This window comes from Pinus tabuliformis, chromosome J, assembly GCF_031772625.1.
Source record: "Pinus tabuliformis cultivar Carrire ecotype Pingquan chromosome J, CPIR1, whole genome shotgun sequence".
NCBI classification, from domain to species: domain Eukaryota; kingdom Viridiplantae; phylum Streptophyta; class Pinopsida; order Pinales; family Pinaceae; genus Pinus; species Pinus tabuliformis.
This window is the reverse complement of record NC_142295.1, coordinates 1,197,618,552-1,197,690,640: the sequence shown is the minus strand read 5'-3', so window position 1 is coordinate 1,197,690,640 and position 72,089 is coordinate 1,197,618,552. Positions and strand designations below refer to the sequence as shown.

At 39.9% G+C, this 72,089-nt stretch overlaps 1 pseudogene; it reads right to left on the bottom strand.

The window, feature by feature from the left end:
• Positions 1-13,532: 13,532 nt before the first annotated feature.
• On the bottom strand, positions 13,533-64,769 carry LOC149231413 (uncharacterized; annotated as a pseudogene).
• Positions 64,770-72,089: the final 7,320 nt, after the last annotated feature.

Sequence of the window (72,089 nt, the reverse complement as noted above, 5' to 3'; positions counted from 1 at the left end):
TATCTATAATATATAATTCTCTAGCAATGATTTGTTTGATGTCCCAATGGTCTATGTTGTCATCTCGTTGAAGTATGTTAAGTGTGCGATCCAAGTTCAAGTTCATCATGAGTCTATCTTCCTCTTGCACTTAGCCATTTTCGGAAATATTCCTGACTGGGAAAATCAACTTCATTGAGCCTTGTTTGAGCTGTGCATTGCAGTATCAACCCTCATTGATGTGATCTTGCTGCTTGGAACTGTGTAGTGCATTTCCCGAGTCCAACAGCCTTCCTTGACCCCTAGAATTGCATAGTTGTGCCTCCTAGCTTGCTTGAACTGCACACTTCACACTTTTAGTCCTCAAGATTTTCCCTTGCTTGATGGAAACCTGCAATGCACAAAGAGCCCAACTTCATTTGGCGTCCAAAAATTTGTAGATGTGTCCTCCAGTGATCGTCCCTCACTCAGATGTCATTGTCCTCAAGAACTGCGCAGATTGGTCCTCCAGGCCTCTCTGCTGTCTAGTCCTCCTTGCCTCTGTAAAATGCGCAAATCTATCTTCCAAGGTCTCATCTTGCATTAGCCATTATTTGTCTGAAGTACGCAATCCTGACTCCCAGTGGCCACTACGCAATTTTTCTCCCTAGTGAGGATTGTTCTCAAAAGTTCCTCAGTCAAGCTTGAGCTGTGCTCTACACGGCCTCAGTGATCAAGCTCTCTCCTTGCTAGCTGGAACTTCACAATGGGCAGTCACTGAGCCCTACCTCCTAGCCTGTGACTTGTCTCAAGCTCATTTCATGGATAATAATGCACCATATTAGAGTAGGGAGTTTTCATATTGATGTCGTCTCGTCATGAGTGAATTGTAGGAACATGTACACTATCAAGTCATGGCGAGATGATGAAGAAGGAGAAGAAGGAGGGAAGCATGCCTAGAGACTCACTTGTAGTTGAACGAATGAGTGAACCTGTCAAGAGAAAGAAAAGGGACACAAGTTTGCAACCACCTCCCAAGATCAAAAATCATTGAAGGCCCCACATCATCAAGTTATGTGGAGGAGAAGAGAAAGCATACCCAAGAACACATCTATCACTCAACAACAATAGTGACTTGACATTGCCACACCATCAAGTCAATCCATGTCAGCAGCGTCGTGTCAAGTCATGTCATGAGTTTTCATATGCCACATCACTATCATGGGCCATGTATATTGTAAATCAAATGTATTGTAATGGACACATAAGAATATGAAGGGTCATGTAAGTTGAAAAGTCATAGGAAGTTGAGCAGTTGTGAGGGTAGTCAAAGAGTCACAAAGGGGAAGGCATCACCCTTGGTTATATATACCCCCTCATTGCATGAGGAAAGGAATTTTCACCTTGGCTCCTCCCTAAAATCATTGGAGAGATCAATTATTTATTTGAGGAGCAAGGAGTGGTTCCAATGTCCCACTATTGGGACTAGTGATGTACAATGTAAATATGTGTCTTGGAATTTTTGCTTCATTACAGAAGCCTTTTCAGGCTAGCATGTTTTCATGCATGAATTATGAATGTTTGTATGATTTGAACTTAAACGCGAACACAAAAAATTATAGATATAACCATAAATACAAAGATGCAGTGGAAATAACACTTCATTTCATAAATATCAAACACTGAAATATGCTTACATACATAATGGAAATAAACTAGCTCGGGCAATGGTAGCTTATCTCTATGAAGAGATGTGGTGGTTACATGCCTCTAAATTGTGTTAAAATGAGGTTCTAAGGCCTATTTGTTATTGAGAAACAATGGAAAACCCTAAACATACAAAAACCTAACCCTAGGAGATGAAGCACCAAAACTGTGGGCCCCGTTTGGGTAAATTGGTACATCAACTTCTCGGGGACAAAACTTTGGCATACGATCTCCATTTGACGTGAACAATACCTCATTAAAAAGATATATCTGAGGAATACAACTTTGAGGTGGCCAAGATGAGGAAACTACCCATTTTGGCTTCAAGTTTCCCAAAAAACATTGTTTAGGGCCTTAAAACGGCTCCATAAGTTTAGGACCCAAAAAACTACCAAAAATAGTAAAGTGTGCTACAATTATGGAAATTGAAAAACTGAAAGAGACAGTAGTGGGGGTGCAAGTGGAATAGGCGGGTGGCCACAAACATCCATCTGGATTATTGTAAGACTATTCTTTGAACGTTTGTATTTCATGCTTGTTTTCACATGTACTAAGATAGTTGAACTATTTCAGTTATTTTAGTGCGTATCTTGTTGGGAATGTGTTGGAATGGTTGTCACTGTTGTCTCATCCTTGTGGAATATTCTGTGAGATATTAGACACATCTTTACTTTCTTATCAGTTATAATGACCGTCACATTCGCTGTGGACTATTCCGCTGGGTGCTAGATGGACCTTCCTTTGTTCATTGGTTGTAACGACTATCTCATCTGTTGTGGACTATTCCTCTGGATGTTAGACAGATCCTTTTGGTTCATGTGTGTCTCTTCTTGGGTGGTACTATTACCTCTCACTTAGAGGCTCACTTTTCTCCCCCCTTTTGTAGTAAGAGAACCTAGACATAGTTGCGCTGCACACTCACCAGGCACACTCACCTTGCTTTTCAAAGATACCATTGCATCACTCTCCTATGTTGACAACTAGAGCCAAGGCATATCTTTGAGGATTTGGCGATCGAGCCTTTATATCGAATGGGACTTTGTTGATGGTGCTATACCTGTCAACATGTCAAGGGTATCTCCTCGGTAAGAAGTCCCAATTAGACCTCAGACCATTTGGTGTAGGAGTCCCAAAAGTGGGTCGTAAGGTAATGCCTTGACCGCAATGTCGCACAGAGGCAAGTAAGATATCTCTGTCAGTAGCAAGGGTGTGACTGATGCAGAGAGTCAACAAATGTGTACAAGAATTTCCAACACTTCGAAGGGAGAGGAAGGTGAAGGTGAGTTCTAGGTTCAAAGGGATCAGTCCCAACTCAGCTAGGAACACACCATATAAAGGACATGCACAGATTCCAGTGGAGCAGCCCACTCAGATGCGACAATCACAACATACAAGGTAAATGTTGGGTGTGGAGCTTGATTATCTTCTTTATTCAGAGGTATCACCGCATTGGACCCCAGTTCGTAACAGGGCGGGGGATCGCGGGCAACGCCCTTGAAGCTAAAAATAGATTTAAAATTTCCTTGTAAAATGTTGTAATTTCGTAGTCAATCTGGGCCATTCATTAGGCGGAGATCTAACGGTAGAAGTTATGTTTAATTTAGGGTTTTTTGCCCTAGAAGGCAACTCCCTCACTATATATGAGGGAATTATATTGCATCTATGTAGCTCTGTATTCCGAGTGAGAAAGAGAGAGGAGATTGTGTAAGAGCGAAGAGGAAATTACAACGGATCTGCTGTAGGTTTTATCTCTTCAATTTGCTGGATAATATAAAAGGAAGGACTGGCTGTTTCTCCGTGGACGTAGAGCAAATTCGGTGAACCGCGTATATCTGTGTCTCTCTTGTTTTATGTGTTTTTTGTGTTTATATTTCCACAATATATTTTATGTGTTTCGTTGCTCTGTAATATATAACTTTCTAATAGTAAGATAACACGAACATCACTCATAGATCAGTTCGAGATGAGTGTGGCAGTTGATATAGCAAGGTTCATGAGAAAGGTTTGTCTAATGTTCGGTAGAGAAGTCGACGCGGACAGTGACAACATTAATAACATCTGCAACACATTAACAACAAGATTCATGTAATTTCATACAAATAAATTCATTCACAAGTACGTATTAAACAACATATATCATTAAGACAACCAGAATAGTCCAACTACAATAACAACATATGCATGAAAATGTGATTGCTTTTATTTTATAAAGAAGCGTAACTCACAATCATACAATACACCATGTAAACCTGCTAGCCCCAATAGTGGAACAATACAGCCACATCCGCCTGCTCCACCAAAGAGATGTACTAGCTCTGTGCAGTGGAGAAGCCAAGGCACGTTACATTACTGTCCAAGCCTTCTTCAAAATAGTCTTAGTAGATGCTTGGCTGACCAAACGCCCTTACAATGAGTTATGAGGGGCTATTTATAGAAAACGGTGGGGTGACCCTTGACATTCCCCTTTGTGACAATTCAACTACCCTCGTGATTCTTCACCTACTCTATGACTATTACATCCAACCATTGACACTTGACTTACACTTGACATGACTCAACATTACAATGCACATGTACTCATGTGAGACAACATGGCTGAGAAAGCCTTGCAAGACATCACTAACACTCGGTCCGCTCTGATGAGACCGACTCTTTGACATGCTTGTGATGGTGAAGGTGGTAAGATGATGCCAAGCTTGATCATCCGTGATGGTGTGCATGCACCTCATGGTGACATTGGTTCGACCCCTTCATCCAACTCGTCTGCTAACATGCGCATGGTCTTCTTGGGTGTGGCTGAATTGGCAACACACTGATGCATAGTGTCCGTGCTGATTTTCAAGTGTATACTAGTGGTCATGCACATCAACTTTCCGAAGTACATGTTCAGCTCCAGTTGGACTTGCTTCTTGTCTTCGCCTTGATGAGTGTGTTGAATGGGTTATATTGCATGCACACGCTCGATGAAATGCATGATATTGAATCCCTTGCATGCGATCAACAACACTACTCACCATGTCTACTCTGTGTCAGCTACTGGGATGGATCCTTAACTTTTACGGGCACAGTTTCATCCATGAGTGCATGTTGCACCCACTGCTATTCCTGTTCCTGCTACAACTCATTCATCTGTTTGTGCAAATTCATGTTCTTCCTGAGTTGCTTCTTTAGCACATGCAACTCGTTCTTTGTTCCATATTCTACCTTCACGCGATCTTCATGTCGCACCGTCACTTCATAGCCGGAGTCTCCAAATTTGCTTTCATCATCAATGCACCTGCTTGAGTTTGCAACCTTGTTCCACCTCCGTGTTGTCAAGAACCCTCCTCTTGCATTAGTTGCATTTGGTATGTTTTCTTCAACTACTGTTCATGATGTTGCTTGTTGTGATGCTACCACTGTCATATCTTGATGTTCTTGTGTATGAATAACTTGATGTCTTCGTGGGTAGGAAAGTCCATGGAAACTTGATCGACTACATCCCTAGGCATGCTCTGAATGGTGTCTTCATCTTTTCTCTCCTGGAAACCATTGTACCTGTACTACTGAGAGGCAGATGAACACTTGCGATACCTAGAGACATGGAAAATTTCATGGAAATAAATCTGTAAGTTGAAAACCAAAATGAACATGAGAACTGACTTGTGTCATACCTGGGTGAATGATCATGAAGGTTGTACAATTTCGGCTGGGAAGTCGGGAGACCAACTTCCAAGACTGCACAAGGCACAGTTCGGGTTGCTAGGAGACTGACTGATTACTGGAACTGTGAAATGCACAGTCCAGTCTGGCTACTGATTGCTGGGATTGTGCAATGAGCAATTCCAGTTGGGAAGGACTGTTGGAACAGGGACATATTTGCACAATTTCTTGGGCGAATCAACCATTGTCCTCCAGAAATGTGCAAAACAGTCCTGGTGGCTAGTGCTGGGTAGGAATGCACAAATCTGGAGAGGAAGGTGAGACTTCCTTTCCTAGATTGCGCAATGCAACCTTGGTGAAGGTAGAGCACGGGCCAAGGTTGGCCCAACTCACCGACGGGCAAATAAAAGCAAGTAAGTCATTGAATGCATGGTGACACTAAGTGATAGTAGAAGTGATCGATAGTGCATGCGAAACATTAACGAAAGATTCAACAAATAGATCAACATTCATGTGGGTGAGGTAGTTCACTGGTTGGGTGAACGTCCATGCAAAACAATTTGATGCATGCGACAATAGTGAGATAGCCACAAAAACTGAAACAGAGCTAGGACAAGCTAGTATACATGTAAATGACATCAAGTGTTCAAAGAAATCAAGAAAAAAATACTCCCACAAGCAAAAACACAAAAAGTGACAGAAGTGCAGCACAAGGCATGGGAAGTGAGCTTACCCCAAAACAACTGAGTTGAGTGTGCCGACTGCTCCTAGATGTGGTGTTGCATGTCAAAGCTACAAGGTTGATGTGAGGAATGAGCTTTGCAGTGTCCGGTTGATGATTTTTGTTAACACTGAGGTTGTGACGTGCATGCCACGAATCTAGGGGAAGCAACACTTGGTGGAAGGTTTTGGAATGGCTCCTTGCATGTAACCTCCAACTGCTAAACATAGATCCCTGAAATAAGGGATCCCTTTGCATGCTACCTTGGGAGAAACAACCCATGCATGCAAGTCTATTTTTCTCAGTCCTAGAGGGAGACGATCAAATCAGCTGCACATGCAAGAGACTACTTGACTTGTTGGAGAAAAATGCTCATTTCTAGCTGGGAGCTCGGCTAACTGCCTAGGATATTTGCACAATTTCTGGGTAGAGCAGTTGACTGCTACCCAGATTTGTGCAAATCATGGGTTGAACAACTTGCTGTTGGGACGGTTGGCTGGCAGGATTTGCAATCCTAGAGCCCAGCAGGCTGTTAGAAAGGATTGCACAATTTCTATAGGAAAGGCTAGCCGCCCTCCAGAAATGTGCAATTTTCAAGGGGTTTCTGCTCAGCCTGTAGCTAGACTAAGTCCGAGTAATCAACCTATGAAGGGAAAATATCAAATTGTGATTGATAGGATGCCTTTGAGCAAGAAAGAGACTGAAACTTGAGGACTTGATGAAGCAAGGCAAGCTCCTGTGAAGGTTGGTAGGGAGGCTCCAAAGTAGGCTACGGAAAAATTTTGGAGGGTGGTTGTAGCCGCTAGAACACTTGACGACACACTCGTATAACTCTAGCTCTATGAATGGACCTTGTTCGTGAAAAACAAGTCTAACACCTCTGAAAGTATTGTTCAGCTCTCATCTCATCTTGGATTCACACTAGTTTGATTGTAAGATATAGCATCTACAAGACTCTTAGTCAATTGACACACATTCCAAGCCAAGGCAACACAATTGTTTCGATTGGGGTTGAGGGGTACATAGGTGCACAAGCAATATAGTTGTCAGTCTTAGTTTCATCTCTGGTGTTGCTCCACTGCCAGCAGGCCTGGACAGTACCCCGATGGAGTCACATAGGAACACAAGCATGGCTCCGCTGGCAACGAGCCTAGTTAGTACCCTGAAGTTACTTGCATCACCTCCCCGCGTAGGAAGTATTTCTCTTATTTCGCCTTATTCATTTTTTATTTTGAATTTTTTGACTTTTCATTCATTTTTTTTTCATTTTCGCTTTGCATATCACTTATTCGTTTCAGAGGCGGAAGAGGGATCCTGACTTATTGAGAGAGGAGGAGGTTGTTCCAGAAGAGAAGTAGTTTATTGTATCTCTGATGCGCCTATTAAAGTTTTCCCCCTCACCTTACTCTACTTGACTGAGATGACAAGGGTTAACCCAAAAACAACTGACTAGAGAAGCTGACACTAGTTAGCGCACAAGCATTGTGTTTACACCAAGGTTCACTTCAAACAATATGTATTTTACTTCGATGTATCATGGACTAAAAGTAACAAGCCCATCATACAAAGGCAAGATGATAGATAACCAAGTAGTGATAGCTGTACAAGCCCTCTTGTACTTTACCCAGCTCGCTTCAAGAGTCATAGATGGTTTCATGCAAAACTAACATATGAATGAAACAAGCAAACAAATTAACAATCAATAAAGCAAATCAAGAGCATAAGCAGAAATGAAAGCGAAGCAAGTAAACAAATAATCAAGAAAATAAACAAGCAAAAAAAGCATGTAAGAAAAAAATCATGCAAGCAAACAACTGAAAGAAAACACTACTCCTACTCCTACACTAACGGTACATGGGCCTGATCACGTGAAGTGATACTTCTAATGCAACCACCGACGCATTGGTAGACCCATGTTGGTGAAGGCTTGGTCCTCGAGCAGCCCAGTTGGGCAAACCAAAAAGCAAGAAATATATAACAATGAAGACAACCAAACTTCGTGATTCAAAGTGCCCACAAGAAATAAGTGAGTGCATGTGCATGATGGGCAACGCAGACTTATCATGGTGCTGTGTGACACTATGTGCAACTTTGAAGCATAAGCACACTCTTGACTGTGACATGAAAGCAAACGAAAGAAACAAATATAACTTGCATCACACATGAGTGATTGAAATGTAAGACTCCTTCAATGCATGAGCAATGGGATTGTGTAGTTTGAGTGGAGGAATTTAAACCCGAGTGTTGTATTGATCTTGAGTAAATATAGATGAGTGACGGGGAACCTTGAGTGTTTGAACAATTTTCTGATCGGAAGCGAAACCAAACTTAGGACAATGAGGGCCTCACATAACCATCAGCTCGGGTTGAAGTTCCTTAACAGTCTGTGGGGTTTCGACTTTGTTGATATATGGGTCTTCGTAGACCAGTGACTTAGACAGATTAACAATGAGTGAACCAACATCATGATCGGATGATGATGTGAAGAGATCACAACAACCAAGATCAGAAAATTCAGGATGTTGGTCGGCATCCTCATGGTTGGATGAATCACACAGAGGGGTAGATGAAAAGCAAACAAACTCATCCTCTGTGTTTTCAGAAAAGACAGATGAAGGATCAAGTGGATTTTCAATGAGTAACTTATCCTCTCTATTGTTGAATGATGGACTAACATCTGGCGATTCTTGCGAGTGATCAACAATGGGTGCATCTGTGGATGAAGATACACATACAAAATCATGGATGGTATGTTCACCAAAGAGGTTAGGAAAGAACGGAGGGGACTCAGACAGAAGGGAGTCATCCTTCATCAAGTGTTGATATTCAAGTTCCCACTCATACTCTTCATGAATGAAAATGCATGTTGGTTGTGTAACACCGAGTTTGTCAGTGGGTTGTTCCTCGTTCACAACAAGTGAATACTTTGGAATGGATGAACACAAGACAACATCATTCGGAGGAACACCTAAGTGTGAAGACGAAGGTTGAAGAAAAGATTGCATATGAGAACTTGAAGGACTCACAACCAAATCTGCATGAAAATCAAGTGGAGTGATGTTGGGAGAGTGCGAAGGATGAACAAGTGTGTGAGCATGATCCTCAACATCACTGGGCAGTGTTGGAGTTGCTGATTGAGAGGGAGGCAGACAATTAGTTGAGACAGTGCCTGCTCCCACATGAGATTGCGCAGTTCCAACAATGAAGAATGTTAAGCGAGGCTTGATATCAAGCTTCCTCTTGGGATGGGCATATTTATTAAGGCAATAATTGAACCATTCCCAAATATTTCATTTGGCTCTTCGGAGCTTGAAACTGCAAGTCACAAAAGTGCTGCCAAAAATCAATAACGGATTCATGCGGAGCCCTCCGTTGCTGTAACAGTTTCCGGTCAAGATAGTATGGATCAAAATGATAGAACGTGTCTTCAATGAGATCATAGAAGTGAAGAAATGAGTGCGGTGTCAGCCGGTAGGATGAGTACCCAATGAAATGGAGATTCACAAAGTGTGTATGCAAGCAGCAAACTAGTCTGTTCGTCAGAAAACTCATCTTCCTCATAAATCATGAAAAGAAAGTTGTATGCAAGGCTACTTTGCCTTCACCATCATACGTGTGGGTGGACAAGAGATCAAAAATCTTCCCCAAGATGGAGACATCTTCATGATTTGAAAAACAACTCGGGGTAAGAAGAGTGCAAGACTCCATGAAAGATATGCAAAGGTTCAAAAAGATGAGAGGAAACAGCTTGTCATTAGGCCCTCCTTCAAGTGCTAGAAATGTTGATGGTGTTGGACCTGCCAACATGTAAAGGGGATCTCCCTGGTAAGAAGTCCCAATTAGACCTCAGACCGTTTGGTGTAGGAATCCCAATAGTGGTCGTAAGGTAATGCCTTGACCGTGATGTCGCACAGAGGCAAGTAAGATAACTCTGTCAGTAGCAAGGGTGTGATGCAGAGAGTCAAGGAATGTGTACAAGAGGTTCCAACACTTTGAAGGGAGAGGAAGGTGAAGGTGAGTTCCAAGTTGAAAGGGATCAGTCCCAACTCAGCTAGGAACACACCACACAAAGGGCATGCACAGCTTCTAGAGGAGTAGTCTACTCAGATGCGACAATCACAATATACAAGGTAAGATAACATGAACAACACTCACGGATCAGTCCGAAACGAGTGTGACAGTTGATATAGCAAGGTTCATGAGAAAGGTCTGTTTGATGTCCGGTAGAGCAGTCAACACGGACGGTGACAACATTAATAACATATGCAATACATTAACAACAAGATTCATATAATTGCATACAAATCAGTTCATACACAACTATGTAAGTTAAACAACATATATCATTAAGGCAACCAGAACAATCCAACTATAATAATAACATATGCATGAAAATGTGTTGGCTCTTATTATATAAAGAAGTACTACTAGCATACACCATGTAAACCTACTAGCCCCAACAGTGGAACATTACAACCACATCTGCCTGCTCCTCAAAAGAGATGTACTAGCTCCGTGCAGTGGAGAAGCCAAGGTGCGTTACAACACTGTCCAAGCCTTCTTCAAAATAATCTTAGTAGAAGCTTGGTTGAACAAAAGCCCTTGTAATGAGTTATGAGGGACTATTTATAGCAAAGGGTGTGGTGACCCTTGACATTCCCCTTTGTGATAGTTCAACTACCCTCATGACTCTTCACCTACTCTATGACTGTTACATCCAACCATTGACACTTGAATTACACTTGACATGAATCAACATTACAATGCACATGTAATCATGTGAGATAACATGGCTTGAGAAAACCTTGCAAGACATCACTGACACTTGGTCCGCTCTGATGAGACCAACTCTTTAACATGCTTGTGATGGTGAAGGTGGTGAGATGATGCCAAACTTGGTCGTCCGTGATGGTGTGCATGCACCTCATGGTGACACCTTGCTAAAGCGAACTCTTGCCTCCATTGCAACCAGTGCATTTGTTCGACCCCTTCATCTAAATCGTCTGCTAACATGCGCATGGTGTTCTTAGGTGCGGCTGAACCAGCAACACACTGATGCATGGTGTCCATGCTGATCTTCAAGTGTTTGCTGGTGGTCATGCCCATCAACTTTCCAAAGTACATGTTCAAATCCAGTTGGACTTGCTTCTTGTCTTCACCTTGGTGAGTGTGTTGAATGGGTTGGATTGCATGCGCGCACTCAATGACATGCATGCTACTAAATCCCTTACATGCAATCAACAACACTGCTCACCATGTCTGCTTTGTGTCAGCTACTAGGATGGATCCTTAACTTGTATGGGCGCAGTTTCATCCATGAGTGCATGTTGCGCCCACTGTTGTTCCTGTTCTTGCTGCAACTCATTCGCCTGTCTGTGTAGCTTCATGTTCTTCCTGAGTTGCTGCTTCAACACATGCAACTCTTTATTTGTTCCATCTTTTTCCTTCATGCGAACTTCATGTCACGCCATCACTTCATAGCCGGAGTCTCCAAAGTTGCTTTCATCATCAATGCACTTGCTTGAGCTTGCAGCCTTGTTCCGCCTCCGTTTTGTCAACAACCCTCCTCTTGCATTTGTTGCATTTGGTATGCTATCTTCAACTTCTGTTCATGATGCTTCTTGTTGTGATGCTGCTATTGTCATATCTTGATGTCCTTGTCTACGAACAAATTGATGTCTTCATGGGTAGGCAAGTCCATGGACACTTGATCGACTACATCCCCAGGCGTGCTCTAAATGGTGTCTTCGTCTCTGCTCTCCTGGAAACCATTGTACCTGTATTGTTGAGAGGCAGATGAACACCTGTGATACTTGGAGACATGGAAACACTCATGGAAATAAATCTGTCAGTTGAAAACCAAAATGAACATGAGAATTGACTTGTATCATACCTGGGTGAATGATCATGAAGGTTGCATAATTTCAGCTGGGAGACCGACTGCCAAGACTACACAAGGCACAGTTCGGGATGCTGGGAGACTAACTGACTACTGGAACAACGCAATGCATGGTCCAATCTAGCTGCTGATTGATGGGATTGCGCAATGCGCAATTTCAGCTGGGAAGGACTACTAGCCCAGGGACAAATTTGCGCAAATTCTTGGGCCAAGTAGCCACTGTCCTCCAGAAATGTGCAAAGCAGTCCTGGAGGCCAATGCTAGGCTGGAATGCACAAATATAGAGAGGAATGTGAGCCTTCCTTTCCCAGATTGTGCAATGCAACCTTGGTGAAGGCAAAACCCGAGCCAAGGTTGGCCTGACTTGCCGATGTGCAACTGAAAGCAAGTAAGTCAGTGAATGCATGGCGACACTAAGTGATAGTAGAAGTGGTCGAAAATGCATGTGAAACATGAATGAAAGATTTAGAAAACAGATCAACATGCATGTGGGTGAGGCAGTTCGCTGGTTGGGCGAATGTCTGTTCAAAACAGTTTCATGCATGCAACACTAGTGAGATAGCAACGAAAACTGAAACAGAGCTAGGACAAGCTAGTATACATATAAACAACAACAAGCATTCAAATAAAACAAGAAAGCAGTACTCCCACAAGCAAAAACAAAAAAAGTGACAGAAATGTAGCACAAGGCATGGGAAGCGAAATTACCCCAAAACAACTGAGCTGAGTGTGCCGACTACTCCTAGATGTGATGTGGGATGTCAGAGCTACAAGGTTGATGTGAGGAATGAGATCTGCGGTGTTTGGTTGATGATTTTTGATAACATTGAGGTTGTGACATGCAAGCCACGAATCTAGGGGAAGCGACACTTGGTGGAAGGTTTCGGAATTGCTTCTTGCATGTAACCTCCAACTGCTAAACATAGATCCCTGAAACAAGGGATGCCTTTGCATGCTACCTTGGGAGAAACAACCCATGCATGCAAGTCTATTTTTCTTAGTTCCAGAGGGAGCCAATCAACTCAGCTGCACATGCAAGAGACTGCTTGACTGATGGAGAAAAATGTGTATTTCTGGCTGGGAGCTGGGCTGGTTGCCTAGGAGATTTGCAAAATTTCTAGGTAGAGCATCTGACTGCTGCCTAGATTTGAGAAAATCCTGGGCTGAACAACTTGCTGCTGGTAAGGTTGGATGGAAATGTTGCACAATCCTGGACCCCAGTAGGCTGTTAGAGAGGATTGTGCAATTTCTGGAGGGAAGGCTGGGTTCCCTCCAGAAATGTGCAATTTTCAAGGGGAAGCTACTCAACCTACAGCTGGACCAAGTCCGGGTGAGAAACTTGTGAAGGGAAAAGATCAAACTATGATCGACAGATTGCCTTTGAGCAAGAAAGACACTGAAGCTTGAGGACTTGACAAAGCAAGGCAAGCTGTTGTGAAGGTTGGTAGGGAGGGTCCAAAACAGGCTAAGGAAAAATTTTGGATGGTTGTTGTAGCCGCTACAACAGAATCCCACACCAAACAGTGTGAGGTCTAATTGGGACTTCATATCGGGGAAATCCCCTTGGTTGACAGATTTCCAGCACCGTCAATAGTTCCCAACATCCTAGATCCAGTTGGCGGTGTCCTGATTTCTTGTCACAAAATAAAGACCATATGGATGCCAAACAAATGCGAAGGAGAAATCCAAGTACCCTCTTAGAGTATCTACAACCTTCCATGTATAGTGATCTACAAGCAACCCATAAACATTGTCTTTAATAACCACAACATGATTTTTATTTTGACTAACAGAAGTGTGATTCACAGCCCAAGGATAGAAATATTTCTCAAGGATGGAAAATGTTTCAATATCAAAAATCTAGGCAACTGAATAATTATTTGAGGTCATCAACTTCTTTGTACCACTTGCACTATCATAGATCTCAATGGCATTGTTGATGACATTCTCTTCACAATTGACCTTTTTCACAAAAGGATACTCCATGGCTATCCAAGTTCTTGGCAACTGATTCTCTCTCAAATCCAAAAACAACCAAAAGATTATCCATGAAACACATTGTATTGATTTGGATTCTCCCAAGAGCATGATGTATTTCCCAAGGATTTTTCTCTACCTCTCGAGAAGGTGTTAATGATCCATCAACATTGAGCACTTCAGTGCTTTTTTGCTTTAATGAACACCAATGCATAATTGAGTATTTACTCATCAGGTACACATCATGATTTGAGGTATCCCAAACCAGATTCCTCAGCTGTAACTTGGTTTGCTTCTCTCAACAAAATATTAAAACTGGCACCATGCACACTCACCACTGGCACCAAAACACACAGTTGCGACCTCAACCATTATAATTAATTCATTACAGGTTCTCTCGGCCTCAACCATTACATGTTATGCATTGCCTAACCATCTCTCTGTCCAACGCATAACACATTTAAACCAATCAAATCGAATTCATTTTGACTAGGTTAATGGGTGAGTTATAAATCAAATCAACATGCAATGTGATTGGATTAGACCAATTCATAAGCCACTAACAATTTCAATAATTACATTCCACTTTCAGTTTAAAAATGTAATGCATTCACTCTATTACACCTTTGGGGGTTTAGTAAATAATTATGACCAAAACAACAATGCATGGAGCAGATCTTTTAGTTAACTTGATCACTGGATTTTTTTTTAAAACTCATTAGAGGATCGAATCATGTCATTTTTAGAGGACCAACAAACTTCTAATGTGTTCACACATATCAAACCACTAAAATAAGATCAATTCACTTGATGCTTAACTCTCCCTTGGACCAGATCAACAAATTCATATTTATTTCATGGGCCTTGATATATCCCCAACAATTGTCATTTTTGAAAATATGCATTCTATTAGCAATTGCAATCTGCACACATCTTTTTACTTTTTTTTCTTTATTTGTTTTTTTAAACTAAACATTGATTTCGTTGTTTGGTGTAGGTACTAATAGGAATTCAATATGCATAGTTCTAACAACCTTATTTATGGATGAATGTCTTACAGTAGCTCCAACAATAGATCAGAGATTAGTTAGTGAATCAAAGCCTTTGAAACAACTCATAATGAGACTGATCAAACCTCATTTTCTTGGAGGATCCCCCTAAAACTGTATATTTTCTCCTTCATGCTCCCCTTGAGACTAAGATGATCTCAATTTTCTTCTTTCTCTTTCTTTCTCCAAACCTTGATGTACCACTTCTTGCTTAAATGTTTTTTGGCTCTTTTTTCCTCCTCTATGGCCTGGGGAAACCCCTCCTTCTAGACTTGGTCCAAATATATAAAAAATAGTCTTTTATCCCCTGTATGCTACTTTTCCCTGAGCTAAAAATGTGTACACGCGGGTGAGTCAATACCCAACCCACGTATATGTATTAAAACACTTAAAAATTAAAATTCCTTAATTTTGGGCAGAGTTCATAGGTTTTACCTGTTGATTACCTCTTATTGCCCGTGACCCAACTGTTTCCCAACTAAAAAACTAATTGGGAGAGGTATAAATAGACCTCTATGGGAAGGCCTTAAGGGGGAGAAAAGATAGAGTTATTATACTGAGATTATCTCTGACTGAGTCTGATGAATCCTTGTGCCTCATGCACTTCCCCAAGCTTCAAGAAACCTTTGTTTCCTTGATTATAGATATCCTTACTTTTGCTTGAGATATCATGGTGTTGGTGATGGAAGAAGATTGTTGAAGTTTGGGATAGGACGAATCCGAAGGATGGTTCCGCTTGGAGCCAGAGAAAGACTCAGGTGAATTCTCTCTGTATTATTTATAGCTTACTGCAATAAAAGAAATGTTGTCTTGTTTCCGAAATTAACTATGTCTTTGCATCAATTTATGTTTTAATTCATATATGGATGTCGTTTTGATGTATGATCAATCATTTGTTTATATGATATAAAGTCAATTTTGTGAATATTCTTTACTTCCGTGCTGCTATGTATGTTTGAATTGAATGATTTTCAGGTTTGAAGAACATCAGGAGTTGCAGAGGGTCTGAACCCTGCGGGACCTACTCGAACGAAGGAAAACTGGGTACGGTCACTCTTACATAGTTTGATAATTTTAGAATTTTGCCTGAGATGTTTGAGTATTTCTTGTTGTAGTTTGCTTCTGCTCTTTTGGGGTTCTAACCCAAAGCCCTAGGGTGCTTTCACCCAAAACAAAATTGGCGACTCCACTGGGGATAACAATCTTGTTATTCCTGGTTTAGGTTGTTCATTTTCAATCAGGGCTTAGTCTTTGGTTTGCTTGCAGTTACAGTCTTATTTAGTCTAATAGAGTCCCAGGCCTCAAGTCTGATCTTTTGGATCAGACTGTGTTTTTTTTTTCTTGCAAAGCTTTGTATATGCTCTTTACTTTGTTTACAGTGGCGTATACACACTTGTTTATGTAAAGTGAACTCGCGTATACACGATTTTTGCTGTATTAGGAGCGCGTGTGAATGCCTCTGTGTTTGCACACAGTCGCATATGCAGATTTTTGCATTGTTTTTTCAAATCTTTCAGCCCTGATAGATTTGTTTCCTGGTCTTTTCAGTCTCTGTGTGGTCAACTGTTGTTTGAAGAATTTAATTATTATGCAAGCTTACTGTTTCGAAGTCTCTTCCTAATTGAAAAGATTTGGCTTAGGTTTTCTTCTTTAGCGAGTTTGTAATTTGTGTTTTGGCACACAAAATTTCGTCCTGAAGTTCTTGATTGTTCTGGTCCACCATAACACAAGATTGTTTTCAGTTTCAGTGTCAAGCTCGGATTTCAAATCTACTTTCTTTGCTCTCCTTTGTTTTGTGGCCTCATAGCTTTTCTTGCTTTTTGAAAGTCTTTTTCACGAATTTGGAAGTATTTCTTTCCCGGCTTCTTGGTTAGTTTGTCAAACTCTTTGCTGCTATTTGGGTCGTTTTGTACAAGTTGAAGTCTTTTTGCTCAAGTTTTCGTTCATTTTCGAGTTTGTAACTTGCAAAGACTCCTTGTGCTCTTTTTTCGATTTTTTGAGTTATGGTAGCATTGTGGTGATTCCAAAAACTTGTTTTGGTTGCTTCTATAAAACATAAAAGATCTCAAAAAAAATTGTTTTTGTTTTTCTTTTGCAAAGAATGGTTTATGGTTTCTTTTTGTTGATTAGAAGTGAACTGCGATCTTTTACAATTTGTCCTTCTTGTTTGGAGAGAATTTTGTGTTCAAAATTTTTATCCTCTTCAGTACTTAAGTTGGCTCATTGTTAATTTTAAGCAATTGCTTTTGGCTTTTTGAGTGTTATTTAGGATCTTGCATCTCCATTATATCTTGCATTAGGGTAGTTTTCATTGTTAAAGCATTCATAGTCTTTTAGTTTTTGGGCGTGTGAAGTGCGTTTCAAGAAAAGAAGAGAAAAAGTACTTGCTTTGTACAAGTTTTTTAGAACCCATATAGAGATCTCTTTTCATCAAAGAAAAATGATTGCATGCATGTAGTTAGTTTTTCATTGATTTCTGTTGCGTCATATGAACATCATTGGTTCACTCCCATCTTTACCCTTGACTTAAATAATAGCCATTAAAATCAAGCGATTAATTAAAATAAATTAGAAATTTGATGTTGTCATCAGAATACACCAACAAGTTTAGGTTTATTAGGGCCTTGGATTAGGCGAGAAGAGAGTTAACTCTCCAAGGCCACTCAAAACTACAAAACATAGAAGTTTGATTAATGAGAGAAATCCAATAGCGTTAGGGAGACCTGGAAAGCTCTGTAACTGGGAGTAAAGAAAGAGGGAGAGTGAAGATAAGGACGACAGATACCCCCTCTCTTACTTATCAGATCCCACCTCATGACTGTTCCTCCCGACTTCTGATACGAGTTGGTGACCATATTTTCCTATCCTAGGGATCACATAGGTGGCTACGAAGGGGAATCTTGTGGCATCTGAGGCTGATGTTGTATCACGTTCAACAGTACTTCTGGAGGGTACCCTTGCGAAGCTTGGGTGCTTGCACTGACTGTTGTCTGGAGGTCAGCGTAACTTCCTTTGATACCTTTGCTAGTAGGCATGGGGATTTATTACCCGAGTCTATTTTTGGAAGGCCTTGTTATTAACTTTCTTGTATTTTGGTGTCCGGCCCCCTTCACCCAGAGTGGAAATACTCAAGAGTTGTTTGATTTGTGATATCTTTAGGGACTTTTTAGTGATTGTTCTTTGCTCCTAGTCAGCCTAGATTTATAATTTTTTGAGTCTTTAAGTAGATCTTTTAAATAATTCAAAGTGGTTGATCGACCATCTTGATGGTTTGGGAGAATTTATGGGCTATCACCTAGGAGTCCTGAGCCTTCTCCTAAAAGGCGTAGGAGCAATTCTGCTAGTGGTTTTCAAACAGTGGCAGCAGGCGCATCGGAGATTGATCCTCCGTTTCGGGACATTAATGCACAAGATAGACCTGGCACTAGTAGAGAGTTAGAGGAACACACCAGTTCTTTCTCATGTACTTTTTCAGTCGTAAGATAATATCAAATTTGAAGAGCTTTTAGAGTCAGTTGCGGCTCCGAATTCTCCTCTTCCTCCTAATCATCTAGACGTTCTATTGTACGTTGGAACCTCGACTCATAGGCCTTTGAGCCCAGGTTTACACCCATCTATTCCTTCGATCACCACTACTGGAAGCATGGCATCTATGACGAGTGTTGGGAGTCTGCAGACTCCAATATCTGTATAAGGAGGAGGAACTATTTCCATCTCTTCTATTACTCCTAGCACGACTATATTTGGGTCTACTTCCATTTCGTCAATGAGTGGAAGTTCTCAGGCTACTGCATTTGGTTTTGGATTTATTTCTTTTGGAATACCATCTCACGGGATTCCTTCAGTTCCTTTGAACATACCATCGACCGCCTCCACATCCATGATGAGTGGATCGACTTATTTTCAGGGTTTCCCATTTGGAAGTGTTCATATACCAAACTCCAACCTGACAATAGGGTCAGTGCCTTTTACTTTACAGGTCAACGTAATAACCCATTCCAGAGTTGGAAAAACCCTGCGGTTAGTGGGATAGGAGTTGGGAATCAATTTTATTCCAGCCAAATAGGGAATGTGCCGTATTCTTCAGTTAATTTGTTTTAGAATTTTCCGCCCTTTGCTAATGCATGTAATCCTTATCAGGGGATATCAGCTCCTTTTAACACTTCGTTAGGGGGTAACTTCAGTGGTTACAGAGGATTTTCGGCAGGAGTTGTTCAAACTCCAAATTTTACTGGACCACAAGGAGCACCTTTTGGTTCGGTAGGCTCTACGAATTACTTTAGGCAACTTGGTGTTTTTCAAAATCCGGGTCATTCTTTTCAGACCTTTGGGAACCCCGCTCGCATTGGATGGAATTCTCAATGTCTGCCACGACTCCCTTTTTTGGCCACACTGAACATGCCAGACTTAACTAAATTGACATATGATCTGATTTGGTACAATCCGGCTTGGCCTCCGGTCCCAACTAAACTTTCCTTGGATATCCCAAAATTCGAAGGGAAGAGTGGTGAAGATCTAGGAGACCACGTAACCACATTTCACTTATGGTGCTCATAGAACTCCCTGATTGATGATTCGGTCAGGTTGAGGTTATTTCAATGCACCCTAACTAGAAATGTGGCCAAATGGTATATAGAGTTGCTAGGGGGCACCTATACTTATTTTTGTGATTTGGCTAATGTATTTCTGAACCATTCTCAGTTTCCTATCCAATATGAAGTTGGAATTGAACTTCTGGCTAACTTTCAGCAAGACACCGCAACTCACATTTCGGATCACATCCAGGAATAGAGGAGGAGGAAAAGGATTATCAAAGCTGAAATCCTGCCAGAGTTCCTTCTCGAATGGTTTCTCAAATCATTACAGCCTGAGATCTCAAAGGATGTGTCTCTCTCCAATGTTTATACAGAAGAGCAGGCCATTTTTACAGCCCAGCAATTGGAACTGATATATTCTTAGTTTGGGGTTCTTTAGAAAATTCTACCTGATGCTCCTAGATCTAAGGTCGATTTAGCTAAACCAAAACCAGGTCCCCATGCCAATGGTATAGTCGAATCGATTGATGTTAACGTGGTGAACCTATTAAATCAATTACAACAATTGTCTCTACAAATTGCTTCTTCTACCCAGGCAACATCGTCTGTACCTACACCTTCCCAACCTACCTCTATAAACACCGTCCAGACCATTAATACCAAAGGAAATCAACAATCCAATGGGAAGAGGAAGGGATGAGGTAAGAAGAAGAACTAGGAAGGAAAAGGCAATGCAAACAAACCCGACAATGATGCCGGAGAGGGTAGGAAAGAGTCCAAGAAAAAGGTAAAATTTCCATGCAAGTCACGCAATGGAGATCATTTGACTCACCTATGCTCTAAGATGCAAGATGCTCAGCGCTTATTAGTACAGCAAGGGTCCTCTAGCTCCCAAGTTGTTCTGACTAACCCTTTTCCCCAAGGGCAACAATTACTTGCTGGCACGAATTCTAATGCTGGTACCTCCGTCGGGGGAAACCAGGAAGGGGAAAATTCATCAAATGTTTATATGATGAGCTCTCATATCGACATCGCTATGCGAACACGTGATTATGGTGAATCAGAAACATCTAAGGCTAAATCTATTCCTGAAGCCACATAACCACTTCATATTGAGTGACCCTCTATTGAGTCTATACCTCGGATACTGAAAGGCTCCACAAAATGCTCGACTATTAACCCTAATGCTAAGGTAGCCCAGAACTACTTGATTGTAGAAGATCTGGCTCAAAGTCCTTGCACTATCTCAGCATTTGAGGTACTCTAGTCGTACCCTGCTCAGAGAAGTGCTTCGCTTTCGGAAATTGGTGCAGTAGATCCAAAGAATTCTTTAGTGCTCACTTTTGATATGTTGAATGTCAAAAAGGGACTTCCTCACCATATGGATTTCTAGATAAAGTCCACATACCGAAAGACCAATATTTTTCAGACAATTATAGATGAGGGAGTTTCCACATGCATGATGTCTATGTCATGTTGGAAGGCCATTGGATCACCTTTAGCTATTCCTTCACTGACTCTTTTGAGAACATTTGATGGACATTCTCATAGGACGCATGGGATTATCCTAACCTTTCCTATCTGTGTTGGGGGAGAGGTAGTGAACATTGAGGTAGAAATCATTGATGCGAACCTGGATTATAACCTCCTCTTAGGTAGGAATTGGATTTACGATATGGATTCCATAGTTTCATCATTATTCCACATCCTCTATTTTCCTCATGAGGGGAGGATTGTTAGAGTTGATCAGTTAGATTATTCTCCGGGTGACTCACACGCAACTTTGGATTCTACCGTTCCATTGGTGGAAAATCCCCGTCAACCTATAGAGAATTTAGGAGTTGGGATGTACTCTTTGTTAATGGGTATATTCGACCTCCCTGCTCCTACAACTAGAATTAATGCGATTTCATCCTCTAGGGGACCTTCTCAGAAAGAGTTCTTTCGAACTCATTATTTTTTGGACCCTTGGCCCTTACCTTAATCGACCACCACATTAGATGGAGGGAAAGTAGGTGGAATGGCATTTCCCATGTCTGCAGTGGAACTCACTTATCAATCTATCATTAACTCTGCAGACAACCGTCCCACTCCTTTTTCACTAGAGGAGTTAGATGGTGATGTGGCTCTGGCTTGGACCCTCGATTCTACTTCAGCTTTGGATTGCTTGGATACAGTGTTACCATCCGAAGAAGGAATTTTGGAAGTAGTGATGGGTGTGGATCGACCATGGGATGATTTACATCATCGTTCATATTTTCTCCTTCCATTGCGTGAAGATGAATCTAGTTTGTCCAATCTATCTACTAGTGATGTTTATACAGTTTCAAACCCTTTGGCTCTAGCACAATTTTTTGCTGAAGGTAACATGTCGGTTATCTCACGAACTGTACCTGTAAACATCTCTAGGAATCCTAACGTAATTGAAAATGTCTTCATCGGAGCTGACTGTTCCCCTGAAGAAATTCAAATCTACACCGATCTCTTCAAAGAATTTCGAGATGTGTTCGCTTGGTCTTATGAGGAAATGCTTGGAATTGATCCATCTATAGTCCAACATGAGATCAATACATACGAAAATGCCAAACCTATTCGTCAAAAACTTCGATCGATCAATCCTCGGAAAGCGGCAACTATTAAAGCTGAAGTTGAAAAGCTACTTAAGGTGGGTTTCATATACCCCATTCCTCTAACTGAGTGGGTTTCCAACCCAGTCCCGGTAGATAAGAAGCAAGGAACGATCCGAGTATGTATCGACTTTAGGGATTTAAATAAAGCTTGTCCAAAAGACAATTACTCCATGCCTTTTATTGATCAAATTGCTGATGAATGTGCAGGTAATGAAATTTTTTTGTTCATGGACAGATTCTCTGGTTACAATCAAATTACTATCCGTCCAGTGGATCAACACAAGACAACGTTTATTTGTCCTTGGGGCACATTTGCATACAAGAAGTTGCCTTTTGGCCTTAAAAATGTTGGAGCTACTTTTCAGCAGGCTATGTCTTATGCTTTCCACGACATCAAACATGTTATCGAAGCATGCTTGGATGACTTAGCTGCTCGTTCTTGCAAGAGAATGGATCATCCTATTTACCTTCGGTTAGTCTTTGAGAGATGTCGTTTTTATAAAATCTGGTTGAATCCGAATAAGTGTGTTTTAGTGGTGACATCCGGTCAGCTGTTAGGATTCATTGTATCGACTGAAGGGATTCGAGTTGATGCTTTCAAGGTTGAGGAAATAATTTAGTTGCTTCCCCCGTCTTCCATTCGTCAACTTCAAAGTCTCCAAGGAAAGGCAAATTTCTTGAGGAGATTTATAGAAAATTACGCTGAGATTACCAAAGGATTTATGCGTTTTCTTAAGAAAGAAGTTCCATTTTTATGGGATGATTTCGCACAACGATATTTTGATGCTTTGAAAAAAACATTAACCTTTGCTCAATTATTGAGTCCACTAGATTATGGCAGAGATTTCCTTTTGTATCTTGCTGCGGCAGAATCAACCATCGGTATGGTTCTGGTTCGGGAAGATGATGCTGTCAGTGAGCATGTAATCTACTACTTGAGTCGAGGCTTAGTAGGACCTGAGCTACGCTATTCTCCCATCGAGAAATTGGCCTTGGCTTTTGTCCATGCTGTTCAGTAGCTTCGTCATTACATTTTGCTTTGCAAAATGTTTGTCTTAGCAGTTGTCAATCCTTTTCAGTTTGTCCTCAGTAGGCAAGTGATTAGGGGCAAGTATAATCGATGGATTTTTATTTTGCAAGAGTTAGATCTCGAATTATTGTAAGCTAAATATAAGAAGTCATTAGTTTTTGTGGAATTGATTTCAGAGTTGCCTTGTGAGGAAGCTATTGTTTATGAGGAAAATTTTCCCGACGAACATTTATTCCTCATTACTTCACAGGATCCCTGGTACGGAGATATCATTATATATGTTGAGACTTCGAAGTTTCCACTTTCTTTCTCCAAATATGGGCGTCGAAAGTTACATCACCTTGCCAAAAACTACGTTATTATTGGTGATACATTATATCATAAAGGGGTTGACTCAATCCTTAGGTGTTGCTTAAATTTGGAAGAAGCTGAGTCAGTACTTAATGATTGCCACAATGGAGCTTGTGGCGGTCATCTATCACGGCTCGCAACAACGCAAAATTTTTTGTGAGTAGGCTACTTTTGGCCTTCAATTTTCAAAGACTGTATTGAAGCGATCAAACATTGCCATCGTTGTCAAGTTTATACTTGGAAAATGCGGGCACATCTAGCTCCACTTTTTCCTGTTATCACTGTTGGTCCATTTACGAAGTGGGGCATTGATTTTACTACTTGTAATTTTCCTTCGGCAAGGAATCAAAAGTACATCATTATGGCCGCAGACTACTTTATGAAGTGGGCTTAGGCCGTGCCTACTTTCAAAAATGATAGTGAGACATCAACCTTGTTTCTCTTCAATCATGTTATTTCATGATGCGGTATCCGAGAGAGATTGTCACTGACCATGGCAATCACTTCCAAAATCAACTAACGACCAAATTGGCTCTCAAGTTGGGCTTCCGGCAGGAGCATTCATCTCCATATTATCCTCAGGCCAATGGGCAAGTTAAAGCTGTGAATAAGTCCATTAAGACCATCCTACAAAGGACAATTGATAAAACTCGATCCAATTGGCACATCATGTTGTATCTGGCACTTTGGGCATACCGAACCTCAGTTAAAACTGCCACTGGTTTTACTCCTTTTCAACTAGTTTACGAGTTGGAATCTATCGTCCCTATCGAATATGAAATTCCATCCATTAAGCTAGTTGTAGAACTTCTTCCTGAGGCATCTAGTCTCGAAGAATGCCTCGTTCATTTGGAACATCTTGATGAGCAACGTCGAGATGCAACCATAATAAATGAAGCCCATAAGAAAAGGATTAAAATTCAATATGATAAAGCTATCCATCCTCGGGTTTTTTATGAAGGTGACCTTGTCTTAGTCTATGACCAAGACAAAGACGCCCTGGGGGCAAGCAAGTTCAAATCCATGTGGTATGGTCCCTTTATAATTAAGCGTGTTTTGAAAAAAGGGGCTTATGCAAGTTCAAATCCATGTGGTATGGTCCCTTTATAATTAAGCATGTTTTGAAAAAAGGGGCTTATGAGTTAATTGAATTTGAAGGGAACAAGCTGGCAGAGTCCAGAAATGGGCTCTAACTTAAGAAGTATTTTTCTTAGGCTTCGGCCGAGTAGTTGCTTGTTTGTATATATTGTATCTTTGTACATATATGTTTGGCGTTTTGTGATATCAATATTTTTTTATCTGCTTTCGCAAGTATTTGATGGACGATTTGATATATTTTGGATTCGTTGATGGTGCAAATAGGCACATTCAGAATCTTGCTTCCGCGGCTTGGGTGCTTTATTATCCATCTGGCTAGTTGATGGTGTAGAGGGGAGTATGTATTGGCCCTACTTCGAACAAAATTGCTGAATATACTGTCATTCTTATTTTACTATCTGAAGCAATATCTTATGGGATTGATTCATTGGAAGTTTATCTAGACTCACAACTGGTGGTGTCGCAGTTAAATAACACTTATCGGGTTCATGATCCTTATTGATATCGCCAATTCTTGAGAGTGAGAGTGTGTTAAGGGAATAAGTCCCCTAGGACTTTGCAACGATCATTTATTTATATCACATATGTTCACATTCCACGATATGAGAATTCATTAGCAGACTCTATTGCCAATCAAGCATTAGATTGACACATTAATCATTCATCAAATTAAATAACATAAAAAAATAAAAAAGTCAAATATGTAGATATATCATAAAATCGCCTGTATATAGATGGAGTGTTCAAAAATAATATACAAAATTGGGACAGGATGCCCCCAAAATTTGGGCTTATGCCCATAATCATGTCCAGTCATTCATAGATCTATCTATCGAGCTGGCTTAGGATGAGCGGCTAAAAATTTAACCACAACGTTGGCTACACGCTGAAGTATCTAGATCCAGTCCCGTGGTACCCCTACCACACGGCATTGCATCTCCTCAAGAAGATCCTCTACAACTGTCATAAGTACATGGTGAGTTAGTCTCACCAAGTTTCTCTTAACAACATAAAGGACTCTCTCTGTCTCGACTGCCGCCTCTTTGGCCCCTCTTCTGCGATGCCTGTGCCTCAGAAATCCATCAGGTCTCACTGGACCCACATCTGGAACATGGTCATTATATTTTGTCAGTATTTTGTCTCATCAAAAATATTTTTTAAGTTCATTTCATATTAAAAAATCCAAAATTTTTAAAAAACTCACAAAAACTTAAAAATTGTTACCTATGTCTCCCCATGCTGCATTTGGTGGTAACACTAAGTCTCAATCTCCTCATATATCCATGCCAACATATGGGTAGTCATCGGCCATCATATGTTGATCCCACCAGGTGAAAAACTCATCATCAAAAGTCGTTCTGGGCACGTCATTATCCCCAAGGTGCTTCATTAGGTCCACCCATCTACCAATTCGTGGATCTCTAGGGCTGCTGATGGACACTGATACTTTGGGACATAGCCCAGGTACCTTCTCAAAGAAGAATGAACACAAGATGGTTCCATATCCAAAATTATTCATTTGACCCTTCTGTATAGAGGTCAATTGACTCTTCATGTTAGTCAGAAGAGGCGTGCACCAGTCAAATACTGTGGTAAGACATTCCACTACCAGGCTCATAAATACTCATGACACCTGATGCAGAGAAGTTGACCCATTTACTCGTGCAATGGTAAAAATAAAAATCCTCAAGGATAGACTTTCCACATGTTTGATTGGAATTTGACTCCCAATCTTCTCTAGATGTCCAGGACAATATATATGGACATAGTCTTCCACCGAAAGACTACCTCTCATCCTGCCTGTTGAGTGCACGACCTCCCCTTTTGGGAGAGATCGGTAATAAAATAGATATCTTCAACCTCAATCCATAGAGGCATCTGGTTGATCATGAAAGCGTCATCCTCTGTGCTCCCGTAGTGGATCAAAGTTCTATCAAGCGCGTATTGGCTTTCATATTTGGCATTTTGAAGAACTTGAGTAAGCCATAGCCTCTCAAAGCATCCAATGCATCTTGATCATTCATTACCTCATTATCTATAGTGGTATGCTCTCTTTCCCTCCAAGCGATAGTCATCCTACAAAAAATTGAAGTTTCAACTGTTAATTCATATGTTAAAACTTTAACTTGCGTACACGCAGGTTCCATTTACACACAATCGTGTGTAGGGCCGTCATATACATGAGTTACTCACATCCAACCCGCGTGTACGCAGAGTTGAATTTTTGGGAATAGTTTCCCATGGTCAAAAATTTGAAAAAACTTTAAAAACTATCATAAAGCATTACAATTAGGATTTGAGTATTACCTGGAGACTTTGGGGTGAATAGTCCAATTGTTCAGAGGAAATCTTGCTTAGTTTTTCTCCACAACTCTTTTCTCCAAACAAAAATGAAAAAACTTTGAGTCCAAAAGTCATTATATAACTTTGAAATTGCAAAATATTTTTTCAAAAATTGATTTTTGTCTCATGGATTTTTTGACCTGTGGGTTTGGATTGTCGAGAGTGGGTTGTTTTTATAGGAAATTTTGGAGACTTCTTCGAAATGTTGTTTCGGTCTCATGGCCGTTGACCCGCCATGGCATGTATCATTCTCTCACTAGCATTTAGGTTAGGGGAAACCATTTTCCGCTGCATCTTGCATACTAGCCTTCATTCAGCGATACATTAGCCGTAGGGTTGACCCCATCGTATCTTGGTCAGAAAATCATTTTCACTCGCCAATTTTTTAGATCATGATGCATTGGTAGAGCCATCCTTTACATGGGCATATTTTTTAGATCCTCACTGACATTGGTTGCCCATGCTGCTATACTGAGTAGGCTCAGGAGTCCTCTTTAGTCTCGCCATGACTGATGCATTGAAGAAACATTCTCCTTTCTTCCGCGCTAATTTCTGGCCTTATACCCTAGAGGCTCCTTTGTGTTGAGTTGTACTGCTGCATTGCATTTTGACTATTTTCACCTTTTGGCCTTGAGCCGGCTTCACTTGGACTCGTGTTTAAGCCACTTATTTGACCATGTATTCTATAAAGTCAACCACACAATCACTTAGCTTTTGCAACTAAAAGCATCCTTTTACTCGTGGAAAGAGCATCCCTTTGAGTGTCCTTGACTAGTTTCGCCTCCCTGCATTGAGCATAGGAAAGTTCTCCTCCCAGGAATTAGATCATATGTTTGTCTGACACTCGTTCTTTCCACTGTATTATAGCATTCTTTTATTCTTTTTCCAGCTTAAAGAAAAAGACAAAAAAAATTATATATTCCAAAAGGAGCGGGAACAAGACGACATTTCCATATTTTGTTGGCAGCTAGAGTCAGTCGTGTCACCCTTGAACAAAGCACTCAAAAGAAAGTCTCTCCTCCATTGTGGTGGGATTTAGTTTGACTTAGGAGTTATTGAGTCAGTAATCCTTCGATTGGTTACCTCTTCCAATCATGTGGAGAGTTTGTTTATGCCTCTTGCATGACAAACTTATACAAAGTTATCATATGCTGCCATATAGTCATCATTGAGTCGTGCTTTTGTTCAAGGGAATTAAACCTGAGTCAGCCTCTCTGTGGTGTCTCTTAACCTATTTTTCAATCGGCCATCCCTGGTTGTCAGTGTGATGTTTGTCATCACATCAGTTATATTGGTCATTTGCTTGTGCCGGTTTGATAAGGTCTCCATTGACTTCTTACTAGTGGGTCTTGTCCTTATCGACTACGACAAATTGCTTTGAGGGAAGATCTAGAGCTGCACCCTGGCCCTATTTTCATTATTGATAGGTCACCTTGTGCTCAACATCGATCAATATCATGGGTCTTTGACTGAGTGGTTTCCCTTGTGTTCGACATCATCTTTCATTATCACACATTGGGATTCATGTAGTGCCTTGGTTTCCATTTGACCCTATTGGTGGATTCCTCGCCTCTGTGTCAGCTTTCATTATTGGTTGGTTCAGAGGGTTTCTATCGTGCGCTAGCTACATCTTGTGTATGCCAGAAATGTGCTTCAGTTGGGTTACTACATCTTTTTCATCTGATTCCTTCCACATTATTGGCCTACGGGTTACATTCGCGCTATATTATGAAGGATGCCTTAATGTCTTCCTTCTAGTGGATCTTTTCTTATCAGCTACAACTCATTTTCTTTGGGAAAAAGATCTAGAGTCCATTTGGCAGTACCTTGGAGTTTGCAGTCATCAGTGGTAGATTCCTTCGCTATCGATAGTGGGAAACCATCATTGTGTCCTGATTGATAGATTCTTTCAAGTGTTTGACTTTAGATCATTCATTCGCACTTGTTAGATTGTACTGGGTACCTTGACTCTCATTATCATTATCAGGTGAGTAGTCTCACGTTTGTTAACGGTATACAATGACCGGTAATCAAACGATTTCTCATGTGGTCGACCTTAGATCATTCATTCCGATTGTGTAGAAATGTACTGCGACGGTCGGTGAAGACCTCAGGTTGCATCAACATGTTTTGGTTCACTTGTCAGTTGCTCCTGTTACTGCTAGTTGACACCATCCACCTTATGTGTTGCAGTTATTCACAACAACATGTTATATGCTGACATCCGAGTTGCGATGTAGTATCATTTTATTCCATCATGTTCATTTGGTACTATTGTGATAAGTTTTTGACATCAGTGATTAGCGTCATCCTCAACATCATTGATCGTTTTCTTATATGTGATATTCAGACATGTACTTTTCCGATCACGATCAGATGATCCATTACGAACTTTCAGTTCCTTTATACTAGTATACATATTGGATCTGGTTATACTTGATATGTACACATGCTTTACTTTCTCTGAGCATGGGTATGCTCACCTCAGACAACAATTTCTTTCTGATCTCTTTTGATGGCTTGGCAGGCTGAACTCTGGTGAATTCCTTCTCAGTCTCGACATGATTCTTTCCATACAATTAATACATTTCGGCCATCATGTACCCCTTCTGACCTCATATATTAGTGGGCACCTGTTATAACACCATTTACCACTCTTGGTATATATGATTCTTTGTTTATGGCCTAGGGAAACCCCTCCTTCTAGACTTGGTCCAAATATATAAAAAACTATGTTTTATTCCCTGTATGCTACTTTGCCCTGAGCTAAAAGTGTGTACACGCAGGTTAGTCAATACCAAACCCACGTATATGTATTAAAACACTTAAAAAATTAAAATTCCTTAATTTTTCTCGGAGTTCAGAGGTTTTACTTTTTGATTACCTCCTATTGCCTGTGGCCCAACTGTTTCCCAACTAAAAAACTAATTGGGAGAGGTATAAATAGACCTCTATGGGAAGGCTTAAGGGGGAGAAGAGATAGAGTTATTATACTGAGATTATCCCTAACTAAGTTTGATGAATCCCTGTGCCTCATGCACTTCCCCAAGCTTCAGGAACCCTTGTTTCCTTGATTATAGATATCCTTCCTTTTGCTTGAGATATCATGGTGTTGGTGATGGAAGAAGATTGTTGAAGGCTGGGATAGGATGAATTCGGAGGACGATTCCACTTGGAGCCAGAGAAAGACTCAGGTGAATTCTCTCCATGTTATTTATAGCTTACTGCAATAAAATAAATGTTATCTTGTTTCCGAAATTAACTATGTCTATGCATCAAATTATGTTTTAATTCATATATGGATGTCGTTTTGATGTATGATCCATCATTTGTTTATATGATATAAAGTCAATTTCTTGAATATGATTTACTTCTATGCTGCTATGTATGTTCGAATTGAATGATTTTCAGGTTTGAAGAACATCGGGAGTTGTAGAGGGTTTGAACCCTACGGGACCTACTCAAATGAAGGGAATCCGGGTACGGTCACTCTTACGTAGTTTGATAATTTAAGCATTTTGCCTGAGCTGTTTGAGTATTTCTTGTTGTAGTTTTCTTTTGCTTTGTTAGGGTTCTAACCCAAAGCCCTAGGGTGCTTTCACCCGAAACAGGGCTACAGACAACAAACGATCTTTGGCTCTATGGCCAATATTTTTGCAGATAAAACATGTAATGTGTCTAAGAAATGGTGGAAATGATAAATTTTTACAATGAATACCTTTATGCCCAAAATCGTTACATAGATAAAAATACGCGTGAAAGAAATTTTGTACCTGGATATTGGTGGGGTTGTTTTTCCTTGACTGATTGCTTAAAGGGTATGCACATTCAACTCTTCTTTTGCTAGGAAAGTTTTGTCATTTTTCTTCTACAATTTGCATAAATGTATCCAAACTTCTGACAAAATAAATACCTTACATTTCTTATGCTTTTCTTTGTCACATTCTTTGGCTCTTGATTTTGATGGTGACTTCCTTTAGATCTGCTACAAATTTCTGGTTTTTCAAATTTTGCCTCATTTTTCCCTTTTTGGATTGATATACTTTCATCTTTTTCTACTTCAAATTTTCTACAATTTCTGATCTGATTCTTTAGCTGGTTTTCAATCTCTTCTCCAGTCTTCCTTGTCTTCTCCAACTAGGTTTTTATATTAGAATTTTATTCTTTGAGAAAAAACTCTCTTTCCTCAAGAATTTGGAGCAATTTTTTTAAATCTCTTATCTCTAAAGTGAGCTGCCCAATTGGCCTTGCTTGAGCTTTGTTTTTAGCCTCAAGGGTTACTAATATTTTAAATTCATCATCCTCATATTCCTACATTGGAAACACACCTTCCTCACATCTTAAGGGATCAACTTCAAAACACTGATCAGTTTCATCTTCTATAATCCGAAAATCATCACCACTAGATTGGCAAGGAAAATGTCCATGACTAAAAATATTGTTTACCATGCCTTTTACCAATAGAAGAGGTTTTCCAGATTTTGCAGCACTTCAGATTTTCTTGCAACCCTTCTTCTTTTGAGATTGTTTCCTCTTGTTCTTCACCATAATCCCATGATATGCTCTCAAGAGATTAAGCTTCACCAAAAGAACGCCGCTCTGATACTAATTCTTGGAAATGAATTCACTACTGGGGGGGGGTGAATCAGTAGTGACTATGATAATTTAATTTTTAACTATTTTTTAGGAAAGAACAAGATTCAATAATTCATCATCTAAACTTGCGGAATCAACATGAAATTAATGTATCAAAGCATGCAAAATCACCATAACAAATCAATAAGGAAATCATGCACATAAGAGGACACCGATGTTTCCAATGGAAAACCCTCTCCAAGGAAACAACCCCCATTGCTACTGCTCAATTCTTCTATTATGATGAAAAAATTATTACATAGAGGAGCTACCACCTAGTAGTTGGAAGACTCGACTTCTAAGACAATTGCTAGCAATATCAATCGAAAAGTCTCTTCTCTCGCAACTCTACGAACAACCATTTGCTGGAAGCCACCACAACGAACGAGTCACCCAACAACACTGGACTCTGGAGAAATCTACTTCCCGTTATGATTTTTCTACTAGAAGGCCCCCACCTTATCTCCACATTGTCTATAATGAAGCCTCATGCCTTCAACACCTCCATGTGAACTGTGTTTCATGCATTTTCAAACTGGGTTCTCAAACTTGCTCACCATGGGCAACCCAACAACATCTGTAATCTGAATAATAAAATCTGATATGCACTTTAAACTCAGCTACAAATGTTCAATTATCTATGCAAAGAACTGTAGCACTCACTCACTCCATCAGTCACACAACTCACCAAATCAATCCACACACTAAAAAATAATCACAAGAATATATGTCAAAATATCATAAATAATCTCCAATCAATACCTTGGGAAAATACCATGGTTATCCCAATACCATGGACATTTGTACCAAATTAAATTCTGGGGAAGTACCATGCGTCAATACCATGGAACCTTGTACCATGGTAATTTGTAAGAAAATAACATAGGCAGATACCGTGGTTAAGACAATACCACATACCCTTGTACCATGGTAATAAGCAAGCCAATACCATAGGCATATACCATGGTTAAGTTGATACAAAGGATACATGTACCATGGTAATACCAACACCCAAACCAAGCAACATAAGAGTACATCTGTAAGCCCATCCATCAAAGAGTACATCTACCTACAACACAATCATCTGCACACTTAAGCAAACTGCAACACATGTCTAGGTTGACATCAATTCCAACCATCAAACACTACAACACAACACCTGCATCATCAATGCCTCTACAACACATCATCAATGCCAACAAGATATAGATCTAGAAGATGTTAAGTAAACTTGACTCGGGATAGAGTCAAAGGAAGTTAAACAGTGATGGTTTTGGGGCACATGGTATTGTGCACCCATGGTATTCTGCCCGTGGTATTATATGTAATGGAGCCTATAAAAGACTGGAAGGAGTTCATTGTAATGCAAGGGGCCTGGAGGTGAGCGGTGAAGGCTCACTTGGCTGGATTGGCCAGGGTTTTGGCCAAGGATAATGAAATTTCATTATGATTGGGTTTTTCCCCGGATTTGGGGTTTTCCCAGATAAACATGTGTGTTTATGTGTTTATGGTTGCTGCTGGTTATTTTCTTTTATGGTTGTGGTGGCTTCCAGCAAATGGTTGTTCATAGAGTTGCGAGAGAAGAGACTTTTCGATTGATATTGCTAGCAATTGTCTATTCGTCACACAAATGTGGCTTCCAGCAAATGTTGTCATCAAAAGACTTCATTTTTTCTATTTCTTGTTCCTCTCATCCATGTTAATTATTAACACTAATCATTTGCATTATTGAATAGCTTGAATCTCTAGAATCTCTATTTAACCTACCCACATTTATCTACTGTTCTCCAACACTTTTTAGTGTTATTAAATGACCATTTCAGTGAGTAGACAATATAATTTGTCAGATAGTATGGCATAATATTTTACATTATTAATTTCTATAATTATAGCTTCAAATAAATATTGTGATGTAATATGAGCATGGATATCTTTAGTTGTAAGCTTTATTAATTATAAATCTCTATTTGCATTCAAGTGTTTTGATTGGTCCCAAGATTGAATTTTCCCAATCACGAGTACAAGTAGGGCCAAAATATGATGATTGTTAGTTGGATATGCAACTTATTAGCGTCGATTATCCGACACATTGGTGCTTATCAAATATTTGTTGGAATTCGGTTGAATAGTCGACAATTTAGTTACTGTCGGATATGTGATGGTACAAATGTTGATTATCCGATACATAAAAGTCCAAATAGCCATTAACAAAATGACGTTTATAAGTCGGAGTTGCGATGCTACAAATAATCAGATATCTGACGTATATAATGTTGGATATCCAACAGGTCACACACCAGTTCGCTGTTAGATATTTGACACATAGGTCGTTTTGTTTGACGCAACAAGTCGATGTTTATGCATGGGATGATCGAGAAAATAAGTAAATTGTGTGAAAAAGTGTTGTCGCTCCAAAGCTTTCAAGTCGGTGGTGAATCGTCAAATATGCAATCCACAAGAGTTATGTTCAACGGGAGTGTCACTTTGATGCTTTCAAGTTGATGGTGAATCATCTGGAGGGAGAGAGTTATGCTCGACGACAGTGTTGTGGTACTAATGCTTCCTTTCGTCGATTCGGTCATTGAGTATTCAATGATTACTCTGACTAGAAGTCATCAAATATTTGATTACTTGCGTCTAACGTCGAATATTTGATAGATATACGCGTTTAACACACACACACACATATGTTCAAGACTATAAGAATGCCATCAAACATAACATCCTTCATTGTTGATCACGCAGAGCTGAAGCTAGAGGAGTCCACCAGCTGCAAGTGTTGTCATCAAAAGATTTCATCTTTTCTATTATCTCTACATTATACCAGTTTTCAAATACAATCACTCACAATCCGTGAAATTTTGGCATGTTCCTAGAGCTTGTCAATCTTCATCTTTAAGTTCTTGAATTACCTCTGCAATAAAAGGCTAAGTGGAAAATTATTTTTCCGTTAGCGTCAAATTTGATGTGAATTCCCAACGTCACAAGTCAACCCTTGACTCTAGGTAGCTTCTTTAAGTGTTGCAATGAAATGTGTCAGATTTGCTTTAGAACATTAAAGAAATTTGGGTCCCTCCCCACCATATTGACCATCCTCAAGTTGTGAACTTCCAACAAGAGAAGAATACACTTTCATTCTCATCTGACCACCTACATCCTCTTCATGAGGGTAACTTGGGGCATTTCCTTTAAGATACCACTTTTGGCATGATCGTCTTTGACCATAGGATGCATGGATCTTTTTTTCCTGAAGAAATAAAAAAGGAAATTTATAAGGGTTTTGTCCAAAGTACCATATGCAAATCGACCTAGGAAAGGATTTTGCGCTATTATGGCATAACCATTTCTTTTTGTTGGAACAGTTAGGAAACATTGTAAGAAACCAGATCACAGTGACAAAAAATTCATAACTGGCCAATGTGGAATAACATGGAATATTAGTTAGATATCAACTATACATGTCCTTATGCATGGTGCTCTTGCATATCAAGGTATATATGCTCCAAAACTAGACCTTGTCACCTACAGGATTTTGAAGAATCTACTATGGATGCCCGTTGAGTAGTCCTTGTAATTTCTCTTCATATCTTAACATATAGAACTTCGTCTACTATAAAATATATTTCGTACCTACTAGAAATACCTTATATAGTAGGTATGAAAGAAATTTTATATCAGACGAAGTTCTATATGTTAAAATATGAAGAGAAACTACAAGGACTACTCAACGGGCATCCATAGTAGATTCTTCAAAATCATGTAGGTGACAAGGTCTAGTTTTGGAGCATATATACCTTAATATGTTAGAGGTATATATATATATATATGTGTGTGTGTGTGTGTGTGTGTGTGTGTGTGTGTATGATTTTGGCACAAATGTTGTAGCATAACAAATAATGATCTTATTGCTTTGTTTTTAGGGATCAATACCTTCTAGTGGAAGTCCATAATTGGCAACTAATAGAAATTATGAGTATGGATCTTGAGCTTACATAGTTTGAGTGTAAGGGATCAGCCCTACGTCAGTGCCTACAACTCACAAACAAGTTCAGATTTGTTTCTTTTAAAGATTTAGACTTGTGGAACTCTTCTTTATGGTAACTACTTTCAATATACAATAAATGCTTAATCGATTTTAGAATGGTGCATGACAAGATTATATATAATACATTTAAGGGTCTAGATACATGGTAGCATTATAGGAGACAAATGAAAAGAATGTATGTTGGTCCTTCACTTCAATACATGTTGGCCAGTCCAACCAAAATCATCTTATTTCATTGATAAATGTAATATATACTATATGTTGGGTTGTGTTATATTCTTTCCACGACTAACCCACGTAGTTAACCGGGGGGTTAGAGGGGAGGCGGAGCCCCCCCTTCATTGCGCAGTGGGGGGGCCACAAGGGGTAGGTAGCCCCTCTCTACAGGGTCCGGGGCAGTGCCCTGGGGAAATTTTTTTTGGACCCTATATTAGGTTCGATGGACCTACCTAAAGTTTTGTGCATGGTTTTCGCACATGGTTTTAGACGCGATGGTTTTCGGTCCATGGTTTTGGATGCAATGGTTTTCGATCCATGGTATTGGATGCTTCGACATGTATAAATATGTCTTGTAACATTGAGAGGAACATAATGAAAAATCAAGTTGGTAGTCCCAGTTTTGGGATCCAGGGGAAAATCTTTGTGTATATGTGTTTTATGTGTTATGCTCTCGCATTGTTTATTTTCTGTGTTTTAGAATTTGTATGCAGGTAATTTCTGTACAGGGTTAAAACCTACATTTGGTATTAGAGCTGTTTTGGCTTCAAGGAGATGCCTTTGTTGCTAAGGGGTTTCGCTCAGGCCTGTGGTAGACCCTGTCCAGTGGGAGATCTGCGGGATCGATTCTGGTCGTGAAAGAAGATGGAAAGCAGTGGAAAGATAGAGATCAAGAAATTTAATGGTCAAAGTTTTGAGTTGTGGAAACTCAAGATGGAGGATCTGTTGGTTGATAAAGGTCAATGGATTGCGGTAGATTCGGGGTACTAAACAATAGGAGTGTTTGATGAATAATGGAAGAAGTTGGATCGAAAGGCAAAGAGCACAATATGATTATGTGTCTCAGATTCAGTATTGCTGAATGTATCAGGGGAATCTACGGCTAAGGCTTTGTGGGACAAGTTAGGGAATTTGTACCAATATAAGTCTCTGGTGAATAAACAGTTCCTACGGAAAAAGCTGTATAACCTGAGGATGAAAGATGGAGGCTCAGTGACAGAGAATATGAACGCATTTAATACTGTGGTAAGTCAGTTATTATATGTTGATATTAAAATTTTAGATGAAGATAAGTGCATTAGTTTGTTGTTTTCCCTACCAGATTCGTAGGATAGTCTGGTTATTGCAATAGGTAGCAATGCAATTGCCTTGCAGTTTGATGAAATAGTCTCATCCTTGCTGACGGAGGATATGAGACGGAAAAATATGGAGAGCCAGAATGGTGATGCCTTGTCTGTACGAGGATAGTCCTAGAATAGAAACAAAAATAAGTCATTGAGTGGGAGATCTAAATCTAGAGGGAGATCTAAATCTCCAAGAAAACCTGTAAAGATGGTGTGCTAGAAATGCGGAAAGGAAGGGCACTACATAAGGGACTGTAAATCTAAAGCTCATGACAAAGGAAAGGGATCTGATGATTCTCCTTCTGCAGAGGCATAAACCACCTCAGATGAAGGTGGGGATGTGTACTTGGCTTCTTCAAGTACACATGTAGATCATGAGGCATGGTTGATTGACTCAGGTGCATCCTTTCACTTCACTCCCCATAGAGAGTGGTTCGGTGAGTATGAGAAATATGATGGTGGTGATGTCTTTTTGTGGCATGACAGGAAGGATAGAACCATTGGTCGTAGAAAATTAAAGTTGAAATTGCAAGGTGGAAGGGTTAGAACACTTCTGTGTGTTCTGCATATTCCTGCATTGGCCAGAAATCTGATTTCTGTAAGCAAGTTGGATGATGTAGTTGTAAAAACAATGTTTGAGAAAGATACCTGCAAGATGGTTCAGGGAGCACTCGTATTGATGCTGGGAGTTCGGATTGGAACTCTGTACAAGCTGCAAGGTAGCACTATTGTTGATGGGTGTAAAAATTTTGTTGTTCTTGAAAGTGGAGCAGAAAATCTAGGGGTCTCTGGAGAAAAGACCATGCTATGGCATCAAAGGCTTGGACATATTGGAGAGAAGGGCCTTCGAATACTTCATGGTAAAGGTATGGTAGAAGGTATGAATAGTAGCTCTCTGGATTTTGATTTCTTTGAAAATTGTGTATATGGGAAGCAGAATTGGGTGAGTTTCCCCTCTAGTGGTAAGAGGGCTAAACATATATTAGAGCTTGTGCATAGTGATGTGTTTGGACCTGTGAAGGTTCCATCAATGGGTAAGTCTGTGCACTATGTATCATTTATAGATGACTTCTCAAGGAATACATGGATATATTTCCTCAAGAAGAAATATGAAGTTTTTGACAGGTTTAAAGAATTTAAGGCTTTGGTGGAAAGCCAAACAGAGAAGAAGATAAAGGTGTTGAGGACAGATAATGGTGGAGAGTTTTGGAGCAAGGAATTTGAAGAATTCTATAAGAAGTGTGGTATAGCACGAGAAAAGACTACTCCATACACACCTGAGAAAAATGGAGTTGCAAAAATAATGAACAAGACATTGATGGAAAGGGCAAGAAGCATGCTCAGTGGTGCCGGATTAGGACAAGAATTCTGGGCAGAGGCGGTGGAGACAGCATGTTACCTGGTCAACAGATCACCTTCATCAGCGTTGGAGGATAAGACTCCAAAAGAGTTATCGACTGGTAAGAAACCCTCTCTTTCACATTTAAGGGTATTTGGATGTGATGCATATGTACATGTTCCAAAGGAGAAAAGAACAAATTTAGATAGTGATGCAGAAGCATTCAGCTTAACTATTTCATCATAGTCTAGTTAACTTAGGAGTCTTGTGTTTTCAAGGAAGTTGGATTCCTATGTATGTAATTATTAATGTTTTGAGTGGTTAAAGTAGGAATTAATTAGATAAGTGTGAGGATATTTGTAAATGCTCTCAAATTTAAGTGAACATGAGTGATTAATGATGATGAGAGAGTTGGAAATCAATTGTAACTCTTATAGGTCTCATGATTTGAGGAACTAGAGAGGATTCTTAAGGATAAGTAGGAGTTAAAAGTGGATTTAGAGGACTTTTAGCAGTTAGTTCAACAAATTAAGGATTTGAACTAGAATTAGTTCAACAGAACCTTTTTGTATAAAGGTAAGTCTAAAAGGCGAGAGGGAAGGCAGTTAGTCAGTAGTTAGAAGAGTAACTAGTGAGTCAAAAGTCAGATTGTAAGCCTACGGGTAAGAGAAGAAAGGCCACTGATAAAAAAATAAGGCCAGAGAGAGAGGCTCTTGTGTAAATAATTGTTTATTAATACAGACAACTCGATTTAGAGTTTGTATAATGTGTACTGTGTAACTGAATTATAATTTGTGTGTGGCTAGAGTAATTCAGTATAACATAGGTTGCAGGTACAGAGCTAGAAGGGAGGCGAGATATAGAGAAGTGTAATAGAACAACTTCCAACTACGGTTGGGTAGAAGTTGTTGAGACAACTCTACAGTTGCGATTGTGGGTAGAGTTGTCTTGGAGATAACAATTCCAGCAAAAGGAATGTTGGATAAACTGTTGTCAGCAAGAGATTTGAGGAAAGAACCATAGAGTTGTGTTTTGGCTTTGTATGTGTTACAGTGGAGGTGAAAGAGCATAAATGCGTGAGTGGAGTAAATTTGAGGAGAGATTTGTGGTGGAACAACGAAGGACCGGAGCCCTGAAGAGAGTGAGTCCACAGAAGGACATTGAAGAAACGACGCAAATCCAAAGTAAAGAGCAGCGGGGGTAGGAAAGAACAAATTAATTTCATCATAATTGAAGTCTTGCAGTAAATCCTGATCGTCGATTGCCAAAGTCAATGCTTACAACATAGTCAGCTATGGGATTAAGTGAGCGGATAAATCATGTGCTAGTTGAAGGGCCGCAGATCATAGGATCTAAAAGCCTCGTCATCCAATGGATATCGCATTGTAAAGAGATCGAGCTTTAACGACAAGGGTGGACCCAAACTTCTATAGATCGAGTGTTTATAATTCTCATCAGGTCCGAAAAAGACGTTAAAACGTCGTGTAAGTGTTCCACTCGATATCATTGTGGACCGTTGGATCAAGCCGATCTTGATCAACAATTATAAAGCGTTGGACAATTCTGTTGATCAGGAAGAAGTACAGTCATCGGATTGAGAGTAAGATCGACGGTGGAGATTGAAGTGATAAAGAAATTAGAAAAGGTAGACCCGAAGAGTTTATAGGTGCATTTTCATTTTATTTGAAGTCCGGTTGTGATCGCATATCTCATGCGAGAGGCAATGAACTCACAGGATGATTTGATGCGATATAGCGACAACCGTTGATCTGGTGAATGAAATCAACTGTGGGGAAGACAATCGCATATCGCAAGTCAAGAGTTCCAAAGGCATGTTCTAATGGTGGAGAAAGATTGCGATTGCAATAAAGGAAAGCATCGGGTAATGTGCGAAGACCGAGGAGAAGGCGAAAAGGTATGGTTTATGTGTGTTGTGGAATACTTCTATTATGTAAAAATTATAATAAAAATAAAGTGTTTATAGGAAGTTTATGGGTAAGTCCGTGAATAACCATAGTTATAGAGTGGGGTTGGTTATATATGTGCAGGCTTAAGGATTGATTAAAGTTTAGATGAAGGGTTGAGTTATAAAGTCCTGATAGAAAGATTGATGAAGGGTTAGACTATAGAAAGTCTAATGAAATGTTTCCGCATTTGGTTTAAATGAAGGGGCCTTAACCTTAGCTTATGAAGGTTTGACCAAGCTAGTCATAGAAATTCCTGGGAAAAATGAGAATATGCATTCTATATGCATACTATGGGTATAGTGGGGTGTTGGGCATGGAATCCCCCCACAACATGTTTTGGGGCTCAAAGCCCAAGTTGGCATGAAATGTATGTTAGAGTCATAGGGCTGTCCGCCCTAAGTTTGAATGTAATGTCAGCCTACCCATGGTCCACCCCATGGTATGCGGACCATGGGATTGTATAAATAGAGCGAGGCTCTGAGTTTTAAAGACATCATAATATGGAACCTAATGGATAGAATGAGATAGCGAAGCATAAGAGAAAAGTCTAAGTGTGTCTTGGGTCGTAGGAGTAGGAAGAGGCTCTGCAGTTGAGTGTGCAGAGGCCTAGTAGAGTCCACAGGTGAGTGCGCAGACCCCTACAACTGAGTGCGCAGGGTAGAGTTGAGTCTGTAACCGGAGAAGAGATTAATAAAGAAAGGTTTTGTTACCAATTCTGTGCATCTGTTCTGAGTTATTAAATGTTTGATATCATTTTCCATTATACTAGTTATTTATTGTGCACACTTGTATGAATTATGAATATTGTTAAGTATAACTGAAAGCCTACAAATCAACAAATTTAATCAACTAATATTGGATGATTAGTAAGGACTTGGGTAATAACATTGTTCGACCCTCAAGTAGGGCTGCGCGAAGGCAATATGTTAGGCTGCAATGTACAGGGAAGTGCGTGTAGCAACGTGTGCAACTGTGGACCACTTAAAACCATCAGACATCTCCAGGGTGTGGAAACCTGGTTCTAGCACCCTTCCATACTACTTCGGGTGAGACCTCAGTCCACGTTCCACGGACTGTTGCCGAAAGGGCCATTAGTACTGGGATTTGTTTGGCTAAATCACCTCTGAACTTGGGTCAGGCCCCAACAAGCCAAAAATAAGGTTTCATTGCCGGGACCGGGATCTGCATAAGGGATGTCTGATGTCATTTCACTGGAATCCAACAAAGAAAGAAATTGAAGGGTGGTTGGATAGAAAGATTCACGAGTTCGCGGTGCAGGAAAACATAAATTCGAAAGTATCAAAAGAACAGTGGTTATAGCACTACTTATATATGGAAATCCATGAAATTTTCTTTGCATCCTTCCCCTCTGAGTTGTATGAGTGGATCGCAAAGCTAGCAAACAGTCAGGGAAGGTGTAGGCTCAACAAACTGATTGTGTGGACTCCAGAATTGGTGTGCAGACTAGAAGCATCGGAAGATAAGATTGCGCGCGTTGTGGACCATTGGCTCGATCGAATTATAGGAGGGTTTATCACCGAGTTCGCAGTAGATACGACCGTCAGCTACAACGAGGCAGAACAACGCTTCCTCAAAGGACTGCGAGGTAAGTACATTAAATCGTTGAACACTTGGATTAAAATGATATTGTGTGAAAAGAGGGTTATGCGAATAAATTGATGTTTGGGGCTACGCGAAGTGGGAGGATCTATAGAAACAAAGGTAGTGTAGAGACAGAAAATAGCCCCTTGATTTCGCCTCAGCGGGAAAGTGAGGAAGAGCCCACGAAAGTTTCTCTTAGAAGCGCGATCAGTTTGATAAGGCAACGAATTTTGCACATACCGCCCCCACCTACACCGCCACCGATTTCACCATTGTCACCCCCATCTCCGCCCACACCACCTCTGCCACCACCATAGTTCAATATGGTGAGTGCAATAAAATTGCTAGTATTTAGAGGAGTAAGGAATGAAGATACAGACCAATTTTGGTTCGTCGTAAAAGCTATATGGGAAGCACAAGGAGTCATGGATGAAAATAAAATAAGGCAACGCTGGTCAACACGTTGCAGGATCGTGCACTGACATGGTACATTAAGCATTCTAATGACCATCCAACCATTGATTGCAGATATCCAGGCCGCACTGAATAGGGAATTTAGCAGCCCAAAATTGGAGACACAATCGATTATGGGGTTTCAGGAAATTGCAATGCTTCTAGGCGAAACGCCATGGGATGTGGATCAGAGACTGAAGAGTATGATTCACGAAGCCAACATGACCTTGACGGATGGAAAACACCACACATGGTTTGTAGCATCACTAACATCGCATCTAAGGATGACGCTATCATAGCAGAAGTTTTCCACCGAGGCCAAAGCTTTGGAGATTGCAATGAGACTGCACGAGACCCCAATACAAGATCCTGGCCTGGGAGTCCAACAAATCCACAAGCAACTGCAAAATTTATGTGTGGAAATGCAAATTTTTAAACAGGATAGGACAACTCGACTAGAAGCGCGTGAGGAGGTATGGTGCATAAAATGCAAAGGCTAGGGGCATGACAAGGACCATTGTCCAGTCTTCGCAAACTACTTGGCGGGAGGAGGGTTGATGCCATTAAGACCAGAGGCACAAGTAGGACCAAGCGCGACGCCTAGATTATGGTGCACGATTTGTCAGATAGGAGGAAAACACGCTACTTATAACTGTCACTTATTAAAGAAGTATATGCAGATGTACCAAGAATTGTTCTGTAATTTCTGCAGGTTGGTAGGCCATGATGAGTGCACCTACAGAAGTTATGAAATAATGATGAATTAGACCCCTACCTACAGGGTGCAGACCGAAACATGAGCCCTTGATCAAAATGTAGGGATGGCGCGCTCTGGATTTCAGGGGTGCGGACAAGGTTGAGGTGGAATGGGACCAAGAAGGGGTCGCGGACAACTGATTTGTTACAATTGTGGAGGGCCAGGCCATTATGCCCGTGATTGTACAAATCTGACAAGGGCATCTTGTTTATATTGTAACCAATTTGATCATGAGATAGAGGATTACCCTACATTGATAACAAGGTTGCGCGATAAAGGAGCACTCCAGCCTCCCCCGACTTAGAACCTACAAATGATGAGGTCTGAGCCGTGCAAAGAGGACCTGAATGTAAACGTTGTGCTTCAAAGTGGTATCACAACGGGATATGACAAAGGTAAGCAGCCTAAAGAAAGTGCATGGGTTCGTAAGGCTCCTACAAAGGAACCTAAATTTGATCTGGAACGCACGAAGGAGACATTCATGGAAGCTAAGAAGAGCTTCATGGAGGCCTCCACTTCAGGTAGTAACGATCAACTAGAACCAGAGATGGATCCTTCAATGCTCACTACCTTTCTGGAGACATGCATGAAGCTACCGCACGATAGCAAGGCTGTAAAGGGACTATAATAACTTATTACTAGGTGCCCAGGACAGGAGAACCGTGCGTAGTCTGGAAGCTCGGAAAACATACATCGCGAATAGGAAGGGAAATGAGATTGACTATGCAAATCGGGGAGTAGGAAATGGATCAAGTAATTCTAGATCTAGGAACGGACGCGAATGTACTGCCAAAGCATACATGGGAATGCATGGGTAGGCCCACGTTACAGTGGTCTCCTATTCAATTGGGAATGGCGAACCAACAAAAGATCCTACCCATGGGGAGATTACAGGGAGTAACGATGGATATTGAAGGTGCGAGCGCGCTTGCAGATTTCGAAGTGATAGAGATTTTTGATGACAACAATCCCTATCACATGCTACTAGGAATAGATTGGGCCACTGATATGAACGGAGTAATAAATCTCAAGAAGCACAAGATGATTTTTGAGAAAATGTCACTATGCGCAGTAGTACCTCTAGACCCTATGGAAGGAGCGCACTACACCGAACTGGTGCATGACGATGTTAGTGATGATGATCTAGAATGTATCTACAAGATAACTACGCGGGTGTAGGACTGGGTGAATCCTATAACAGATGGCAGGATTTCGTGGGAGCACGAGAGCTCCTACACTTCAGATTCGGACGAAGAAATAGAACGATGGAAAAACCGGTTACATGAGGTAACCACGCTAAATTGCATCATGATGATAAGGTCACTATGCTGTGTAGAAATAGAGGCAAGAGATCTACTTATGTATGATGGGTTGACAACGGTGGATGAATTCCTAAACAAATTTGAAAGAGAAGTGCTAGAACAATAGTAGTTTGATGCTCTGAAATGGGCACTGCGCGCTATGCCCACAAAGTGGTGGGGTACACACCAACATAATTTCGGGGACTGGAAAGAATGCAAAAATATGATGCACTTACGATTTGGGAGGCCTCAAATGAGGATGGAATCCAAACATGATGGATGAAAGAGCCTGCGCACCCACCTTTCCAGATGGGTACATGCATATGGTACATAGCGCGTACAAATTCACATCGCTCTCACGATAGGAAACAAGAACAACAAGTAGAAGAAGGCAAGAAAAGTGCGCGAACGACGAAGTACGATCAAACCTAGTGTGCCAAAACCATCCACGGGGAAGCCTTTGACAAGGTGTGCGAAGTACTGAACAAGGTCCACCATGTGAGACGTACCGACTGGGACCTGCGCGTACCAATGGTTGCATGGGATTATAGGACCATGTGCAAAACTCTGACTGCACAAGCACTTCTGAAGCTGAAGTATGAAGCAAGGGCTGTAGTCCCTAAGGAGCATGTGAAGCTGAGTCCGCACATAATAGCACCCATAGATATGATGATTCGTGCAGGCTGGAACAAAGAAATCACACAGCTGTGGGAAACAAAACATATAATACTTGAGGAAGAAATCCGAGGGCAAAATTTAGACTTCGTGAACTTGAAAAAGACCGGGTACGACTAAGGGAGAAAAGCACTTTAATGGATGCAGAGGTCAAGAAGTTGGAAAACGAAATAAAGGAAGTAATTCTCATTGAAAAACCAAGGATGGCAAGGCAAGGTGCGTACAGTCATATTGACAAATTGGAAAACTATCGTCGTGAACTGGTTAGTCTGCTACCTTGGCTTGGACCGCATATCACCAAATGTAGTGACCAGGGTAGTGCATTGCAAATAGTAGAGTGCACAATGCCAATCACCACAATGGAATATGAGGATTCTCCACGAACCGTGCTAGAGGACAGGATGGAGCCCTGCACGGGTGGCAAGACCACTTGACTAGCCTTAGAAAGAACAGTCTTAGCGCTCCAGGCAGTTGAAAGGGAGCACGGGACTATAAAATATTCTCCCTGGGGGCTGCACGATATTGGAAATGCGCGCAAAATCAGAATGTCAAAGGGTTCGTGACTGCGCATAGAGGGCTGTGCTGTCGTGCAGGTTGGGTGGGAAGTGACCATTGGTGTCACTATTCATGATGGGATGTTCGATTTGAGGCCAAATGGAGCGAGCAACAGGCATTTAAGGCACGAGTTATGGGCAAGATTTGGGAAAATTCTGCCGCCAAGAAAGCATTAATGGCCCGAAATTGGGGGGAACGGTCAAATTCGAATTCGAAAGGCGCTATAAAACTCAAAGGGATGGCCAATGAACAACACTTGGTCATTTGAGAATTGAGTGCTTGAGCAGAGCACAAAGCATTGAGAGCCGAGCAATAATTGAGCCCCTAAGGTCATGCGAGACAGAATATAGCCTAGACATGATGAAGTTCACTAAGGATGGGTTGGGAATTGAAGAGGTACTTGTCGGCGAGGCCGCACAGACTCAAATGGTGGAGGATGTTCTAGAAGGCACTAGGGTAGTGAGAAAAATCCCCAAACCACTGTGAATATTGATGCCTAAGAAGGATAAACAGGCAATGGGTCCAATACACATGTCCCCGAGGAATCCGCGGCATAAAAAAATATCCATGGAAGAGAAGGGGAAAGCAATCACAATAGAAATAGATGAGGAAGAAGAAGACTTAGAGGCCCTGATCGCCGTAGCAGAAGAAGAAGAAGACGTGGAGGAGGATATCCAACCGTTGCGCTTTGCAACAAAACTGCCTGCGTATGTCCCTCTACAGAAAGGGAAAGCCAAAGTATTGAAGGATTTGGACGAAACAAAGAGTTCACTCCAGACCCCGCTCCTCCCCAATGGCATTGTATTTGAGGGCATGCACCTAGGCCATGTGCCAACCTTGAAATTTGAAGACTGGGACCTCACTGACTGCGAGAAGTTCCCGCACTTAGAGACCATGCATCTGATGAAGTAGAATACTGAGGGGGCGGTGATAATGTTAGAGCCGCGAAAATCATTGCACAGTGTGGAAAAGGCCACGTTGCTACAATTATTATGGATACCACATTTCCACCGTGTGCCCATCACCATTTTCTTCATCAGGCAGCTGCCCTGCCTGGTGCATGAAGGGTATCTATGGCTGGAGGAGCCTATTCCCATCACAACAGACCTCATTCACCATATTTCTTGGCTCCCCTAGATATAGCCGAAAAAGGTAGCGATTTGGCTCTTGCAGAAGCCATGAAGGAAAAATATAAGTTGGAGAATAAGAAGAGGGGCTATGCCATCTATAGCATCAAGCAAAAAGGGGTGCGCGTAGAAACCCAACTCCTAGATGGAAAAATTATGAGAAAGTGCTGCGCCGATGAGGTACTAGTGCCAGTGGTCGCATTGGCTGAGCAGTGCATGGAGTGTGTCTAGTTCAACTGGTTTTAATTCCTCTGCAAGGAATTTTTGACAAACTGTCGCGAATCCCAAAAGCAGGGTAAAACCTTCCACTACGTGTGGTTGCTATTATCCATATTTCTAGTAGCGGGAGAACTGCCGAATGAAAGTTAATCCCCAACATTGACAGAGAGTTACTAGAGGCCGTGAAGTACGCTTCGCTCTGGGCCACAAAGGACGCGAAACGGATTCGTGACACCAAAATTTTCTGGGTGCTCATGGAGGTGAGCATTCGGATGTGGATCAATCAGAGGCTACGCCTGTCACCTATGGTGCACAATAGTCTGCAAAGTTTTGCAAACTTCAAAGCTGATATGCACAACATTTATATCAGGGCGCGAAAGGATCTGGCGAAGCAGTGGACGAAGCTACTGTTTGTAGCCACTGATGACGCAATTTTTATTGTCTTGGAGACATGGCCTCTCGAATGGCGCACCCCAGACCTGGAAGAACTGGAGAAGGCGACAACCCAGAAGAAAAAGGACAATGCTAAGCTGCGCATCACTCAATTGGCAGAGAAAAGGCAGAATGAAAAAGCAGCAGCTAATATAAGGGCAGCGCGAGAAGTGGAACAGAAAGCCACAGAGCAGAAGAAGGCCATAGAAGCAGCATCGTAGGTAGCAAAGGTAGCAACAACACAGGTAGGCGAGAGCCAAGCAACGTCCTCAGGGTAGGAGGCAGAGGAAACAAAAATAACAGAAGGGAGCGTGGACCTAGGGGTTGCGTCCACATAGTTAAAGCGCCCGCGCATCGCAGAGAGATCGGGCCCAAGGAAGAAGGTCAAGGCCTCGAAGTTGGCCATTGACCCGATCACCTTAACCAAAGGTGATCTCCATGACATCAGCGAGATGGTCCGCGATGTCACAAGTGAAGCACTTCAGGAGTTCATGCAGGAGCATCAAACTGTGTTGGGGGCCCTTAGGGCACAGTTGCAGGAGTTACAGGTGCGGCCCCCTCAGGAAGGTACCCTGCTAACACACATCACAGAAAGAACTTCAGCAATAGAGCAGATGTTGCGTACAAGGATGGAAAATACAATAGTGTTGTCAAAGGGAGCTCTAGTGTCATCTAATGCGATGGATCGGTTGTCGATTAGCATGATGAAAGGCCTTGGCCTCAATCTGGCTTACCTTCCTCGGGAAATGTTGTATCAGATACAGGATGGGATAACGACAGAGCTACGGGCCAGGGAGAGCCACACAATCCAAGTTTTTAACAAGCAGAAAATAAGCATAGAACAACTCAGTTTGCAGTGTGACGAATTGGTGTCACAGAATCAACAGTTGGTGCAGACGGTAGATGATGCTTACCAATGTGTCCCGGAGCGTCAAGGAAGTTGGATTCCTATGTATGTAATTATTAATGTTTTGAGTGGTTAAAGTAGGAATTAATTAGATAAGTGTGAGGATATTTGTAAATGATCTCAAATGTAGGAGAACATGAGTGATTAATGATGATGAGAGAGTTGAAAATCAATTGTAACTCTTATAGATCTCATGATTCGAGGAACTAAAGAAGATTCTTAGGGATAAGTAAGAGTTAAAAGTGGATTTAGAAGATTTTCAGGGGTTAGTTCAGCAAATTAAGGATCTGAACTAGAATTAGTTCAACAAAACCTGTTTGTATAAATGTAAGCCTAAAAGGTGAGAGGGAAGGAAGTTAGTTAGTAGTTAGAAGAGTAGCTAATGAGTCAAAGAGTCATATTGTAAGCCTACGGGCAAGAGAAGAAAGGCCACTGATCAGAAAATCAAGCCATAGAGAGAGGCTCTTGTGTAAATACTTGTTTATTAATACATACAACTCGATTCAAAGTTTGTATAATGTGTACTATGTAGTTGAATTATAATCTGTGTGTGGCTAGAGTAATTCAGTATAACATAGGTTGTGGGTACATATCCAGAAGGGAGGCAAGATACAGAGAAGCGTAACATAACAAATTCCAACTGCAGTTGGGTAGAAGTTGTTGAGACAACTCTACAGTTGCGATTGTGGAAAACTATTGTTAGCAAGAGATTTGAGGAAAGAACCATAGAGTTGTGTTTCGGCTTTGTATACATCAAAAGAATCCTTTAGTGTTATATTGGAGGTGAAAGAGCATAAAGGCTCGAGTGGAGTTAAGTTAAGGAGAGAGTTTTGGCGGAACAACGAAGGACCGAAGCTCTGAAGAGAGCGAGTCCATAGAAGGACATTGAAGAAACGATGCAAATCCATAGCAAAGAGCAGTGGGGTAGGAAAGAACAAATTCCTTTGATCATAGTTGAAGTCCCGTAGTAAATCCTGATCGTCGATCGCCAAAGTCAATGCTTACATCATAGTCAACTGTGGGATTAAGTGAGTGGATAAACCATGTGCTAGTTGAAGGGTCGCAGATCGTAGGATCTAAAAGCCTCGTCATCCAACGAATATCAGATCGTAAAGAGATCAAGCTTTAACGGCAAGGGCAGACCCGAACTTCTATAGATCGAGTGTTTATAATTCTCATCGGGTCTAGAAAAGACGTTAAAACGTTGAGTAAGTGTTCCACCTGATATCATTGTGGATTGTTAGATCAAGTGGATCTTGATCAATGGTTATAAAGCATCGGACAAGTCTATTGATCAGGAAGAAGTACAACCATCGGATCAAGAGTAAGATCGACGGTGGAGATTGAAGTGATAAAGAAATTGGAAAAGGTGGACCCGAAGAGGTTATAGGCGCGGTTTCATTTTATTTGAAGTCTGGTTGTGATCGCATATTGCATGCGAGAGGCAATGAAGTCGCGGGATGGTTTGATGCGATATTGCGACAATCATTGATTTGGTGAATGAAATCAATGGTGGGGAAGGCAGTCGCATATTGCAAGTCAAGAGTTCCGAAGGCATGTTCTAACAGTGGAGAAAGATTGTGATTGTGATAAAGGAAAGCATCGGGTAATGTGCGAAGACCAAAGAGAAGGCAAAAAGGTATGGTTTATGTGTGTTGTGGAATACTTCTATTATGTAAACATTATAATAGAAATAAAGCGTCGATAGGAAGTTTATGGGTAAGTCCGTGAATAACCATAGTTATAGAGTGGGGTTGGTTATATATGTGCGGGCTTAAGGATTGTTTAAAGTTTAGATAAAGGGTTGAGTTATAAAGTCCCAATAGAAATATAGATGAAGGGTTAGACCATAGAAAGTCTAATGAAATGTTTCCGCATTTGGTTTAAGTGAAGGGGCCTTAACCTTAGCTTATGAAGGTTTGACCAAGATGGTCATAGAAATTCCTGGGATAAATGAGAATATGTATTCTATATGCATACTATGGGTATAGCAGGGTTTTAGACTGCATCATAGTGGTATCAGAGTATGTTAAAGCTCTTTTTAATTAAAGCAGAATTGTGCAGAATACAAGTGCGATTGCTAAAGAAAGAGGAGATCATGTTATTTGAATCTGATAAGTAGAAGGCATGAGATTAGATGAGAGTATGTGATAATATTAAGAAGAGATTGCAAAAGCATAAGGAAGACACAATGATGTTTGTTTTCTTGAGGAAAATGGAGATTCACTCGAATGTGAAGAATGGATGGAGATTGCTTGTGGAGCCATGCAGTGGTAGTGAACCTGAAGAATCCAATTAAAGGTTGGACAATGAGAATAAGAAGTGTTCTCAGAAGGAAGATGAAAAGCAAGCTTTTGAAAGCTTGGAAATGATCTTTGGTTTGAATAACATTGGTATACGGGTGACAACAAAGGAAGTTGAGAAGATTGCAGCAACCTAGAGCAAAGAGTGCTCAATTGGTTCTACAGGAAAGAAAAAGATAAATGCTAAAAGACCGAGCTCAGAGGAGATAATCTTAGTGAGGCATATGTAGCAAGAAGAAGACTTGTTACTGCAGAGGTATTGTTGCAACTCACAAAGGCAATTCCACAAAGGGTGTGGGTAGAATTGCTAAGGGATGAAGGAAACTGGTAAGAGTTTCTAAGTGAAAGAAGAGGTGGTTAGAACCAAGTATTTCATTGTGTTTGAAATACAAGAGGACAATTATTTTCTTAAAAAATGTAGATGAGTTGAAACCTAGAAGGAGCAGAGATAAGTGCTCAAAAGAGGTTCCAAAGATAGAGAACCAAGGGCTTGCCAAAAGACCAAGTATAGAGGAAATCTTGGTGAGGTAAGTGGCAGCAGAGAGGACTTGCTGCTGTAGAGGCCTTTAATGTAGCTCATAGTAAGTGATTGAGGAACTCATGAAGATGGAGAAGAAGATGACTACTGATAGTCATAACAGAGATAACAGAGGTTTTGAAGAAGACCACAACAAAAGAAATGTGAAGAAGGAGAATGCCAAGGTAAGTGGCAAGAGGATGAGTCAAGAGTAACGTGACAAGGAGATTGCAGAGTTAAAATAACAACTCGATGCATTAAGAATGATACAGGAGGAAAGCCAAAGACGAGGTTGGGCATTGAGGAAAAAGGCAGTGAAGTGGTCTAAGTTACAGAGAAGAATACAACAGAGGCAAGTGAAGAGCATGATGGAATAACTCAGAGAAGCTGAGTTAAGAATAGAAGTTCCCATTTGTGAAACAGAATAAGATGGAGTTATGGATGAAGATGAAGACTGGAGATCTGTGGAATATATTATGAATCATATGAAGGATTTAGAACAAGAAGGAGATATGACGACTAAAGCATCAAGTGAGACCACAAGGTCTTATGTTTTTAAAACTGATAGTTTGTGTATGATTGTAGGTACTACAGAAGAAAATAAACCTTTTGAAGATGTCTTCAGAATAGGTGAAGATCTAGAAGTAAAAGGTGACAAAGAAAAATTCTCAAGAGAGGAAGAATTTGACTGGACACAGCAAGAAGAGTCTATGGATGAGTTACTCAGTGAGAAAAGACAGTCATTTAAAGCTGTCATAGAGATGGATCTTATTCTGATCAAAAATGAAGGAATATTGTCTCAGAGAGGTAATCTAATGAATTTGATTAATGTTATTGATGAAGAACAAATGCAAGAGAATATTAATGCAGATGATGAGACAAGGATGAATGTGGAAGAAGGGTTATAGAAGGACAGCAAGGCAAAATGTATTGAAGAAGAAGGACATCTACTGAAAGATGTTAATAAAGAAGAAGTCTATGCAAAAGATTTAGCAAAGGGAGAAAGGAAATCTCATGATTTGTCAATAACAAAGGAAGGTATGGAAAATTGTGTGAAATTTCCAAATTCTACTCCAATTGAAATTATTGAGTTATATGGAAAATTAGACTTTCAAAGAAGGGAGTTGGAAAAGCAGAGGATATATACTCAGGATAGATTGCTGAAAAAGGAAGACAAAGAAATTGTCATGAATGACAATCATAAGGAAAAGGAGATGGTAATGAAAGTTCAACAAATTGACATTGCAGAGGAAGGAGTTCACTACAGTGGACAAGAGTAGGAAGAAACCATTGAAGCAGATGGTGTGGATGAGAGAATAGCTGACAGTCTCATGAATTCTTTTGAGAATTCAAATCAGCATACTGATGTGCTGATAGAGGAGGAGAAATCAGAGCAACATACTGATGTGTTGCCAAAGGAAGAAGAGGCATTGAGGCCTTATGTTTTTTATTTTAATAATTGTTTTGTGAGTGCAGGTTTAGTTGCAGATGCTGGAGAAAATTTGGCATAGATGAGCAGCCAAATAAAAATGAAAGAGGAAGATTCTGTGGAAGTATTTAATCCATGGAACAGAGATGTTAGATTACTAGAGAGAATGCTGGAAAGTCAGGATTCAATGCAGAAAGAGATAATCATGAAAGAGGGTAAGGATGAAAGGGTGGCAGTAAGAATCCAACAACTTCAAAGAGAAGATAATAAACAATAGTTTGAAGAGTTAGTGGACAACAACAACAACCTAAAGTAGAGAGAAAGAGGTAGCAGTAAATGGCAGAGTATGGAGTAGCCCAAGGATGTGCTAGAGATGGAGATTGAAGAGTTATGGAAGTTAATGATGAAGCAGTCCATATGGAGGAGATTGATAGCAGCAGAAAGAATGATCAATCATAACTTGAAACTGATTGACAAGGAGAGGAAGATGAAACAAAAGACATCTGACATACAACAACAACAAAGGTATAAGGAATTTGGGCAGTTACAAACTAAAGTTTGGGACCCTGGAGGTTTTCTGTCAACATATAAGAACACATGATCAGGAGATCATGATTATTTTAACCTTGGGAGTCTGATGTAGGAGCATTCAGCTTAACAATTTCATCATAGTCTAGTTAACTTAGGGGTCTTGTGTTTTCAAGGAAGTTGGATTCCTATGTATGTAATTATTAATGTTTTGAGTGGTTAAAGTAGGAATTAATTAGATAAGTGTGAGGATATTTGTAAATGCTCTCGAATGTAGGAGAACATGAGTGATTAATGATGATGAGAGAGTTGGAAATCAATTGTAACTCTTATAGGTCTCATGATTCGAGGAACTAGAGAGGATTCTTAGGGATAAGTAGGAGTTAAAAGTGGATTTAGAAGATTTTCAGGAGTTAGTTCAACAAATTAAGGATCTGAACTAGAATTAGTTCAACAGAACCTTTTTGTATAAAGGTAAGCCTAAAAGGCGAGAGCAAGTTAGTTAGTCAGTAGTTAGATGAGTAGCTAGTGAGTCAAAGAGTTAGATTGTAAGCCTACAAGCAAGAGAAGAAAGGCCACTGATCAGAAAATCAAGCTAGAGAGAGAGGCTCTTGTGTAAATACTCGTTTATTAATACAGACAACTCGATTCAGAGTTTGTATAATGTGTACTGTGTAACTGAATTATAATCTGTGTGTGGCTAGAGTAATTCAGTGTAACATAGGTTGCAGGTACAGAGCCAGAAGGGAGGCGAGATACAGAGAAGTGTAACAGAACAACTTCCAACTGCGGTTGGGTAGAAGTTGTTGAGACAGCTCCACAGTTGCGATTGTGGGTAGAGTTGTCTTGGAGATAACAATTCCAACAAAAGGAATGTTGGATAGAATTGTTGTTAGCAAGAGGTTTGAGGAGAGAACCATAGAGTTGTGTTTCAGCTTTGTATACATCGGAGGAAGCCTTTAGTGTTACAGTGGAGGTGAAAGAGCATAAAGGCGTGAGTGGAGTTAAGTTAAGGAGAGAGTTGTGGCGGAACAACGAAGGACCGAAGCCCTGAAGAGAGCGAGTCCACAGAAGGACATTGAAGAAACGACACAAATCCAAATTAAAGAGCAGCAGGGTAGGAAAGAACAAATTCCTTTGATCATAATTGAAGTCTCGCAGTAAATCCTGATCGTTGATCGCTAAAGTCAATGCTCATAACATAGTCAACTGCGGGATTAAGTGAGCGGATAAACCATGTGCTAGTTGAAGGGTCGCAGATCATAGGATCTAAAAGCCTCGTCATCCAACAGATATCAGACCGTAAAGAGATCGAGCTTTAATGGAAAGGGCAGACCCAAACTTCTATAGATCAAGTGCTTATAATTCTCATCGGTTCCGAGAAAAGACATTAAAACATCATGTAAGTGTTAAACCTGATATCATTGTGGACCGTCAGATCAAGCGGATCTTGATCAATAGTTATAAAGTGTTGGACAAGTCCGTTGATCAGGAAGAAGTACAACCATCAGATTGAGAGTAAGATCGACGGTGGAGATTGAAGTGATAAAGAACTTGGAAAAGGCGGACCCGAAGAGGTTATAGGCACAATTTCATTTTATTTTAAGTCTGGTTGTGATCGCATTTCGCATGCGAGAGGCGATGAAGTCGCAGGATGGTTTAATGCGATATAGCAACAGTTGTTGATCTGGTGAATGAAATCAACGGTGGGGAAGGCAGTCGCATATTGCAAGTCAAGAGTTTCAAAGGCATGTTCTAACGGTGGAGAAAGATTGCTATTGCGATAAAGGAAAGAATCGGGTAATGTGCGAAGACCGTGGAGAAGGCTAAAAGGTATGGTTTATGTCTGTTGTGGAATAATTCTATTATGTAAAAATTATAATAGAAATAAAGCGCCAATAGGAAGTTTATGGGTAAGTCCGTGAATAATCATAGTTATAGAGTGGGGTTGGTTATATATGTACGGGCTTAAGGATTGATTGAAGTTTAGATGAAGGGTTGAGTTATAAAGTCCCAATAGAAAGATAGATGAAGGGTTAGACTATTGAAAGTCTAATGAAATGTTTCTGGATTTGGTTTGAGTGAAGGGGCCTTAACCTTAGCTTATGAAGGTTTGACCAAGATGGTCATAGAAATTCCTAGGACAAATGAGAATATGCATTCTATATGCATACTGTGGGTATAGCGGGGTTTTAGACTGCGTCAGATAGTAAATCTGAAAAGTGCTTCTTTATTAGGTATAAGGATGGTTTAAAGAGTTGTAAACTTTCGAACCCAAGTAACAAGGAAGGTTGTGTACAACCGAGATGTGGTGTTCAGAGAGGTGAAAAATATTATTAAACATGAAGTCCCATCAAAGGAACCTGAGAAGATAGAGTTTGAGCTAAAGGAGGAAGAATCAAACTCTACAACAGAAGAGGAATTAGAAGATGAAGAGCCACAAACTCTGGTTGTGAGAAGATCAGTTCGAGAAAGAAGGTAATTAGAAAGGTATAGTCCATCTGCTTTCTGTTCAAATTTTTCTTTATCTATTACTGATGATGATCTAAGAACTGTGAAGGAAGCAGTAGGTTAAGAGGATGGAAAACTTTGGAAAGAGGCCATGGTTGAAGAAATGGCATCTTTTCACAAAAATGAGGCTTGGGATCTGGTGGAGTTTCCTGCTGGAAGGAAACCCATTGGAAGCAAATGGGTGTTCAAGAAGAAGACAAATGCAGAAGGAAAGGTGGAGAAATACAAAGCTTGGTTGCTAGCAAAAGGTTATTCCCAGGTGCTAGGAATTGATTTTGGTGATATTTTTTCTCCTGTTGCCAAGGCAGCTTCTATTAGATTAATTTTATTTGTTGCTGCTCCTTTTGATTTCGAGGTAGAACATATGGATGTGAAGACAACGTTTCTTCACGGGGATTTGGAAGAGGAGATCTACATGAAGCAACATGAAGGCTTTGCGGTGAAGGGTAAGAAAGAACTGTTATGCAAGTTAAAGAAGTCTCTGTATGGGTTAAAACAGTCACCAAGGACTTGGTATCATAAATTTGATACATTTATACGGGGACTTAGCTTCACCAGAAGCAAGGCAGATCACTATGTGTATTTTAAATTAATTGGTGACTGTGTTATTTATCTGGTCTTGTATGTGGATGATATGTTGCTGGTTGAAAATGACAAAGAAATTATCCAAGATTTGAAGACCCAATTATCCTCCAAATTCGACATGAAAGATCTTGATGTTGCAAACTATATTTTGGGCATGGAAATTAAAAGAGATTGGGCAAAGAGGAAGCTCTGGTTAAACTATAGGAAGTATGTCAAGACAATACTGCATAGGTTTAATATGCAGGATAGTAAAACGGTGAAGGTTCCTATTCATGTAGGTGTAAAGTTATTTGCTGAACAGCATCCCAAGACACAAGAAGAGGAAGAGGACATGTCCCGTGCTCCATATGCAAGTGCAGTTGGAAGCCTAATGTATGTAATGGTCTATACTAGACTAGACATTGCACATGCAGTGGGAGTATTGAGCAGGTTTATGTCAAAACTAGGGAAGGAGCATTGGACAACAATGAAGCGGGTTTTTAGGTATTTGCATGGCACTAGTGATTATGGTTTGTTCTACCAAGGAAGACTAGGATTGGATAGAGTTTTGGATATCCGTGGCTTTGTTGATGCAGACTGGGCTGGAGATCTGGATCAAAGGAGATCTACAAGTGGGTATGTGTTTTGGAGGTGCAGTCAATTGGATGAGTAAGAAACAATCTGTAGTGGCACTATCAACTACAGAGGCAGAATACATGGCAGCCACTCATGCAAGCAAGGAAGCAGTTTGGTTGCAGAGATTGTGTTCAAGTATGGGGTTAGTACAGGGAGCTATGATAGACTCTGATAGCCAAAGTGCAATTTTCTTGGCAAAGAACCTTGCTTACCATTCAAAGACAAAGCACATGATGTTTAATATCACTTTGTGATGGATATGATAAAAGAAAAAAAGGTGTTATTGGTAAAAGTGGACACTTTGAAGAATACTACAGATGCATTGACAAAATCTATGAGCTCTGAGAAGTTATCTTGGTGTAGAGAAACAATGGGCATTGCAGGGATGGATAAATGACTAAAATATCCTATGGCCCCCTGAGGAAAGAAAACAACAAGTGGGAGAATGTTGGGTTGTGTTATATTCTTTCCACGACTAGCCGACATAGTTAACCGGGGGGTTAGAGGGGGGGAAAAGCCCCCCCTTTGTTGCGTCGATTGCACAATGGGGGGGGGGGGTAACAGGGGGTTTGAGGGGGCGGGTAGCCCCCCTCTACGAGGTCTGGGGCAGTGCCTCGGTGGATTTTTTTTGGACCCTATATTAGGTTCGACAGACCTACTTATGGTTTTGTGCATGGTTTTCGCACATGGTTTTGGACGTGATGGTTTTTGTTCCATGGTTTTGGATGCGATGGTTTTCGGTCCATGGTATTGGATGCTTCGACATGTATAAATATGTATTTTAACATTGAAAGGAACATAATGAAAAATCAAGCTAGTAGTCCCGGTTTTGGGATCCAGGGGAAAATATGTGTATACATGTTTTATGTGTTATGCTCTCGCATTGTTTATTTTCTGTATTTTAGAATTCGTATGCAGGTAATTTATGTACGGGGTTAAACCTACACTATAAGTCTTTACTAAGATACATCAATGTTCTCTTGTTGCATGAAGATGTTTTCATGGCCACTTCTACCACTATATCTAATGATAAAATTTGTAGTCTCATATTGGAGTTTCACTATTAAAAGTGTGTATTCAGTCAAGCATTTTTCGATAATGGCTTCTTTGTTGAATGTTGTGGATATGTCTAAAGAAGAGATAGGGAAAACCATGAAAATGATTGGTACACTTAATGGAACTTTTCACTATGATGAGGTGCTTGGATGCTTCATGATATGCCTCACTCACAAATTTGTAGGGGCCCAAATTGTATGCACCCGAGATCCAAAGGTATTGGAGACAATGGATGTCATTTTGGATGTTGTTGGAGTGTACAATCCAAGAAATGACCAATATGATCATCACCAAAGAGGTTTTGATGAAGTGTTTGGACATGGGTTTGTAACTAAGCTTAGCAGTGCTTTATATTACCTTAGATACCATGTGGCAATGTCCCCTTGATACTCAATGACATATGTTAAAAATGTATAAGGATAAAACCAATATAATTCCCAAAGAAGGTTGTTAGGATAAAAGAGGGTTATGAGTCCACAATAGGGGAGGAAATGGATAGTTGAAGGGATAAACATTCCCTTGCAATGTGTGAACTCATGAACTCACTAACACTTAGACAATATGTGTCCAAATATTAATCCATTGGATTTTTTGTTGAGAACATGTCTCATACAGAAACAAAACTATATGTGTTATGTAACCAGCTCACAAAATAGAAAAAAAGATAGATCAATGACATCAAAATCAACCTCTTCGAGGGGGAACCTCCTTTACATTACACAAATGAACAATTCTTGGATGATACAAATGACAATACCTTCTTTCTATATATAGGGGTCTAAGTGGTCCCAATATAATCAGAGCCTACATAACAATAATATTGTAGGGGCACAACAATAACAATAGTGGGCTTCTATCAAGCACAATAATAACAACATGGGGACTACATGGGCACAAAAATACAACAAGGGGGTCACACTAATAACAATAATGGGCTACACTAGCAGTATAGGGACATATCATTTGTTGAAAAGTGTGCAACAAGAAATGCTTGTTGAGAATGCAACAAGATGATGGAGCCTTGTGGAAAGGAGTCGCCTTCACTAAGTGGTCCTGCAGGAAAATTATGGCACAAAGTATATTTTTGGATCACAGCAGGAGTGATCATAGCAGGAGTGATCAGAGTCTATTTTTAGACTGCTAGTCAAAAATAGAAAAGTCAAATATTATTGTCTCATAATAATATTTAGACTATAAACTTTATCTTATCCTCTTGGAGCACTTCAGTTTGAGCTACAGATGTGGCACATGCAGCTGACAGAAGGAAATATGTTTTCTTATGTGTTAGTTGAGCTAATGCATGCAGGACATCAGTTAGAACTCATGTGGTTGAGTTTTGTGGAGTTGGATGAGCAGTTAATGGAGTTGTGTTTAGTTTGACTTAGTAGAACTAGTTGTATTTAGTCTAACTGATCAATAGACTAAGTGATGAGTTGTGTGAATTAGTTATTAATTAATTCGCTAATTATTAACTCATAATGCAACTGAAGAATACATCAATTAACTCAGTGCATGTACAATTTAGCAGGGATAGGTGTTAGAGGTTGAGATTGCTATCAGTTGTGCATGAGATTGTGCACATGCATGGGATTGAGTTATGCCAATGATATCTGCGTAGTGTGGGCCAATACCAAGTGAAATATAGCTTGTGCTCACGTGATTTACAGTGTGGGTGATTTTCACAAGGTAAATAGGAGTTTGGATCAGCCATTCTCATTCATTCTCTTGCAGGATTGTGCAGTGGAGGCAGGCAAAGCAGCGGGGGAGATTTGGAGATCAGATCTGAGCTGTATTGTGCGTAACAGGAGGAGATAGTGCTATATACTTGTGAGGAGTATTGTACTATGTATTGTTACATGTTCTCAATCAATATAATATACAGATAGTTGTGGTTTTTAGCGAGATTCTTTCTCCGGGAAAATACTGTGTTGATATGTGTGATTGATGCTTCTATGTGCGCATGTTATTGTTTCTGCTTCTGTAAATTGATGATCAACGTAGAGGAGATTATGTATTGTGCATGTATTCCACAATAGTGTATAATCGGGATAATCTCTGTGAATATGTGTCATATTATTCAAAATTTCTACATCATTCCCCTCTCCTTCAAAAAGTGTTTTCCTCAATGCTTGAGTAGTTCTGGATGCTTTTGTATAAAATTCACATCCTCCCATGTGGAATCTTAAGCGGGTAATTTCTTCAACTTGATGAGATACTCTGAAATTGATCGATTTCATATCTGTTGGGTTCTTGTTTCTGTGAATGCTTTAGGTTCCAATATAATTTTTCCTTCCTCGTCAAGTTCCGACAATATTGTTTGAATTGGGAGCTTCTCACCTATAACCTTCTTTAAGCATGACACATGGAAAACTAGGGCCACTCAGGAAGATGCAGGAAACTCCAATTTGTATGCCATAGTACCAATCTTTTGCAGGACTTTGTAAGGACCATATTACTTTGGTGATAATTTGTTATCCTTCTTATCTTTCTTGAGGGAATTTTTTTGTATGGTTGTAGTTGTAAAAATACCTCATCACCTATATGAAAACTTCTTTCACTGCGATGTTGATATGCCTATAGTTTCATTTGATTTTGCACAAAAGTGAGGTTATCCTTTTTCTTCTTGATATGTACTTCTATATTGAGAGTTTGAGGAGTGGTAATTCCTATTAATGCTTTACAAGATATGGTTGGATTCATTTCTTCTTTCTTTGGGGTTGGTTCCTGGTGTACATCCTCTTTTTTTGACGTTTCTTGATCCTTTTCTTCCTCCTCTTGACAATCAATGTAAAATAATTTCTTCTCATCACAATTATGAACTTTAGTGTACATGCTATCACAACTATAACAAAGGTCATTTTCTCCTTTTTCTTCCAATTTTTGTGGTGTCAACCTTGTAGGTTGTGGAAGGCTAGGAACAACAACACTTCCATCTTTATAATTGTGAGTGGTAGGATTTCTTGTTGCCATAATTTTTCTTTCAATTTTTCTTGCCAACCTAAATGCCTTCTCCAATGAATCGGGTTCCCAAAGACAAACCTAATGTTGAATATTATCCTTTAAAGTCCCTATGAAGACATCAATCCTCTGCTTCTCTAGAATATCATTTACCCTTATATTCAAGTTTTGGAAGTCCTTAATGTGCTCTGCCATTGAACCCTTTTGTTTGAGATTTATCAATTGGATAAAGAAGGTGTTTCTCTTTGTATCATCATAATGTGATATCATTTCCTCTGTAAAAATTGACCAGGTGACAAGTGGGTTATGAGAAAAAATCCCTTTATACCATAAAAATTGATTTGGTTCTAAATATAAAGATGCAATACATACCTTTTGTAACAGTTGCACATCATGTAGATCAAAATATTTCTCCATTTGTAGTATCCATGTGATGGGATCCTTGCCATCAAAATTCTTCATGTCGATATTTGGAATATGGTGGGTCTTCAATCCAATGTTAGATTCTATGAAATCATGATTAACTTTTATTTTTTTCTCATCATGATTTCCTCTACTACCTTTTCGTCATTAGGAGGCCTTTCTTGTGGAAACTTTGTCCCACATTCCTTCAAACCTTCCATATCTTTTTTCAAATATTCCTTGTCTTTCTTAAAATTTTCTTCCATACCATCGATATTAGTTTCCAAGGCACATATAAAACTATTTATCTTAGCTTTGATCGTGTTCTTCAAATCATCCATCCAATTTTGCTTACTAGGTGTTCCTATTTTCTTGATTCGAATCATTAGTTTTCTTGCTTTTAGGAGCTTGATATTTAAACGACTGTAATCCTGTAATTTCATGTCTTCAAGTTCTGCAATTTTGGCCTATGGTATCCCTCTGAGTCCTCTTTCTAACCCCACCAGTCTAATCAATATTAGATTCTTCAATAAAGAGCTATGTGAAATCTCCTACGATGACCTGATTATAGACTGGTTCAATAGATAGAAATTGTACAACTTGTCACGTGTCACTGTTTTGACCTTTGAACCTAACATCAATACAAAACAAACTACAATCCATCTTCTTTCTATAACTTCTTATGAAATTTCAATCTGATGCTTAGAGAGAAAGTTATGATGATTTTCCCAAGGTCACCTGTTTGGGATGTAATTTAGGACCCTGCAAAAACCCTAACTTCCTTGGATCATATCTCCGAAAATATAGTGATAAATATATGAAATTCAGACCCAAGGTTCATCACGATTTCATCTCAAATGGGTTTTAATTTTAGCTTATTAAACATCGTAGAAAGAACTTTATAGTGAAAATGCCTCAATGGCCTATTTGGAGCAGCGAAACCCTAGAATCCAAAGCTCTGATACCAAATGTTATGTAACCAGCTCACAAAATAGAAGAAAAGATAGATCAACGACTTCAAAATCAACTTCTTCGAGGGGGAAACCTCCTTTACATTACACAAATGAACAATTCTTGGATGATACAAATGACAATACCTCCTTTCTATATATAGGAGTCTAAGTGGTCCCAATATAATCAGAGCCTACATAACAATAATATTGTAGGGGCACAACAATAACAATAGTGGGCTTCTATGGGGCACAATAATAACAACATGGGAACTACATGGGCACAAAAATACAATAAGGGGGTTGCACTAATAACAATAAGGAGCTACACTAGTAGTATAGGGACCTAACAATATGAATCATGATTTTGGTTTTGACCAGGTTCAATTTCCATCCTCCATGAGATTTAAATTGTTTTCCAAGTCTACAGTGTCTCCAACATCCATCTTGAATCCATAATATTGAAACCTCATATTTGCCTGTAGTGACTAAGATGATTTAGTGGCTAGTAGATGGAAATCCAAAAATTATGAGAAAGTGGTTTTATTATTTTATTATTTTTTAATCTTTTTACTTTTTTACTCCAAAAATGGTGAATCATCCACCATGGTTGACATCATCATCTTGAATCGTATTGGTTCTTATAAATTTTATTTTGGTTGTACATTTTTCTTAGGATTCCCATTTTAGACCTCAAAATTATCCTAATGAGAGGTATGGTACATACCCAGGGTAGGGAAGTCGGGCCACTAGAAGCATCCACGACAAGTGAATCTTCAGCATTTAAAAGACCTTGGAAGAAAATACAATGTTTGACAAGTGCTAATGTCTATGGGTGGGATGTCAACATTAATTTTGTCAATTTTCTAAAAATCATTATGAGATCCCTTGGTGGGAACTCTGTTCATGGGAAGTCATGGGTCAACCTTACTTCTTTTATGTGGGAGCCCCTTTCCAAGTCAGGTCGACCCACAAACTCGTCGCATGGGCACCCCTACCAAGCGGACGTCTTCGCGTGCCCAAATCACAACGAACACAGGGGCACCTGGGCACTTAGCCTTCATGCGAGTGCATCTAGGGCGCGGGTGTTCACCATGTTCTACAAATCAATCAACACAAATCATTATCTCATCAATGACAACTAAATATTATCGTTTGTTAGTGCACCCATGTTGCATAATCAATCATTTATAAGCTGGATTTTAAAACCTAAACATTATTTGACTTAATTTTCTAAAAATCATTATGAGACCCCCTTGTGGGAACTCTGTTCATGGGTAGTCATGGGCCGAAATTACTTATTTTGTGCAGACGCCCCTTTCTAAGTTGGGTCGAACCACCAACTTGTCTCAGAGCGCCCCTGCTAAGTGAGTGCCCTAGCGTGCCCAACACACGATGCCCCCATGGGTGTCTGGCACCCTGGCATGCCCAACATACGATGCCCCCATGGGCACCTGGGCGCACCTCCTTCATTTGCTCATTAATGATAACACAATATTATAATTTGTTAGTACCATGTTGCATAATAAATCAATTATAAACCTACTTTTACACCCAAACATTACTTTAATCATTTTTCTAAAAATCATTATGAGACCCCTTGGTGGGAACTCTGTTCATGCGCAGTCATGGACCAACCTTACTTCTTTTATGTGGAATCCCCTTTCCAAGTCGGGTTGACCCACCAACCTGTCATACAGGTGCCCCTATTGGGCGGATGTCTTGGCATTCCCAGCTTGCGTTTCCCGCAGGGGTTCCCGGGCACTCTGCCTTCGTGCCGGTGCGTATAGGGCATGGGAAATCACCTTTCTATGCAAATCAGTCAACATAAATCATTATCTCATCAACGAAAACAAAATATTATGATTTTTTAGTACGTCCATGTTGCATAATCAATCAATTATAAATTGAATTTTAACACCTAAACATTAATTTAGTTAATTTTCTAAAAATAATTATGAGACACCCTAGTGGGAACTCAATTCACATGAAGTCATGGGTTAGCCTTACTTTGCATGTCTTCCTGACCATCGTGTCTTCTATTTCACCTGTCATCCAACTCAATCGGTATGTCTTCTTAACAAACCATTAAAGTGAAAATTGGAAATTTGGGATAAACATAAATGAGCTTCTCTTCGTTTCAAGAATAATATATTCTCTACTTAACAAGGCCAACTACGTGAAGGTGGAAGCTCATATGGTTACAAAGGATCCACCATATCAGCATCAACGTCAACGTCATCATCATCATCATAGTTTATATCATCATCTGGAACACGCTCTTCTACATTTGGTTCATCTCCTTTAAGTTATTCATCTAACACAATGTCAATATCATATAGTTCATCCAAATTAGCATTGTCTTGATTAACATATATTCCTTGAACTTATTTGACATCTTCGTCTAACACTACCAGAACCCCCTACTCCTCTACGTCATCTTCTTCTTCAATTTCATCTTCTTTCTCTACATTATAATTTACAGGCCTTCCTATGGGATCATATCTAACAACATATGACCAACCTGCTCTACTTGGAACGTCTACATAAAATACATATTCACATTGGCTTGGAAGAACATATCGCTCTGATCCTGGCTCAATATTCCTTGTATCAACCATGGTAAGTTAGCATGCTTAATAACAATTCTATCAGGGTCACGTTCATGGATTCATAGCCTAAACCATTTGACATCGAACATAACTATTTTGAAGGATTCAAAGTTAGACTCAATCATATCATGCAGATACCCATAGTATTGATTCTTAGAGAGTTATGGATGTCTGTCACCTCTAGAGGAAACATTGATAACTTAAAATATTGCAATTATCCCACTATCATAAGTTTTCATCTTTTCATCCAACCTTTTGATGCGAAATTTGTGGCCATTGTACCACATTTTGTTGTGGTGTTTCAACTACAATGCATAAAACACATAAAAAATTCATTGTCAATTGATAATCATGCATATTAATTTATACTTGAAAATTTTGAAAATTAAGAAAAAAACATGCCATATGCATCAATATAATAGTAAAAAAACTAAGTAGTATGGGAGAATATGCTTGTTTGATAATCTTTTAAACTATATGCTAAATCAATTTCCCACTGTGTAACATTGGTATCTCCACTATGTTGAGCTTCTTTGACCAATGAAGACACACCATACCATGATAACCTCGAATTATTATCTTGTTTGCATTGTTCAATCCATACCTTCATCCAATCTTTATTGTTCGCAATGTATAAATGTATTGCATCCCACTCTCAACTGGTTGTATTAAAATAAAACAATTCACATATATTATATTAGTTACCATGTTATACCTTCATAATAATGGATTATGCAGGATGACTAAAAATTAAATAAGTACGATATACATAAAATAAATAAGTCAAATGTGCTATAAATATCCACTATCTACTTACATCTCACTTTCCTCATTCTACCTTTCCCCAATAGGTGCTCCCCTTCAAAATTGCCCATTACGGAGTTGACATCCCAAATGTGATCCAATACATTAATAATTTTTCCTATTGCGGGACTATATTGATGAATATAAACCATGGTTTGATATTCCATATATCCCTCTACCATAGAACCCTCAAGACGTGCTCTTTGTCTGACCAAAGCCTTCAATGATTTCAAGTGCCTCTCAACCATCCACATTGATCTTGTGTCTACAGGTCCACACTTTTCAATCTCCTCGACTTGGTGTATGAGGCAGTGTTTTTGTGCATTGAAAAATGTCGGAGGTTGATACTTTTGCATTTCACACATTAGATGAGGAATTTTTTTTCTCCAATACTTTATATCTTCTTTATCGATTTCTTTAGATGACAACCATCTACAAATGAAGCAAGAAAATCACAGGTTTCAACAAAAAAAGAATAATATAGTACATGATGAAAAATAAACACATGTAGTGAAAAATATGTGACACAACAACTTATTGAAAAAATTACACCTTGCACATAAATCTCCACTTACCTCATGTATTTTCCAAGATCATACATAACTTGTTTGACATTGTTGTCAAAGTTTTCTTGGAGAGATAAATGTATAACATATTGTAACAAAAATAATGATCGATCATTATTTTTTCCCAAATTAGTAGAAAAAAAAACACTAATTAACAAGATGTTTCACCAATGTATAAAATATATATACACCAAAATAATTACCTTAATGAACGTATGCCAATCATGATTTTTTACCCCACCTAATCCACCTTTTTTGTTAGGATATTCTTTATGTTTGAAGAAAATCTAGTTGGAAATTTAATTTTTTCAATAACCTCTTTAACATGCTTGCTTTGTTGCTTTGTCAATAACCATGGAAGGGTGCTTATATTTTGGCCATCTCCATTGCTATTTGAATTAATTTCATTTTGCAATGCATGTTCGACCTCCTTAATGTCATTACAAATCTTGATAAATTTTTCTTTATATTTCCTTCCATCTAAGATTTGCCATAAGGTCTTTGTTACATTCTTCCTGATGTGCATTGTATGAAACAAATGGACAATTTCTAGGTGCTCGTAGTATGGGAGTCTATTGAATTTCTCGGGATAACTTTTCATTCATTGTGGAAGTTCCATGTTATTAATGCCTTCACGACCTACAACGTAAATCATAGATAGAGATATTATAACAACAATATAACCTATCAATTAGTACATTGAAGAAAATCCCATAAAAAGATAAAATAATCCAAATGTATAATGTATATTGATACATAGACAATTTGATCCATACCTTGAGAACTCTATTATACTGCAACTTTCATGCATGAGGTGTCATTCTCTGTGGTCCTACTCCACTATCTTCTTTCCCATTGGAAAGATGTTTTTCGTACTTCGGTACCTATGGTTCTTAGAAAGGAAGTACCTATACTCATCAAACACCTCCTTTCCTAAGCTTCTTGAACAATGAGATTCAATATTAGGACCACAAACTGGACAAGCAAATTTACCCTTTGTTTGAAGACCTGCAACAGATGGAATATTTTTATATCAATTATTTTAAGTATGTAATGAAGGTTGAAATATTTAAAAAACATAATTGAAATGAACTTCATAAAATTAAACATTATTAAAGTGCAAGGTAACGTTATAACATACCACAAAAATGTGTTAGCCCTGGGGCATCATGAATTGTCCATACAAGCATTGCATGGAATTCAAATTCCCTTTGTGCAACTAATGGTCTAGAGATATCATACATAGTGACATTGTTCCATAACTCCATTAACTCATCGATAAGAGGTTCGATATATACATTCATATCTTTGACCTGGTACTTACCTAATTGATTGAACATACAATACATAATTACTACATATATGAGTAAATAATTTTTTTATAAGACATAATTATAAGGCATAATTGAACATATATGAGTAAATTAACAAAAAAATATAGGACATAATTATGAAACTGTTGTGGCCAGCAACACCCCCCCTTATTCAATTAAGTATCAACCATGATACTGAATGAATGGGGACCCTTAGTTAATTTTTAGGAAAAGCAAGAGTTTCTTCTTGAAGTCACAATCATACGCTTAGGAAAAGCCTTTTGGATATTTCAAGCCTAAGTCTATGATAAAAGAGAAAACCTTTAAGGTCGCATTGCAAAAGATAGGAAACACCTTCATTTCCCTTTTTATGCGCACCACCCTTGTGTTAATAATGACATCGCATCGCAAAATAGTAATGTTCATAAAGAAAAACTTAAAGATTCGCCGATCTGCGATCACGCCGATCGCTAGATCGCATATCGCAGAAATGAGCCAGGCAAGATTTGGTAAACATCAAATTTCTGCGATCTGCGATATTGCGATCGCTGCGATGCCACATCCATGCGATTTGCGATGATGCGATTAGCGATCGCGCGACATGCGAGGTTACGTCATCAAATCATAAATCACTGCGGTACGAATCCTTCGGGCGCGCCATTCAAAGAAAAGCCACTTACTATAATCTGACCCAAAATCATGCGCTTTTAATGATAGTAAATGAATTAGTTGTCAGTTATTAAATGGATTAAAGACGCGTGCCTTGGTAGAGATTTGCTTCACGTAAGGTGGCATATTTGATTTATTTGTTGCATTTAAAACTCTCCCATCACCTTTCTGGATCAGTCATTTCCATTTCACTCGTAATCTGCAGGAACAAAACGCTAAGACGACTCAGACAGAAACGCAAAGAGAAATGGGAAAGAAAAATAAAGCTCAAAGCTCCGAAGTGAGGGAGAAGACCAAGGAGATGGCGCCCCTGTACACAGACACAGCCTGTAACAAAGACACAGGGATATCAACATGGGAAGGCATGTACAGGCTGCTAGAGGAACAAAAGCCTAGAATAATGAAGGTGATTGCTGTTGCGGGTGCACCACGCTCTTCTGAGGCATCATTGGAGGACCTAGCATGTTCATTCCTTCACAGGATAGCGGCAAGACCCAAAATTCTACCATACACAGATATGATCAAGTGGATACTGGATGATGCAAAATTGAAGAACAGACAATTCAAAGTTGATGGACATGGGCTCGTAGGATCATTTGCTGCGCAAGATTTGAAGCTTATGTATCACCTTCCTGAACCGCAAGCGACCTATAATGCATAATTTGTTAAGAAGTTCGCGGCAGAGAATCCAGATCTATCAGACACCACTAAAGAATGGTCTAGAAGAGACGAGCCGCTAAAAAAGGATAAAAACGGTATGTACAGCATTGGTTCCCTCACCTCTCCATATTGTTTTGCTGCGGCTATGCTCTGTAGCTTATTTGGGATGCCGGATATCAACAAGTTTTCATCTGAATGGCTGCCATTAATTGATGCTGCCACTAACGCCGACATCCTAGATTGGGCCAAAATCCTTTCAGATACTCTATACACGGCTGTTCTCAATTACCGGTCTAAGAGATCCTTCTCTCAAAGGGTCTATCCTCCTTTTTATCTGTCTGCCTATATTATGGATTCTGTTTATCTTGTATCTGAATTCCCTATTATGGGTTGGAAATGGACTACCCAAGACCCATTGCCCATCCATGTTTATCATAAGATCTTATGGGATTCCCATTTTACCCCTCACTTTTACCAGATTTGCCATGGGCTTATTTTGCCCCTATATAGAATGATATATGATAAGGACCCCCCAAGGGTCTCCCGAGGCCCAAATTGACATCATCCCTATCGTGAGATGGTTTGGGGAAGAATGGTTTACTTACATTAGAGTTTTTGGAAGCACTGTACCTCCACATGTCCTACCCCTATATATCCCTGATAAACTTTTGGCCCGGGAAATCGCTTATCAAACCTGTTTTGAAGGCGGCCTGACCAAAGACCTAAAGGACAAGAAGAAGGCCATATGGCCTCAATTTTCCATAACTTGTGGGGCCTTCTCTTTGTTCGATGTAGGACACGCTTTTGGTGAAGTGGAGAATGTGACGTGTCTTCAGTTATTTAAGTTCCCAGCGAGGCCATTCGACCCAAATGATGTGGCCCAAGAATTCACAACGAACGTCAAGATAAGAGTGTTCTCTGGAAAGAAAGATCCGTTTGATGATCTGTTTCAGAGTAAAAGTTCGCAAGAAGAAATTTTGCAGGAAGCTCAGTCGAGGTTGTCTCCAGATGACCTCCAAAAATTCACGTTATACAGAGAAAGAAGGCTGGCCAGTATACCACTAGAGAGGCTGCGACTACCTACTAGGGAACCAACTCCAAGCATCAGCCTCAGTGAAAACTCCAACACTTCCAGGTCTAAGTCCAACGCCGCACAAGAAGTATCTGAGCATCCTGAAGAGTCTGGTCACGAACAAAGAAAAAACGAAGAAACAACCAAAGACACAGCTCAGTCGAGTGCAATGTCTCAGCAGCAAGTTATCGCCTCACCACCAAGAGATGTCCCCCCTCCTGTCATCGAAGCACCACTTGTCACGACAGAGCTAGATAAAGAGTGGGAAACCTTCAATGAATTGATCAATCTTGAAGGGCAAATCCCGAAAACACCTGTGAATAATACACAGGTGGTGCAAGAAGTCGTTTCGACCATGGTCAGTAGTGCCACAGAAGCTGAACACCTTCCTATCGCTCCAACCTCAGAACTTCTACTTAACGTAGAAGAAATTCACCCACTGGATGTATTCTATAGTCCCCAACACAAAGCAGTTGTAAGGAGATAGAGAAAGAAAAGAAAGCTTGAAAATACACTGTCTCAAGAGGCTGAACATTTGGACGTATTATGGAAAGACCCCAATAATAATCCAACTGAAAATCTTACGAAGCTGTCTCATATTGCAGGAGCGTATGCTTCTGCAACTATTGATAAAGCCTCTGAAGTTCAGCAACTATTAAAGGAACAAGAAAATCATATACAACTGCTACAACAACAGTTGCAACAAGCCAACGCGAACACTGAAGCTTCCAGACAGCTTGAAAAGCTACAGGAAGACTTTCAACGGATGCAGATAGGCTATCAAAGGAGTTTCGAAGAAAAAGAAAAACAATTGCAGGCTTTGCAAGAAACGCATAAAGATGAGCCTAAGCTGGCAGAGTTTATATCAGAATTTATCGGCCTGAACGAGCAACTACTGCAGCAACAGGAAGAGTTGGGACGTAAAATATCACAGTGGAGTCACTATTGTGTGCTGAGCAACAAAATCACCAGTCAAGTGGTGGATTTGCGGAGCGACTATGATCAGAACGACAAGAGGGTGACAGAATATTTGACTTGGCAAGATGATGAGGAAGGGAAAAGAGCAGGTGCACCTAGGATTAATGAAAATCATAAAGAGTTTCCCTTTAATAAATTGGACGATCAAATCACGCGGGCAGAGCAAGCAGCAGAGACAGCAGTGACACAGGCAAGCACTCTTATCGACTGTGTAAACGAGAATTTACACAGGGCAAATTTAATTGCAGAGACCACCCCGGGGTACCTACCAAACAAGTTGCAACTGGAAACAGAATGGAGGCAGAAAGCACAGGCAAAAGGGAAGGCAATCCAAGCATTGGCCAGGCTGAATTGGGAATGTTACTGGACGTATTTGGTTAAACCACACAGCCAATGGATGACGGTGAAATGCATTACAAACGCAGCCGAGAAGTTAGCGCCAGCTCTTGTAGATGCCGTTTTCGCAGCCCAGCTCAGCGCAGAAATCAGTCAGCCGACTCTTCTCAAGCCTATGCTGGACACTTGCAACTTTAAAGACCAAGTTCATAAGTGATTTCATTTAGAATGTTGTTTTTTTTCTTTTAACTAGATTAGAAAAAGGACGGTCATTTGAAAACCGTATCCTAAAATTTTGTAATGATACTATTATTAGAATTAGGAAGTAGTATTTTAACCCTTCTCATTGCATTGGAGAAGGGTCCAGAAATTTGTCAAAAACTTGTCCTCGGAACATGCACTTCTGCACCCTCAGAGGAGGTTTTGATGAATGGAAGGATCGAGATTTATTTATGTTTGCATTTTAATGTCTGCTACTGATGTTGCACTTCTGTACTCTTGGTAGATATTAGAAGTAAGTAGAAATAAAGCGTTATTGCTTGAAGTTTGTGAGTGAAAATCAGTCATAAATGGTACTTTTATCTCTTGACCAATTTCTGCTTATATTCTTAGAGTGATATGCAGTTTTAGTTGTTTATATGTTAATGTATGGATGTCTGGGTTACCATTTGGCACTTCTGTACGGTGGAATCATTTGTTTGTGCTTGACATATGAATAACTTATTATGCGATATGTTGTTCACAACTGTTTTGCCTAACTTCTTATGCAGAATGGTTTATTTTAATTGATTTATACTCTTATGATAGCTGAATGATCTTTATTACCAGTTATTGTTCGAAATCTTTTTAGATCGCATGATGGAAGAGTTATATCCCGGGTTAGCGTAGATTAGATGTGTTGTTTTCATTAGATTACAATAGCATAGAGTCA